Here is a 72,089-nt window from a genome sequence, read left to right on the forward strand (position 1 = left end):
ACTTGAGGATCCTAGAAACCCAAGGCTGAGCATTTTAAGGCAGGCGATAGTGCTGTGAGGTTATGACACCCCTGGGAAACTCTTCCTCTACTTACCCAATGCTTAGAGCCAACTAAAGAGCCTAGGGAAGTCAGAGACTCTGTGCTCAGCCTGTCCCATTCTCCTGGGTGTGGAGCACTGCTAACCACCCAACTATGCAGACGGGTTTCTTTCTAAAGGCCGCCTCACTGGCCCTCCCACACTCAGCACTTGTTCAGATTATTTTCTAAGCCTGCTTGACATTTCTGTCTACCCATTTTTTCCCCTTTATTAAAAGTGTAATTTTGCTTTCAGGAAACCATTCCTGAGAATAACAGCGAGCATACACTCAACTACTGTTGAACTACTATCCTGAAGAAGTGGCATAGGGTAGTGGTTAAGAAGGTGGGCTCTGGGTCAGATCACCTGTACTCAAATCCTGGGTCTCTCTATCACAAGCTGTGTGACCTTAGGCAGGTCCTGTAAACCCTCTGGGCCACAGGTGTGATATCTATGAAACAAGAAGAGTGATACTGTGCCCTGCTCCTTACCCCCTACCCCCAGGGTTGATGAGAGCACTAAATCATGAGAAGCATTCAGAAGGGCGTGTGCATGTATATGTGCCATGTAGTCATTAGCTATTATTGCCCTCCTGGGCCCTCAGGCCCATTTCCTCCTGTCCAGTTTGTACAGGGGAAAGTACAAAATCCAACTCTATGATCTCTTCTTAATTCACACTTTTAATCTCTTCATATTCCATTGAGGTGAAGTCTGAAGGTTTATGTGCCCTTAAAGCTCTCAAAATATTGACCTGCCTATGAAATGGCCTCTCCTCTACCTACTCCTGAGTTATTCTCCTCTTTCTTTATTTCCCACTTTTCTTTTCCTCTCCCTTCTTTTTTTCATGTATCCTCACACCAGAAGATATTACAACCTTCCCCACCTGTCTATGCTCCCAGGGTTCTGGAGGAAACAGAAGTTTAACTCTAGCATGTATGCTTTCCTTTAGTTGAAACTAGAGAAATTAATTTAGCTTCATATTTGTTAAATCTGCTGTACTTTTTTTGTCTGGTCTCTGGAAAAGGAGAGAAAAAAGTTGTTGCTTTGCAATTAGGGCAGCACACAGAGACATACACATCACACACATTCATGTACTTGTTTAATCCTCGTATAGAGTTGACCCATTCTGAGAGCCAAAGGCAACCATGGTAGCCCAAGAAGTTATGGCAAGAGAAGGAGACTGATGGCTCTTCCTGAGGGGGCTTTAGGGAATAGCGCTACCTCTGACATAACCTTCCAGAACCTCCGGAACCTTCTCTGCTTCCCTGTGCACTGCCTCTCTCTCCCCGGCCTCAGGGCTCATTCAGGCTCTGACCTGCCTCCTAGCACCTCCCAGGATTTCTCTGAGGTCTTACCACTCTATGTGTCCCACATGAATATCAGTATCAGTCCCGACAGAAGCCCTACTTGCTGGGACTACCTCAGTCACTGCCCACAGGCCTGACGCCTGGCAACCGTCCTAGAAATATACCCAGATGGCCAGATAATGCTTGGTGACAACAGCCTGCAGTGCTGTGCCAGGACCTCACCACATGGAGGCCATTGCTTCTAAACTCTGGTGCCCATTCCACATGGGGACCTCAATCAAGCAGAAGACCTGTCCTTTTGAGCCGGGGGCAGCTTAGACATGGTCCCAGAGAACGAGAGGCGGACACTCACCTCCCCAGCTCACTGCTAAGGAAGGAAAGAGCGACTAGGATGGTTCTCTGGGGATTCCCGGGCTGGGTCAGTGCAGAAGCATTCCAATGAGTCACCTTTCTGGCTGCAGACCAGAAGCGCTGCCTGGGAAACCAGCCCTTCAGTAGCAATATGCCAACTGCTGCTTCCTGTCAAGGGGTGGCTGTGTTGCCAGCACAGGTGGGACACAAAACTCATGCACATTTACACGGTCTTGTTTAAAACAGGGCATGCCGTGGTTTGTTGTTGATTTACAATAAATTGAACTCTGCCCTCATTTTTAAGGACCAAAGACATTAGATTCTCTATTTGTACCCCCAGAATGCAAGGTGGCACCTGAAATACTGAATACATAGGACATATCTCTTTGAAGCTTTCGTTCTAAATACGTAAGTAGTACAAGATACTAGCCTTGGACTAACCATCCAGGTGATGTGCTGACTCTATCTGTCTTTAGGAGATTATGGTGGAAACGTTTAAGAAGGGTTCCTTGTGATCTGGTGACTGTTGAGACCTTGACTGTCTCTATAGCCATTCTTAGAAAAGCGGTGATTTCTTGTGGACCCCATGCCCAGCAAGTTGGGAGACAGGGATTTGGAGAAAATGCTGATGAGATTCTACTCTGGTAAAATTTCGGATACATGATTATGTAATCATAGTTATATTCCCACCATGCTGGTGAGTGTTGCTTTAATGTAATAGAAGAAATACAGATGGCACAGAAATGGTGATGAGGTCAGCTTGCTTATAAGCTGAGAACCAGTATTGTTCAATATGGTTCTCTCCAGATTTTAATTTCCTACACTAAGCAGAGCATGTAAATTCACATATAAATTATATTCCACAAATGTGTGTTAATTTATGATTATATTGTGTCTGTGTGCAACCATACCATATTGAGAACTTTCTAATGTGTGGTAAAATTGATTCCTTTGATCTTTATCTCTTCGTCAAGAGTCCAAGCAGGAAGGTTTGCACTGGGTACCAGGGAGCTGGTAACACTGGGTGGTTCACATACCACTTGAATGTCTCTTCTGTTATTAAGCTCCAGATACTTCTTTTGGCCACGCAGATCAGCCAGTTACACATTGAGGTTCAGTGGTCAATTCTCGCCTGCAGAGCAAGAAAAGAGTGCCCCTGTCCATTGGCTCTCCATCGACTGGGAGGAGAGGCAGGCTCTTCATTGACAAGTTGGGCAAATGCTGACATGTTCTTATTTTTCACACAGGGGAACACTGCAGACAGGTTTATGTTGCTACAGACGACATGCACAGTGGCAGCTTCTTCCCCATTCTTATGCACTGGGCCAAACTACAGTCCTGGGAAAGTGGCTCTCAGATAGAGAAAGGACACATATCGAGCTTCCAATTTTTCAGTCATTTGCAAGTGCATGACTCTGAGCAAGAAACTTAATTTCTCAGAGTATCAATTTGTCTGATGGGGAGATATAATATCTACTTTACGAGATGATGCTTATCTTTAAATGCGATCATGTGTGTGTTATGAACTAAGCACAGGTCCTGGCACATAAGCAGGTGAACGAGAAGCTCTAAGACCTCCATTGTGGATAGCTGAAAAAGTGATAACATTGTTTTCTCTCCCCCAAAACAAGCATACAATAAAACTCCCCAAAACTCAGAAATCCGGCTAAAGCAGAAGGTTGAATTCCAGCGTGTTCTGAAGACAGGAGAGGGCATCATCTACACGGACACCATGTGACTGGTCACCCCTCTTGCGTTATACCAATCAGACACAAGGATAAGGCTGTAGCACAATCTCACTCTAAAGCTTTTACTCAAAAAGAATATGGCCATCCTCAAGTTGGTAAATAGGTTCAAGGGAACTTAACTTACCCTATGAAGTTTGGATAATACCAGTTTATATTTTAAAGAAGATATGCTGCTGCCTCTGTATCATCAATAATAAGGCCATTACCACTTGAGAGTGACTTTCTCCTGAGCTCTGGCAGAGCCATAGGCCAACAGCATGATTCATCTTCTGTTTAGTAACCTCGGCAACTCCCTCGGTTGTGCATTATTGCCTTGGTGGAAGGAAGAGGCAGAGAAGAAGGGGACGGAGGGGTGGGTAATGGGACACTGGGATCACTGCTCTATTTTGGAAAATTATTATCCTTCATTTCCGTGAGAATACCCCCATTTCTGCACAATAGTTTATACTCAATTAATTCCTGGAGACATCACCAGAGATTGATGTGTGCATACTGAATAAGCTTGGGATTCTTTTAATGTTGTTATTTGTTTAGATCATATTTTTGCAGACAACAGTACTATATTAAGTATTCATTAGGGGCATAGAATAGCTATCCTGAAACTATCATTCTTTATTTGATTTGGTTCCTTTGTTCTTATCACAAATGCCATTGACAACGGGGACCAAGAGCTGAGGATCCTACTTGAAGGTATTTTTCTGTGTAAGGTATTGAGATATTTGCTCATTTTTAAATTTCAACATTTTTAGATAAAAAACAAGGATGAGAAATGATCATCCGAGAGCCTGAGACCTTTGAGATCTCCTGATGTGGATACACCATGGCCATATAAGCCATGGCAATGAACATCCAAGTTCCCAGGCCCTGATTGGTTCAGCTGGCATCTGGCCATGTCAATCTTTAGTTGGTTTCACTGTCTAGTAATGTAGGAGTTTATATGTTTTATAAATGCTTATAGGATAGTTGGTGATTGCTGATATGGAATCCATACTGTATGTGCCAAAGAAGCAGACCAGGCCCCTAGTTGTGAGTTTCGTGTTCTCCCTGGAGAGTCAGAGGTACTGAGTGTGTCTGAATGAGTCAATTCATGCCACTTGGACACAGGTCCCTCCGCTTTGTGTTGGCTGTTGGAAGGACTGAAATGACAGACACCGGAAGTTTTCACAAAGACCAATAACCTCCTCTCTAGCCGTCCCTTGGTAACAGGTTTTTTCTCCTTCATTTCCTGGTCAGTTGGTAAAGTTAAGTTTTTGATAAAGTTCTTGAAGGACTCATCATTGCCTTAGAAGCTCCAGTCAGTGCCTTCTTCCATGTGACCCTATGCTTTGCGGGGATACTTTTCTTCCTTATCTGGAGGAGTTAAGAGCAAGCAGATTTTCCCTCTGAGATTCTCTCACTGTCATTCTGGGTTCTATTAAGGTCTTGGGTTAGATTTCAGAGGAATTGTTTCATGCTTTGAGCAATTAGTACCTTTTTAAAATTCAGACATCTTTCAGACCCTGTCCCGCAGATCCCTCTGAAATGCTTTTGTCAGGATGGTTTATCTGTCCTGGATCATGTTTTGCCAGCTGCTCCGGCCAGCAGCATAGAGGAAACACTTAGACATATGGTTCAGATGCTCGCATTTTTATCTGAGTAAAATCTATGTGCAAAGACCTCAGAATGTAAAAAGTCAATCAGAGCATATGATGTCAGAATGTTTACTGTTTCTCTCCTGGGGACATTTTCTTGGCAGCCCAGTCTGATCTAGGTGTGTCTAATTGTTCCAAAGGCACAGCTGTGTGAGTTTGATTTGCCTGCAGGGAAAAAAAAAAGTCATACCTTCCAATGTCATGGGACAATCTTTAACTTCCCTCTCAGTTCTCACCTTTGAATTTCTATGAAGACTCCAGACTTTAAACTTTTTCTGGCGGCTAAGTATAAAGCATCATTTCCCAGTCAGCCCCAGAGACTGACTTTCAGTGTCTTTGAACTTGCTCTGAAGAACGAGGACCATTCAGATTGGCCTCATCACTTGGACTTTTAAGCATGTTCATAGCCCAGAGCTAAAAGGGAGAAAAAAAGAAAGGGAAGAAAGGAAATTGCTGCTGATTTTTCTCTTTGTGGATGCTTGTGTGACCCTTTCCTGTAGGCTTTTGTGGGGGTGTTGCAGCAAAAGATAGCTTTGCCTCAGACAGCAATTCTGTTGAAACACAACAGGCTCATTTTCCTGGAGCTGAAATAAGCATTTCAACATTGATGTTTAAGGCTCCTCTGAGCCTGATCCCAGGGAAGCAGGAAGCTACTATTTTTAGTTGGGAAAAATACCAACAGGAGATGAAGAGAATTGGGTCATGACCAAGACTTTACTGCTTCTTCAGGTTACTCAAGGTTAATAATGTCAAAGATGCTCGCTAAGCAATGGGCATAGCCCTCTGGGCAATATTCTGACGTGATTAGGTACTCAAGTAATGTAACAGAGCTGGCAAAATCCGGCGAGGGTAGATATTTCTATGAAGAACATTCCTCTTGAGAACTATCTGCTTGGAGTAGCAGGCTGCAGCTGCACCCTGTTACCTCCTCATCTCCTGCAGAAAGTGTTCAAGGTGCATGAGCCTGGGAGGTTCTGCTCCAAGCCTTGGAACGCCTATGGTTGCCAACTTTTTCCACAGCTGCCCAGTCCAGTCATCCTGCTTCTAGAGAAGGCCTCCCTTCTTGCTTTGGAGATTGCCACCCAAACACTGCTCTGACAGTGACTCAGCCACCAAACTTCCCTCACTGGCCCATTTGAACTGCTGTTAAAGTACTTACAAAGTAAATAACCCATTCTCAATTATCAACATGCAGAAGAAAACAGAGCCATAACGCAGACACACCCAACTAATTGCCAAAAGTTTTGTTTTTGAACTGCTATATTTTCTACTGGCAGGGTGTGATCTTTCTTAACATCAGCATAAACCCCCCCCCCCCCAACCTTTTCTCATAGTTCTCATGAGCCATTATTATCATTTTTGCAGCTATCAGTAATCAAAGAAGGCCCTTATAAAGGTTCATCTCAGGGGCACTGTGTCAGTTACAAGTAATGAAACTTCAAAAAGGCTTCAGCAGAAAAAGGAATTTATCAATGAGATGTAGTCAGGGTTCAGGAATGGGAGGCTTTGGGGCTCAGTGGATGTAATCACGGCCACTATTGTCATCACATTTTGACTTGATCTTTCATTTTGTTAGCTTAAAACTCTCAATTCCATGTGACAGCATGGAGTTAGGATCACATTTGTCAAGCAAGAAGAATGACAAGACCTCTGTTAAACACCTCAGCCAAAATCTTAAGATGCCTCACTGACCCATTGGATCACGTGCCCTTCCTAAGCCAATAACTATTGAGAAATGCAATAGTCTGTTTGGATGGCCCAAATCATACATCACAATGAGCCTGGGGTAGAATCATCTCCCCCAGAAGTCCATGGACTGAAAGGAGGAGATGAATAGGTTTCCACTTGATCTTAACCAAAAGGCTGAGAAGCAAAGATGAATAGGATTCCAAATGGAAATAAGGACTGTGTCCACAAGAAGGGGAAGTGGAAACTGAGGGTGGTGAAGAACACACGCACGCCCACCACAGGCATAGGTACATCTAAGTAACTATGCTTAAATGGTGCTGACTTCGTGGTGGACACTGAAAGTCTGGGTGAGAGGAAAAGAAGGGGCAGATAGGTGCAAAGATGAATAAAGCAGAATCTTTGACAGTGAGGAACTCAGCATTTTAAATTTTGTTTGGGGCAGAGATAGCAAAGTCATGGTTCAGGTGTTCATGCATCTGCCTCTTGTGTCCATGGCAGACATCACTAAGGAGCCCTTCCTGTTGAGCTTGGATGTGGTTTTAGAATTCTTCACTCATTGCACTCCAGGCAGCCACTACAAATGAACGGACACTAGTGCTTGAGAAGATACTTATTTTGCAACCTTAGATTGATATTTAGTGAGTTGTACCAAATGAACATTTACTTTCAGTGTGGTTGGGTAAAGTAGTCTGGGTGTGAGTTGGAGGTAGAAGACAGCTGATCAGCAATTTGTCACCAGCCACTAGTTGTCTGGAAAACCCTGAAGCTGTGTGAGGAAAATAACAAGCTGATTGTATTTCAAGGTCTGCAGATATCTAGCTTCCTCCAAATAGGTCAATGAGTATATCACACTCATTTCTTTTCAGAGCATTTTAAATAATACTAGGTGAAAATAACAGTGGATAACTAAACTAATTTTATTTTTTTACAATTTTGTTGAGTGAGATCTTTGAGTGGTGGGTGGGTGGAGGGAGGTAATTCTTCCTTCACATAACTATAGCAGAATTAATCTAGCTCTCTACTCTCAATATTTAGAAATTAGTTGAATGGGAGAGTAAAAGGCCAAATCTGCCATATAGTGATGCGTGAAGCCAGGAAGAAGGATACACAATACAAAATCATGACTGGAGACACAAACATTTTCAAGGCACATGTTTTCTTAGGGCTCCGAGGACAACCATGAAAGCAAATAAATTGAGAGAATATGAAGTGATACTTTAGACGTGTCTAAATGTTAGAGGTAAGCAAGCACATTGTAATTCATCTAGACAACAAATTAAATCAACAAACATTTCTTGAGCTTTTGCCAGGTACAAGTTATTCTTAAATGGTTTGTGAGATATAAAGAGGGTAAGCTCATCCCTTTCCAAAGAAGAGGTAGACAAAATGGAAGACAAGATTTACAAAATGAAAACTTAAATCACAATAAAGCATTTAAGAGTAAGAAAACCAATAACTGAAGAGGTGTCAGTAGACAGTGGGTGGTTAATTACCAAGTGAATTATATGAATAATTACAGGAAATTTTTAGGAAGGAGTGATTAGTTCAAGCTAGAGAATGAAGAACGTCCTTAAGGAAGGGCGGAACAGACCTTAGTCTTGGGAGACAAAGTCAGGTTAGGAAGACAGTTTTGGTGCAGAAACCAACCTATGAAAAAGCAAGATGAATAGAAGGAACAAACTATATTTGGAAGAGAATGTGCATATACATGTCTCTGGGATTGATGTGTTGTGTAGATGAGTGGAATGGAAGAGAGGTTGTAAAAATATACTGGGACAAATTGTGGAGCCCAGACTGGTTTTAGGTGTAATCCAGTAGGGAATGAGGAGTCATGGAAGGTTCCTGAGTGACAGAGTGGTAGGGTCAAACTATTTGGGGGAAGAATAATTTGACACAGAGTTGGGGGATGAAATGGAGGTTAACAGATATTGGCTGAGGAAACTATTAGGTAACTTTTTCAGTAATACTAGGAAAGTAAAAGGGTCCAAGTTGGTTGTGTTGGTGGTAGAACTATAATCAATATTGTGAAATAAGAGCAAGATGTGGTCTGTAATTAGACACTTTCTGTAGAGGAGGGAGGACACATAAAATTGAAATTTCAGTCTCAAGAGATTGGAATAATGGGGGAATCTGAAAAGGAGACCATCCTGGGCTCAGATAAGAAAAACAGGCCTAGATATTGAGGCTTAGGTGAAGGCACAGTGTCCAAGTACAATGTCCAACATGTCACCGTGTTGATGGCTAGTAAGGTTTTGGTTGGAGGTTCAGGATTCATCTGCATGGAGGAGATGTGTGAAATAATACTTATCATCCAGTTTTAACAATTATCAATACCTGGTCAATCTTGTTTTATCTGCTCTCCACCACTTATCTTCTTGGATGGGGGAGTATTCTGGCTGCCTTTTCCTATGCCTCACTGAAGGTCAACCATTTTCTTTCTAGCATAGGGCATGTTGTTTCACATGAATTTGGGATGAAAGTGATAAAGCTGAGATTTGAGGAAGAAAAAGATCATTGTTTCTCTTTGGAATTTTTAGACTACTTTTTTATAACTACAACAAAAGAAATTGGTTGATATTTCCTATTCTTGGGCCTTCTCCAGCTTCAATTCAGCATATCCCCGAGCTTCAGACGCTGTATGCATATGGTAGGAGCTGCAACTTGGGAATTCCTGTGCTGAGCGCAGACAGCCGTTCTGTATCTCCATCCGCTCTGGCACAGACGTGTGACAGTCATCCTCATGCAGACGGTCACTCAAATCTGGACCAAAGTGTGGAAAATGGGTAGGAGAGAATACCTGTGGTCTCTGTGAGAAGCAGGGTTTAGAATTAACTGACGTCTGCTCGTCTTGCCTTTGGAGGTATCCAAAGCCATAAAGAGAGAGATCTACTCACAAGAGCTCACCTTCAGGCACCCATGACAGCGGTTGCTGTGAGGTTTTTGGCAGAACGGCAGGGGCCTGGTCCTGTGTCACAAGTAAGTTTTAATTTGCACTTCATGCCAGGCTTTATGCTCCAGAAATATTACAAAAGAATAGATTTATGAATTGGTCATCTTCATTTTCAATGTCTCTTTTCTTTTACCTTTTACTGCAGCATAACAAACATGCAGAAAAGTGTACATGAATTTCCAAACCGAACACACCTGTGTCACTAGCCCCCAGCTCAGGGGGGAGAGCGTTACCTGTGCCCGGGAGTGTCCCTGTGCTCCTGTCCAGTCACTACTGACTCAGGGGTAGCTACTGTCCTGCTCCTTGCAGTGTGCGTTACCGCCACTGCCATTTGCCTTTTACAACAAAATGGCAGTGGAAAGAATTCTTAAGTTGTCTCTTTTCCTGTCCTTCCCCTCCCTGCATCGTCCTCTAAAATATAAGCCAACAGCCCAAGAAGTGTGGGAAGTGGCCAGGTAGCAACCATTGGTGAAGGGCACCACTATGGTCTCTTCCTGAAGACACTGTGGAGTTTCACCCTAGCGGCTGCCTTTCCATCCTTGACTGCCTCCCAGGAAACTCTTTGGACAAGACTGCCTTAACCTGATGGTAAAAAATGGATTATTGATGCTTTGCAGCACTCCAATAGAACACGCTGGAATCGAATCCTCCATGCCTGATGGGAGAGCTGGAGACTTGCTGGGCTGAGCTGACGTGTGTTGACCACCTTCACTGAGGACTTGTGCTTCTGCGCTGCCCAAAGTCCTCCATCAGTGGATGTACAGCCAGCTTCTGTGTGGCCCAGTTTTCTACCCACACAGAAAGAGATACAGGCAGGGAAGACACCTGGGGTTTTAGTCATCTGTGTCTCACCAGTCTAGGGTTCAGAGAGAAGAGCAGGAAAGAGCAGAGGTGAAGAGCGAGGGTATTAGACTGTCACTGGCTTCAGTCTTATCTTCACATTGTGTATAATATTGAGATATAATAACATCCACCTCAGAAGGCTGTGATGGGACTCAAACATGGCAATGGATTTGAAGCAGTGGGGAGAGCCTCTGGCACATGGTGAGTGCTTGATAAACACGAGCCCTCACTATGCTGTAAGAACCATTTTTCCAATAAAAGCATAAGGGTATTTTAGGTTGTCAGAATGCAACACCTGACAGGTTTTTGAATAGATGAAATAACTGATCAGGATTTAATTAGAGTGTTTTGATCTATGCACACCTCTTGCTTATGTTTCCAAAGTCAAATTGCCATTTTATGGCATCGATAGCTCAGAGACCCCACCCTGCATGGAGCCGTGGGACAATGGTGGACGCGGTCCTGCTGCAGATCTGCATGTCAGCAGTGGGAGACATCGGAAGATGAAAAAAAGTTTGGGCAGAACTTCTGAAGAAGAAAACCTTCCTTTTAAAGTTTGCAGTAAGGTAAGGGGAAACTGGATTGATTTTCCCATAAGACCATTTTATATTAAAATGAAGCCTCTTGGGGCACCTGGGTGACTCAGTCACTTAAGCATCTGACTCTTGGTTTCAGCTCAGCTCAGCTCATGATCTCATGGTTTGTGAGATCCAGCCCTGCATCAGGCTCTGTGCTGACAGCATGGAGCCTGCTTGGGAATCTCTCTTTCTCTCTCTCTCTCTCATACGCCCCCTCTCCCCCCACCCTCAAAAATAAATAAATAAACTTCAAGAAAAATAAAATGCAGCCTCTTAACCACAGACTAGTGGAAGCCACAGTGTCTTCTCGACATGGATCTAGAACTTCTATGGTTCCCTAATAGTCATTGTGGCTGTCATATTGCTCTTCCCCCATCCTCCTCCTGACCACTGGCCTGGTGTGTCTGCTTCCTCTCTCCAGTCTTCTGCTGGTGGCAAGCTTCGTCAGGGCTCTATTTTTCCTGGCACTCAGTGTCTCTCCTGGACATCCATGTTCTAGGATGAAAGCTCTGTGCCCACCACTTACTAGCTGTACAAATTGGGGCAGATTCTCAGAATTGTCAAGCTTTACTTTTCTCTTTAATAAAGTGGGAGTGTGGACAGCCCTGCACTCACGGGGCTGTTGTGAATAAATGAGATAATGCACGTAAATGGCCTAACATAGAGCATGGCACTCATAGGCACTCAAGAAATCTATGCTGCTGCCGCTGTTAACAGTGGCAGCAGCAGCAGCAGCGGCGCCATTTCTCTTACCATCATTAATTCCTGAGCAACAGTCTTATCAAAAGTCTTTCTCAGGTTCCATGGTATAGCCATCCCCTGAATTTACATCTTTAGGTCATGCGGTTGCCTAATATATTTCGAGATGCCTGGGCCTCCAAAATGTCTACTCGCCCAGCTCAGAATTTTCATATCTATTTGCATCTGAGCATCTGGATGAGAAATGAAAAACTCAACCAAATGCTCAGATATTCAATATATCGTGTACTAACCACTTACGGTGTTCTCAATATCTGGAGGATTGACTAAAATTTTTAGTCTGAATTCTAGGCACAGATAAGTCACTTTCTTATAACCGATTTGTCACAGCTTATTGATACAAAAGACATTTTGATGAATTAAAACAATTTTCAAAATTGTTTATGACCAAGAATTGGGGAAACCACCATATATTCCTGCAAAATGAGGGATCAAATGAAGATTAGGGATGAGGTGAGGATATCTCTTGCAAGTATTGCAGTGTATGTTCCATGATTTTTAAAAAGCTTTTTAAGCCATGATTTAAATTCGGTTAAAGTCACCAATTTTAACGATAAAGTTTAATGAGTTTTGAAAGATAGACACCATCATATCGAGATATAGGAAATACTTCCATCATCTCAGAAAAGTCTCTCGGGGCCCTTTGTAGACAGTCCTATCTACTACTCCTAGACTTGTCAACCACTGGCCTCCTTCTATCACTGTAATTCTACCTCTTCTAGAATTTCATATGAATGAAATCACAGGATACATAGACTTTGTCTCTGGCTTTTTTCTTCCAGCATATTTTGAGATTCAGCTGTGTGGTTGCATGCATTGGTAGTTCATTCCTTTTTCTAATTGAGTAGTATTCCATGGTACCCAGTTTGTTTTTCCATTTGCCAGGTGACGGACCTTTGGGTGGTTTCCACTTTTGGGCCATTATGAATAATGCTGTTATGTACAATTTGTTACGAATAACAACATGGACACATTTTTATGACATGAATGAAAACCGAGGGGTGAGCAAGTTAGTTTGTATAGTAAGTGTATGTTTAACTTTTGATGAAACTGTCAATCTGTTATTCAAAGTGGCTGAACCATTTTACATTTCAACAGCAAGGTAGGAGAATATCAGCTCCCCATTCTCAACAACACTTTATACGGTTAATCTTCCTTATTTTAGCCATCCCAGTGGGTTTATAGTGGTATTACGTGATTTCAATTTTCATTTCCCAAATCGCTATGATGTTGAGTATCTTTGCACATTCCTGTGGGCCATTTATATATCTTCTTTGGTAAAGGGTCTCTTAAATCTTTTGCCCATTTATTTTTATCAGATTGTTTGTCTTATTATTATACAATAAGAGTTATTTACATATTATTAATGTCCTTTAATAGACACATGTCCTGCAACTATTTTTCCCATTCTGTGACTTGCCTTTTCATTGTCTTAACAGTATCTTTTGAAAAGCAGAAATTTTCATTTTGATGATGTTCAACTATCACTTAAAAAATAGACTGTTCTTTTCCTATTCTACCTAGGAATCTGCTTACTCCAAGGTCATATTTTCTCTCATGTTTTCTTGTGAATTTTATGTTGTTTTAACTCTTACATTTAGACCTAAGATTACTTTGAGTTAATTATCTTTTAGGGGAAGGCCAAGGTTGAGATTCCTTTATTTGCACATGGATATTAATTTTTTATCCAACACCATTTGCTGAAGACGATCCTTGAATTACTTTGACATACTTGATAATTTGAAGAGCTGCATCTTTTCTTTTTTTTTTTAGTTATGCTAAAGTGTCTCCTCCAAAAAAGGATGCAACAAATTTTTGTGTGCCATTTTTAAAAATTAGAATATTACCAAAAATATACCCCGGGTACAAGGATAATTGTACAATATTGTTTATAATAGCAAAAGCTGAAAACTAATATCTACCAGTAGAAAGAAGGTTAAATAAACTGTGGCTATTCATATAATATAATATTGCAGCCCATAAGAATCCTAATGTTAATCTACATATACGACCAGAGAAAGATATTCACAATATGCCTTAAGGGAACACATATGCATCACAAATAGAATGCCTTATATTCTGTTTTTCCAAAAAAAAAAAAAAAAAAAAAAAAAAAGAAAACCAATAAAATCATTTATGTAGGTAGAAAAATGAAGGATATGAAATAGTACACAGTGTTTACTTTCTGGATGCTAGGATTCCAAACAATCTATTATTTTTTATATTTCTCTTTCAGATGATATAGATTACCTTTAAGATCAGGAGAAAACATTCCTTTACAAAAAAGAATCATGGACTCCTGGTGTCAACTTTTAAGTATGCACCATGTATCTGTCTTGACATATCAATATGTGATATTCTCACCTGAAATGCTTTTTTAGGTAGAGAACCAGGTACCAGCTGAAATCTGGTTTGCTCAAGCTAGAGAGACCCACAAAAGGCTTACTGAAGAAAATGAGGCATTCATTTCCATTAAAATGCAAATTAGAATTAAGGTTACCCATATGGTGATGCATCTAATTTTCCCCCAATGCTCTTTCTAACCAAATAAGAGATCATTTCTATTTTTAAATTCCTTAATGATGTAATTGCTCATAGTTATAAGTATATGTAATACGCTCTATTTTTCTATCAATAGCACAGATAGATGCATCTGATCACTCACATGGCCATATGGTGTGATGAGACACAAATCTACTTTTAAAAGTTTTATTTTCCCAGAATATATTCTGCCTTCAGCTGCATGTACATCATCACTCAGCTTTTTGGAAGGTGTCTCTCAGAACTTTGACTAAAGTCAGAACAGAGCTAGGTTGGAATGTTCCATGAAGATAAGGATCTGTAGCACCTAGCATTATGTCTGACTCCCAAAAGACCCAGATAAACTGCCTGTTGAGAAGAGGAACTAGAGAAGAGCATGACTCTTGATTTAAGAACCAGGGTCATGTTTCTACTTCGATGATCAAAGAATGAATGTTTTAACTCCAGGGGCCCTTACTTACATCTTTTATGATGTGAAAATTACGATCCTTGGCATTATCTTTTTTACCACATGACAAACCTTTTTCCTCCTGATTTTTTAATGTGAGGAAAGTATCAGAATCTAGACTCTTCTCAGGTCTTCTCTTTAAAGTCCTGTGCACACATTTCCTTCCTCCCCCTCCTCCCTGCTGGTCCTCAGCCCCAGGTGCTCCTCATCTCCCACTCCAGCCTTCTCCAAGAAAATAGCCAAGAAGCCTCTAAATGTGAAACTGTATATACATACGGCACAACGGACCAAAATGTTTTATTCACATCTTATGAAAAATAATGTGTTAAAAAACATGTAGAATGACCAAAGAACCAAAGAAAGTGAATCTGGCCACTGCTAACTATAGGTAACTCAGAAAGAGCTTATAGTATTAGCCAATTAACTAATTCAGTGCACAATGATTACATTCCTACCATGTATCAGGCACATGGAAAATATAGCACATTCTTGCTTATACTTAGTGCATAGAAATTTGTTAGTGATGGGAGGCTAATTGGTATAAATACATATTGAGTTATTTGATAAGAAACTTTTATATGTAGATAGAAAATCTCAAAGTTATTACATAGGAAAATACTTCTAAAATAATATATTTATATGGTGCTTTTCAATTTTCAAATGTTGTATTCATCTGGTTGGATTCACATGGTATCTAGGATGTGAGGAACAGGTGTTAGCCCATTTTCCAGACTAGGAAACTGAGGCTCAGAAGGCCAAAGGCTGTCTCTAATTAGTAAATATGTGATCTTACATTTTCTGAATCTTAGGTCCCCCTGCAATTTATTTTAAGGCTTTGTTTGGACAAGCTCATTTTCTTGCTTTAAGGGGGGTAGAACTATATCTGTTTGTCAAACTAGACAACCAAATTAATAACTAGCTTGGCAGAACCTCCTTTTCTTAGAATGGATATAGCAAGCTATAACACATAGTGTTTGAGGGCCATGGCAAAGCAGCCATGTTGTGATTACCTCTGCTCAGTGCAGTTGTGGGAGAGACAGACACTAGCATAGCACATGGGATGCACTCTTTCTTGATTTAAAAACCATATAAAATAACACAAAAATTGTGTCCAGTCTGATCCTTGCAAATGCACACTCTGCTTATGAGTACAAAGTGACCTTAGATGCTTTGGCCCCATTTGAGAATGGCTTTTGGGAAAGTATCAGGAGTGCTGTCATGCTTTGAGCCAGAGCAGTGGTTTCTTGGAAGGACCAATCAGAGCATACTCCGTGGTGCACATCACTGAGCTAACTTCAAGGTGCTTGTGTTCCATAATAGATGTCACAATGAAGGGGAAAAAGCAGCGTGCTGGGATGGGGGTGGGGGGTGGATTATTTGGGAACTAGAAAGATCAGAGAAGATGGCCCCAGGTGGAAGTGTTGCTTGCAGAGTTGAACAGTTTGGGGCGGGTGTGAGGATAGCTCTCTGGGAGCCATTAATAAAGATAAATATTGTTCCTAGAGAAATGTTAATGTCAGGACATGGTGGCTATTAATGACATCATAACTAGCCCCCGTGCCTCCTACCAGCTTTTTCTCTTTTTAAATGCTTGGTTGCTTACCTCCTCTCTGATGCTTAAATTCCAGAACATAGATTCACTTTGGCGAGTTGAACAAACAACCCAGTTTACCAGAGGGAAGTCAGGAAGAGAACCTCTTGTCATAAAGACTTGCTTGTCTTTATGACCTCGCTTTATGACCAATATTCTCCATTTGCTCATCAGTCAACATCAGTGGAAGACATATGTGCCAGGCACTGTGCTGGGCACAGTAGGGGAACAAAGTGAAGGAGAGCCAGCTCTCTGGCTCTTGATGGGCTTAAAATTGAGCAGAACACACTCATGGCATAGGCCATCATGATGAGGGGTGTCAGCAGCTGAGCCCAGTGCCAAGACTCCTCCTGTAAAGAATAAGGTGGTGTGGAATTTGAGCTGGAACCTAAAGAATGGGGGAAAGTATGACAGTCTGAGGAATGAGAAGGGAGTTTTGTACTGGCAGTCGTCAAAAAGGATGGAGCCCTTTCGCAGGAGCAGTAAGTGCGCTGGTTTGACTAGAGTCAAGGTCTAAGGCAGGAAATGGCAAGACCTAAGAATGATAGTTAAGCTAGAGCCAAATTATGATGGTTTCAGGTATCAGGCTGAGGAACTTTTACCAAGCAGTAGGGGCTTAATGAAGGACTTTGGCTGAAGGCAGATGCAAACGAGACTGCTTCATGATTAATCTAACTGGTATCTTGGCTGGATTGAAATGGAGGAACGTGGTGAGAGAGACCAAGGACGTGGGAGACTATTGCAAGAGACCAGATGAAATACCATGTGAGCCTGAGCTAAGAAAGGTGACGCATAGCTCGTGAGCTATTCAGAAATTGAAATCAGTGGGCCTTGGGGGCTGATTACATGTGGAGGATGAGGGAGAAGGAAGAGTCATTAATCAGCCACAAGAAGGGAATCAGGAGGAGGAGCACATTTTAGGAAACACAGTGGTTTCAGCTTGGGACATTGTGTTCATTTGCTAGGGCTACCATAACAAGATACCACACACTGCGTGGCTTAAACAACAGAATTTTTCCCCCCTTACAATTCTGGAAGCTAGAAGTTGGAGATCAAGATGTTGGCAGGTTTGGTTTCTCCTGAGTCCTCCCTCCTTGGCTGGTGGATGGCTGCCTTCCAACTATATATATCCTCGCATGGTCTTTTCTCCGTACATGCACCCCTGGTATCTCTCTGTAGGTCCAAATTTTCTCACCTTCTAAGGACACCAGTCAGATTGGATTAGGGCTCGCCCTAATGGGCTCATTTTAACTCAGTCACCTCTTTAAAGGCCCTATCTCCAAATACAGTCACATTGTGAGGCAGGGCTCCAACATGAGAATTTTGGAAGGACAAAATCAGCCCATTTTAGAACATGTGAAGTTGAAGGTGCCTTTGGATATTCCAGAGAAGCTGTCTAGTAGATGGTTTGCACTATTAATTGAAGCTCAGGGGATAGGTCAGGGCTAGGAATGTAGAAGTGAGCAACGTGAATCAAATACAGGAGTTGAGGTCAGGGGAGAAGATTAGAAGAGCTTGTTCTGGGGGTTGTGATAACGAAGATAATCATGAAGTAGCGATAGCTGCCTTGTATTGCATTTTCCATATATCAGCAATGGGCTAGGCCTTCTGCAGGCTTGGGACAATTCAGTCAAAGCGTGATTGTGGTTGGTATAATTCCTCCTTATTTTATGGGACACAAAGCTGAAGCTGGAAAAGTGAAGTGGTTTTCTAAGAGCTAATAGCTCATAAGTAGCAAATCCAGAATATAAAATTTCAAGTAGGTCTGCATTTAAAGATGTGTGCCAGGGCAGCTGGGTGGCTTTGTCAGTTAAGTGTCTGACTCCTGATTTCAGCTCAGGTCATCATCTCAAGATTCATGGGATCGAGGCCTGCATTGGTCTCTGTGCTCACAGTACTGTGCTTGCTTGGGATTCTCTTTCTCCCTCTCTCTCTGCCCCTCCCCCATTTACGCTTTCTCTCAAAATAAATAAATAAATTAAAAAAAAGATGTGTGCCTGAATATCTCCAGGGAGAGCAAGTAAAAGGAAAAGAGAAGAAAGTCAGGGGCAGAATAAATATTTAGAAGGAGGAGAGCAAGGCAGAGGGACAGAGAAAGGTTGGTGGGAAGACAGAAAAGCTGGTAAGAAATGGTGAGCTGGGAGCCGAAGGTGGTTGGGGGGGGGCAGAGCCAACAATGCCGAATGTGTCAAGAGGAGAAGTAAAATATGCCAGAGGTGGGGACAGGGCGGTTGCTGTTTTTTGTTTTTTTTTTAAATTTATTTCTAGGGGAGAGAGAGAGAGAGAGACAGCGTGAGCAGGGGAGGGTCAGAGAGAGAGGGAGATACAGACCCTGAAATAGGCTCCAGGCTCCGAGCTGGCAGTCAGCACAGAACCCGACGCGGGGCTCGAACCCACGAACCGCGAGATCATGACCTAAGCGAAAGTCGGACGCCCAACCGACTAAGCCACCCAGGCGCCCCGGTTGCTGGTTTTCTTGAGTGTTGGAGGCAGATGACAGATGGCAGTGTGCTGAGGAGAGAATGGGAGGTGAGAAGAGGAGGTGGCAAGCCTTGTCATCATGGGAAGGAGCAGGGAGAAAGAACTCTGGTGGGAAGAGAAAGCAGAGTTATTTTTATAATGGGACAGAGAGATTGTAAAATCTTGTGGGAGGCAGGGGGAAGTATCCTGTGAAGACAGGGGAGAAGAAAGACTTTGAAGAGCAAAAGGCTTTGGAAGAAGTAGGGCTGGCAGGATGGGATCTAAGGCTGAAAATGGCTTTAGAAAGGAACAGGGGCTCTTCCTCTGGGACAAGAGGGATTAATTAAGGATGGGTGGTGACATGGAGGAGCCCCGGGGTTGGCTGGCTTGGGATAAAAGACGACTTCAAATACAATAAATAGAATGGAGGTTCCTGAAGCAAGTTACCAGCAAAAATGATGAGCTCCTAAACCACAGCTACACCAATGAAGAGAAGATTCTCTTTTCTCATTTTAAGACTTGGGCTACTTCTGAAATTAGGGCAAAGCTGGACCACAGAGTAGACCCAGATTGCCTCCGTTGAAGGAATTATTGGCCCAGGACCAATAAATATTTGAATGTAGACACCAAGAAACATTTCCCATCAGCTAATGTTGGTAGAATGACCTCTCTGTGCAAAGCAGAATAAATTCTTGGGAGAGTGATTTTACAAAGGTTTCCCAACCTGGCTTCATGTGTAAATTAGTCCCATTCTTAGCCTCTGATATATGCAGGAACAAATGTAGAACCCGGATTAGGAATAGTTTCTTGCTTGTCCCTGGTCTTGTCAACATTGTCTTTATAGCTGTTTATATTTGTTAGAGCTGGCCTGAGTAATATGCTAATCATACAATAAAGGGACTGAGCCTCTAGCCAATCTGGCTTGGCAACATGAGAGCCAACTAATTAGAAGGTAATTTAATGACACTGCTTTTAAATCATCCATATGATCTAACAGAGGATTCTGGGCTTTTTGAAGTGATAGGCATTGTTTGGGGGAAATGCAGGTATGAGTATTTAACAGAGTGGGAGTGAGAAGGATGTAGATCAGCTGTTCTACGATCCTTTCCCAGGCTCCCACGAGAGCAGTCACCAGTGGTTGGGGCGTTGTTTTGGTCATGTTTGGATGCTTGCTTTGTGGGCAATGAGAATGGCCAATTTCTTCTCAGGAAGTCCCCTGTTGGTGTGGGAAGAGCTTGGCTTATGTGTCCATATCTAGTATGAAGTGTTCAGATGGTGGAAAGCAGAGGAAGGTTTTACAGATGCCACAAGGTCGTGTGGACCACACAGAAAACCAAAAGGGAGTGTGGCGAGCGCTGTCACCATTTTCCCCAGGGGCTGGCAATAGCTCTCTGGTATCTGCCTCCTCGAAGGCATCTGAAAGTTGGCTTCTTAAGTACTTAGAAGCAAATTAGTGCTGTGGAACTTGGCTCAAGGATTCCTGGGTCTGGTGTTCCAGCCTGTAGCATAATTAACACAGGGAAACCTTCACAGTCAAAACCTGAGCTTCCAGAGAAAACTTCAGACATATTTCCCTCATCTTCAGTTGCCATCCACCTTCAGCATTAAGAAGGCACTTGTTTTATTTTTTTTTTAAGTTAAAAAATTTTTTTAAGTTTACTTTTGAGAGAGAGACAGAGACAGTGAGTGGAGGAGGGGCAGAGAGAGAGAGGGAAAGAGAATCCTAAGCAGGCTCCGTGCTGTCAGCATGGAGCCCGATGTGGGGCTTAAACCCACAAACCGTGAGATCATGACCTGAACCAAAACCAAGAGTTGGATGCTCAACCGACTGAGCCACCCGGGCTCCCCAAGAAAGCATTTGTTTTAAAATGACAAATAATACAAGACGAATTTGAAGAACATTCAGCATGGTTTTCTCTGGAAGGCAGAGTTGGGAATGCAGGTGCCCGGGAAAACATGCCCCAACATAGGATCCTTCACGGCCAGTTATGCAATATATACATAATAATACATAGTTTAAAAGCAAAGTTCTATTTTTTAAATGAAAGATAATAGAAGCATTGAACTAAAGGAGATAGTTGAGGCTATTATTCTCTCCTCAGTGAAAAGGAAGAAGAAACACATTGCACGCTCCTGTTGCCCCCTTGTTCCAGACTAGCCCAGGCTGGGATGGAGGAGGGCCTCTGTCAGGGTTTGCAGAATGAATAAGCAAATGAACTTCTTTCTTTCTCCCTTTCATACACACCGCTCGTGGAGTTGTCAGCAATAACTACTGAGCAAGTGTTTTTGAAATGGTCTACATTAAAACACAGGTTCAATATATCTGAAAGACATGGAAATGAAAATTAAAACCCTAAAGTCAATTCATGTGAGGGGTGGGGTGGGTAGGGGGTAGCCATCGGAGGCATAATTATACCAGAAACGTAGGCTAAGGAATGCTACCAAATACTAAATGTGAAACACACCTCTGAATTTCCTATCAGTCAAGGAAAAAAACCAAAAAGATGGATTCATGAGTTCTTATTTTTAAAAGGTACGCCATTTCACAAGGAGAGAAGTTTCCTGAGCACCAAGAGGAATTTGGTGTGAGGGTTAGTATATGACAACCAGCGATGCATATGGCTACTTTTTACACAGATTCTTAATAAAAATGCTCACCATGCTCTTAGGTTACAGAGGTGTGAAGGGGTGTGGAGGGAACTCAGCGGTATAGTATGGACTGACCTGGTAGAATGGCTGGCATTTAAGAGGTATTTCTTCCAGGCATTAACTTGGGGTGGCAAGGAGGACTCAAAGTCCCGTGATAAACCGAGAGCACAACCAAGGATGCTCACTCCATTCAACTATGGGGATGGGCAGATGGACCAGCAGTTTGAGAAGCGTCACTGATACCTTGAAATATTACTTGTTAAAACAAACATGGGTATATTATGATGTATGGTATATAACCCCAAAAAAAGTCACAATAATATTTTGATGATGAAATCTCTAAAGAAATTCCTTTACTTAGCAGGACATGCCAGGCTATTACCCTCAGACCTTCTGACAATTATGTGTGCTCTCTGTGGACACGAGGAAGGATTTCAAAGCCAAATCTGAAAGCTCTCTCAAATGTGAGACTTTTAATAGGACCTATAAGGCCGACAATTCAAGATTAGGATCCCTGATAAGTAATTGGGAAGCAGACATTGGAGATTGAGAAATGATGCCCATGCCTTTGGCCCAGGCAGACAGGCAGGAAAAATGAGATTTTGCTGTTAAATGGATGCATCCCTCATCATTGCTTTTGAGCAGAGAGGCTTTATTCCAGCCAACGCACAAATGCTGGCAAACCTAGACATGCCGAGATTGAGAAATAGATAAGCTGTGAGTTATAGTCACTATTCTAGTTTAAAATCTATGTGATTCTGTGAAGGCTTTTGCATTTGCCCATAATACTCTTTGCTGTCATTTTAATCTTCACATTAAAAATGGGTCTTTACATTTAATTACTTTGAGCCATTGCCAGGGTTGCAGAACAGAACTAGGGTTTCAAGCGAGGCAAAGGCTCCCTCTGTTTTGTATGGGGAAGAATTCCGTTTAAACCCAGGGATGTAAGGACAGCGGATTACTGGGGTAGTCCCACATTTTTACAACTATTTGGTTCAGAACGTAACCGGTGTCCCTGCCCCAGGCATGTTGTTGGTGGGCTCCTTGGAAAATGCCCCTTGGAAAATGCCCCTTCCATGTGCAAAACTCTCCAATGGTTTCCCCTCACACACTTGGAATAAAACCCACAGTCCCGTCCACGGTCCATGAGGCCCCACAGGGTCTGGCTCCTGGCTGCCTCTCTCCTCCCTCTGCCACCCACTCTTAGTTGGCTCCTCTCCAGCCACAGTGGCCAACTGCTCCTCAGATGTGCCAAGTTCCCTCCCTCTCCGGCTCTGCTCTCTCTCTACCCCAGGCACTCTTCCCAGCTATCCACACATCTCAGTCCCTCACCGGCAAGTACTGGCTTAACTTTCACCTCCTCACTGTACGTTTCCCCAACTGCCTTATTCCTTTAACCTTACCAAAGCTTTCCTTCTCCCCAAGGGATTGTTGCTAACATACAATGCGTCTGTTCGGTGACTTGGTTCGTTGCCTGTCTTTTCCCACTAGAATGTAACCTCCGTAAGGGAAGGGAACTCTTCTGTCGCGTTCATTGTCATGCTTCCATCATCTAGAACGGTACCTGGCCTCGAGTATGTGCTCATTTTTTTTTTTAAAAGAATGAGTCAATACCTCACACCCTTGTTTATCTATGGATGATGACAAGCAATAATTCATTGCTTTTTCTCAGTTATACTGAAGTCATAGGTACTAATGTCAATGACAATATCAGATCAAAATTAAAATAGTGAAGGCAATTATGTGACTCTAAAATAATTCCTTCTGAAAGCAAAGGCAGAGCTTGTGCTCTGCTCCAACCTTTAGATGCTCTCTACCGGTCTCTCCAAAACTGTGAGAATTGCTCCAGGGCCCTCATTACCATCTGAAATACTGTGACCTGCCCAAGGTCACAGCAAGTTACTGGCAATGGCATTGGACTGGAATACTGGTGTTGTGATTCCCAGGTTGGTGCTCTGGAGTAGCATATGAACAATTTCCCATGGGATCTACTCACATTCCAGGTCTTCTCATGTTATTTTCTTGGAGTAATAAGAGCTATTATTTGTTAAATGTGTGCTATGTCTGTGTTGAGTGGTTTTCCTAAATGTGATAGGATTCTAAAAGCAACCTCTATAAATGGCACTGTTACCCTCATCTAACTCCATAAAAAGGGGAAAGGAGAGGTTGAGCAATTTGCTCAAGAGCTCATAGCTCGTGAGCGCCAGAGTCAAGATGTTACCCCAGGTATTTTGGCTTCAAAGTCTATGTTCTTTGTTATACCTTGCTGCCATTTCACCCAGTGCCAGGTTCTGGTCCATGACTCCTCTATTAAGAGACTGTGACCTGGAGTGGTGGTTATTTAAAATTATTTCAGGGGTGCCTGTGTGGCTCAGTCAGTTAAGTGTCCGACTTTGGCCCAGGTTATGATCCCACACTTTGTGGATTTAAACTCCACATCAGGCTCTGTGCTGACAGCTCAGAGCCTGAGGCTTGCTTTGGATTCTCTGTCTCCCCCTCTCTCTGCCCCTCCCCTGCTTGCACTCTGTCTCTCTGTCTCCCCAAAATAAACAAACATTAAAAAAAGTTAAAATTATTTCAGTGATGGGACCCTTCTCCCAACTAGGCAGGTTAAAAAAGCACCACCCCTTTAACTCACTGCTCTCTGAACCCCAGGGAGGTCAGGAAACAATTGCAAGAAAACTGTCTGGGAAGGTGGGCATAGCTCCTTTAGCGCAGGATGAGCTCAAGTTATTTCCATAGTCACCCAAATCCCCTTAATTTTTCACAGCTTTTCTACCTCCTTCCTTAGCTCACCTTTATCATCCACACACACAATATATTGTTTATGTTACAGTGATCGGAAATTTTTTCTGAGCATCACGTTTTCTGGCTATTTTTCAGGACTACGCAGTCATCTCTCTCATACAAGTTGCCTCTCTGAGCATTGGCAGACAGAGAACATCTCAAGCAGTGGTCACAAATGTTTAGAATCCGTAAAGGTCATATCTGTTGCCTAACGAATATTTTGTTTCTGATAATGGACTTGTGACAAACACCTATCATTTAAATACTAATTAGTATGATTTATATTGAGTTCTCATTGGCTGCCTTGCCAGCTGATGTTGCAGAAAGTCCCTGCTGGGTAAAGACACAGAATCATGTCTGGCATTGAGCTGTTAAAAGGAAAACAGTACACTTTGTTCTTCTGGCGAGATCCCATTCAACTGACAAATCTGTTGAGCTGGAGAAGTTTTGTTTAAGCAAAGAATGAGGAATGATTTAGTTCATGTGACAGCCTAAATATGTTATTTCCAAGATGGGCTGGGAGGGAGATGGCTGACCTCTTTTCTCTAAAGAAGGAGAGAAGTGTAGCTTGGTGAGAAAAACATGAACTTTACAAGGAGAAAGAATTTTTAATTCCAGTGTCATTGTTCGTTATTATTATTGCTGTTATAAGGAATGATAATACATCACACCTATAAGCAATATTCTAGATACCCGCCTGAATTATCTGATTTAATCACCACAACAATTCTATGATGTATTATCATTAGTTAATGTTTGCTTTCGTTTCCCTTGTATCTGGAGACGTGCCTAGTAAGAAGTTGCTGCAGCCAAGGTCAAAGAGATTGTTGCCCGTTTTCTCCTCTAGGATTTTTGATGGTTTCCTGTCTGACATTAGGTTTGTCATACATTTTGAGTTTATTTTTGTGTATGTCATAGGAAAGTGAGCCAGGTCATTCTTTTGCATGTCATTGTTCAGTTTTCCCAACACCATTTGCTGACAAGACTGTCTTTTTTTCTATTGGCTATTCTTTCCTGCTTTGTCAAAGATTAGTTTTCCATACATGTTTGGGTCCATTTCTGGGTTTCCTATTCTGTTCCAGTGATCTATGTGTCTCTTTGGAGGCCAGTCTTGATTACAGCTTTGTAATCCAGCTTGAAGTACATCAATTCTGTGATGCTTCCAGCTTTGGTTTACTTTTTCAGGATTGCTTTGGCTATTTGGGGTCATTTATGGTTCCATAGCACCCAGGATTTCTCATCAGCTTGCCTAAACATGGGGCAGAAGGAGAAGAAGGAGGGGGTGGAGTCCTAAAAGCTTAGCTTCTTTGTTATAAAGTATCAAATGGAGATTAACCAACAGTGAGAGATTCAGCATTGTGCCCTAAATCATTTAGCTACTAACTGATAGAGCTGGATTTTCAACCCAAGTCAGCCTTTGGCTAAAACTCATGCTATTTACTACCACAGTAACTGACTTGGTTACCTGGAGCAAATTACTTCAACCCCTGAGTCTTGGTTTTCTCATCCATAAAATGGAAATCATATCTCTGTGTCTGGTCCATGGCAGGTGTTCCATTAATAACAATTATTATTGTTAACCCTTTTGTTTCTGTTGAGCTTGTGTTTGTTGACATTACTTCCTTCTCCTATCTTGCCTATCTCCAACAGGATTGTTCTAGTGTCTCTTTGTGAAAAGACTGGTGCACAGTCACTTCCCTCAGAAGTATATCCTTAGGTACCACACTATTATCTTTTTCTCAAGATAAGGCTGAGAATAATCCTCTTCCCTAGTGAATCAAGAGACCACTGTAACATCCATTTTTCTGGTAAGCTTCAGAAAGGAAGCAGCAAAGCTTTCAGTCATTCAGATACCACAGGAAGGTGACAGAGGAGCTAGGAAGTGAAAGGGACCTCACTCGATTCTTGGCTATCAACTTTGAAATACTGTCTTTCTAAGATCCTAGAAAGGTGTGAGATGTACAATTTTTCCCCAATGATCCTATAATGTCATATGGTTCTAGACTCTTCTATTTCTCTAATACTACTCAAGCTCACACATCCCATGAGCTTTAAGGTGTTTTGCACATAGTCTCTTCTTAATTCATCTTTGTTGAATTAAAACCAACACATTAAAGACTGATTTTGAAGCACACATCATCTAAGTCACCAAAGTCTTGTGTGTGTGTGTGTGTGTGTGTGTGTGTGTGTGTGTGTGTGTAACAATGAGGCTAATAAGATTAATTATAAAAAATAAGGGGCATTTCAGAAAGTATTTTGTTAGCAGCCATCTTTTTACATGCGGGAACTGAAACTATTTCTGAAAACTTCCAGGTCTCTAGACTGCATGCATATGAGCAATTAATTAATCAGGTGATGACATTAACCCACAGCCTGGAACTGGGTAGATATGGGGCCTGCAAATGCCCATTCTTGCAGCCAAGGGGCTGAGGATGTAAGGCCAAGATTACTCTCAAAAAGCTGTGAGAGTAACTTTACTGGGAATTTTAAAAATCATCATTGAAAAAACAATCTTGGCCTTTGTCTTTCAGCCAGCAGCCCTGTTGTGGATGGGAACAGATGCTACCCTGACTAAGTAAAGAGCACAACATGAGCCTTTTACTTTCTGCTTTTTAAACCAGTAAACACCATCCACTGTGGACCAAAATAAGACAGGTGGCATCCATTTGAATTGGAAATAAGGCACTGAGATAATAGATTGTGGGATGCACTGTGGCCAGCCTCAAGGGAGTGGCTCCAGTCAGAGAGCTCATTGTTTTTCTCTTTTAATGAGCAGACTCTATAAAATGTACAGCTTCTGATGCCACTTTGATTCCCTACATTTTATTAATTGTTCTTTTGTGTGCTCTTATTTGCACAATTTAGTTTTGATGAACCACGAGTGTTCGTCATGATTAGATAGGGCTGCCTTTCACAGAGACCCTCGGCTTTCTGTGAAGCAACAAGAAAGAAGTGACTCTATGTGGGATGATTCCCAAGGAGTCTGTGAAGTTCTGAACATGACTGTGTCATCTCCTTGGCACAGCCCCTCAGAATCTAGGTATCTTTATAGCTGGAGGAGTAGAGTTGGAGTTTACAAGTGAAGAAAGCCAGAGGATCCTCAGCCATATTCTGACCGGGGAAGGCAGAATTGTGTGCCACGGTGAGCAGGCAGTGGATGTTTCTATCCCTCAGTCAGTGTCTTGCCTTCCTGGGATAATGTCCACAGCAGCCCCTTGCTGCTCTGTCTTCTTGGTTCCTTGCTTCATGTGAAGTGGGGTGGGGAGAGTTGGGGAATAAGATCCATGGTTCAGATTTCTACCTTTTCACACTGTTCCTCATCTTTATATGCACAACCCCAACAATACACCCACACTTGCTGGCACTCTGGGCTCAGTGAGTGGCTCCCCTATTGCAGGAAAACTCTCAGGTAAAACAAGAATGCTTCCTAATGGTGTCTACTTTCCAGACCCAGTAATGGTAGCTTTAATATTTTCCCAGCATATTCTGGGCTTATAACCAAATCAGGGTGGGGTGGATTTTAGTTACCAAGAAAGAGCTGGTTTTGGGAACTACTGGAGAGAAAGGAGTATCTTTCTGTTTACCAGAGCCCCTCAAATTAAGCCACAAGGACTCAGCATTAGGCAGTGTGGAACCATAACAGAAAAATGGGAGCTGATATGTATCAAAAAGCCTGAAGTTATCATATCTTTTTATCTAATAGCTGCAACTCTAGGTATCTGTCCTAAAGAAGAAATATTCAGAAATGTAGATAGAGCCTTATGTATAAAAATGTATTTTGTAGTAGTGTTTTTTTTTTTTTTTAAGGTGGGAAAATAATTATTCTAAGGGCTGGCACATAATCCTTTTACAAGAGAAAACTGTCTTGGGTTAGGGTCACAACTTCTAGTAGTTATGGACATAAAGATGAGGCCCCTCTGGTGATGGACAAGAGCAGACAAAGAGGTAGCTGATCTTCTTTGCCTTATGATGTTTGTGGAAATCTGGGGGTCTGGAAAATAGAGGGAAGAAAGAAGAATTTCGAACAGAGAATCTGAAAGGGGGTGGCAGAGAAGCCACATAGAAATATCTGGCCTGGGGCACTTGGCTGGTTCATTTGGTGAAGCATATGCCTCTTGATCTTGGGGTTGTGAGTTTAAGCCTCATGGTGGGTGTAGAGATTACTAAAAAAGATAAATACAGTTAAAATAATCTGGGATTATGGGTAAATTGAGGGAGTGGGTAGACTTGAGCCATCAATCTGTAAGAGTCTATTTGAATGGGGGGAAAAGAAGGGATAAAGGGACAAATTGGATGGAGAAGACAGAGGATACCTGGATTCCTTCTTAGGCAGAGCTCTAAGGCCTAAGCAGTCATTATTTTCACAGAGGATTTCTAGAGTCTTGCTACTCAAAGCATGTGCTGAGGCCAGAAGCATCAGCCTCACCTGGGAGCATTTAGACCCACCTAAGACCACATGAATGAAGATCTGCATTTTAACAAGACCCCAGGTGATTTGGTGTGTACTTTGAAGTTTAGGAACATTGTTCTGGAAGACCCATGGTATCCAAGTACATCTCAGAGAGTGAGAAAGAACAGCATCCCTTTATATCTGCCTAGAGCATTGCTCTGGGTTGGGACACAGTACCGGAAGGAGCCAAGTGGGGGCTTGGATTCTCATGAAGGGTGAGAAACAGAGCACATTCCTCCTGTGATTTTTCAGATGCTGGAAGCCAATTAAAAGGACTAAGAGAAAAGTGTACAGAGATTACTTTAGAAGAAACATGAGGTATGCTAGGAAGTCTCCAAAATAATGCTGAAGTTTGGAGAAAGGAGGGGTCTTATGTTATACACAAGTCTTCTTTGGGTTTATACTGTCAACAAGACCATTAGAAGGGCCTTGGGAAGACTTGGTGACATGTGCGGCTGGTCTGATCTTCATTAGAAGATCAAAATATATAGACAAAGGAATATTATATTGCCTATAATAATGTTTTAAAAATATGCTTAGAAAAAAGGATGGAAAGGGAATGTACCTCTATCTCTGGGTGGTTTTGGATTTTGGTTACAGACATTTTTGTACCTTGCAAATTTTCTACAATGATCATAGGTAAATACAAGTAGAAGCAATGCAGCAAAATAAATGTAAGTCGTATCTGCTTCTGAATGGCAATAGTGTGGATTTTGCCCTTCTTCTTCATATTTTTTGTACTTTCCAAAATTTGTCTGTGAACTACTAATACATTTATAATCAGAAAAAGACACAAAAAGGAAACATAAAATGTGGAATCAAAAGACCCATATTGCAGGTGGACCCCTGACCTTAACAGTTGTTTGTTCTATAGTCACATGACCTTGCTCGAAGTCTCCTTGCTCATGTATAAATGGGGCACTGTCACTGATCTTAAGGGATATGAAGATGATGGGTATGGAGGACTCTGAACTGGCAAGTGCTATACAACCTGAGTCCCAAGGCGGGCGTAGTGAGATCACGTGGGGCCCTTCCCCAGCTCTCCTCCAGCACCAGTGGGAGGGCTATGGAGAGTGTTTGGTTTCAGCCTCCGCAAGGCTCATTTTTCTCAAAAATGAGTGGATATACAGGCCCAAAGTTCTTCCCCTTTGGCTAATTTTACAGAGAGAAAATTCTCCAATGTTCCTTAATTAAATGCCACCTACCATCTATCAGGCAAGAATGACATTTCTCATTAATGCTGTTAGGATTGGGCCATGATGTTTTCTGTTGTGTACCCATTGCTTGGTGTAGCAGTAGCATTCTTTAGACAGGTTTTTAGGTTCCTATATGAGCAAGTGTAACTCCAGTTTCAGGCAAGAGCAATAGCAGAAGAAACCAGAAAGGATGTATCTCTAAAATCTTGAGTAGCTCTCTGAAATCATACTAGTTATAGCTAATAAATAAATAGAATAGTCTATAAGGCCAATTCAATATATATGGAAAACCTCCTTCCTACACAGACTAAAAGTTTTGCTAGAGATCTGCATACATAAAGCCGTCTTGGTCCTACAAGCCCAACACATAAGTCACATAGAGTTGACGGAGCCAGAAGTATTTTTGACTTGCAGTCTGGTGTGCTGCAGTTCAGGACAATCATTGGGCAGAGTAGAGAGGCCTCATGTCCCTTGCTTTCTCCTAAAATGAGTATTGATGTGATGTGAAAACCTGAAGGGTACTGGCTTAGATGGGTGTTTGGAGGCAGGTCCCTTCCCTGACAATCCGGTGTCTGATGACAACACAAGATACCTCGCTAGACCAAAGTCCCTACTGACTCCACTTCTGAATTTTGCTAGACAGAGACATCTAGGGCAGGATTTGCTCTTCCTTACAGTTGTAAGGAGATTTCTTCCTTTGCAGATGTGGGATGACAGGCTGTTTGTTAAGATGAGACTATACCCCAGCTCTCTGACTTATTTCTTAATGACCATGATCCTCATCAAATACAAGCCGGGCCATTTGAGGACTAATTTGCCCTTGACTGTAGTCAATGTGGTGGTCAACAAATACTGACTGGGCAAGCTTTTCCTGGGGGCTTTCCAGGCAGGCTCTTTTCCCTATTCTGTTTCTGTAGCCATTTCCTGGGGCTTGGCTGGGCAGAGACTCAAAGAGGCAGCTGGGGAAGAAGGGTCTTCCAGCTGGTGGTAAAGAGACCAGATACCCTTGTTGGCATGTAGACAACCTATTAACTCCCTACCCGTCAAGGTGAGGAGGGCACAACAGCCTCTCTCTCTCTCCTTCCCACATCCTTGCTCCTCAGGCTGCACACTGTCCTGTCATTACTTGTTTTTATTTTCCAGGATGAATCTCATGTTAATTTTCACTAGTTTGCATATGGAATAAAAAAGCAAGTGGCTTCATGATAGAGGGGATGCTGTATTTTTTCATGGGTGAGTCTTGATAGCTATACTCTGGGCTTCTGCAACTTGCGGGGAAAGGTCTGGTGCACAAGGAAAGATCATACAGAAAGTAATACTAGCTATATTTTTAGTGACTCTCATTTTCCAGGCATTGAGATGGGTGCTTTATATGTACATTTTTGAGAACCTAATGTAGCAGGATATGCAAATATGAGTACATTATTTATTTCTGCTGCTCAGAAGAAGCAAGCTCTTCATTCCTGGGGGATGGGAGGCTCCTACTGCTTTTCCTAAAGGCTGAGTTTTCTTTCCCTTAGGAAAGATAAACCAGCTCTTTGTTGGTGATGGGCCATTGGCTTCATAAATCATCCAGCACTTCTCCCCTACAGCTACTAAATCTCCTTGTGAAACCAAAGGGTAGGAAGATGTGCTTCTTTCTTTCTGAAGGTTGAGAAAGAAGGCCTCAAGGGAGAGGAGAGTTTAGGTTTCCAGGATTCAGGACAAGGAATAGGGGTGGTTGGTACATTCCAAGAGTGTCAAAATATGAGCCCATTTGTTCCCAGCACTCTATAAACTGCTGGAGCTTGGAAGGAAAGGGCTCAAGGTTGGTAGAATTCAAAAGCAATTAGTCCCCAAGGCCAGCTAGGCACGAAGGGAGTACAGCACCCAGCAGGGCCATCTGCCTTTGACAAGGCTGTATGAGTCTGGCAAAAAGCCTCTTCAAAGGTGATTTCAGTAAACTGATTAACCTGAGGTCTCTTCCCTGGATTTCCTTGATTATTCCTGGATTACCAGGTCAAAGGGTTAGGAGTATGGCAAATACTGGACTGCTCATTATGCTTGGTGAAGGTAGAAGGAAGTCTGAATTTGACATGATTCAGAAAAAAGTAAAACAACAACAGTAACAAACAATGACATTCCAAAACAGGCAAAACTAAATGCTACCTTTTGGAAAAATACATTGGTGTTAAAACTATAAGGAAAAACAGGAATAATTATGAGGAAAGTCATATGGGAGGGAGGCGACGTGATAGGAAGTTGCCTTCTGGATAGGCTTGCAAGACAAAGTACAAGACACCAGTTACACATGATTTCCAGATAAATAATAGTATTTTAGTAAACGTATTTCCCAAACATTGCATGGGACGAACTTACATTTAAAAAAATCATCCATTGTTTATCTGAAATTCAGTTCCTGATTTTTTTTTAATTTAAAAAAAATTTTTATTTATTTAGTTTTGAAGGAGAGAGAGAGAGAGAGAGAGAGAGTTGGGGAGGGGCAGAAAAGCAGGCTCCACATGGTCAGCACAGAGCTTGATGTGGAGCTCAGACTCATAGTCTGAACCGTGAGATCATGACCTGAGCTGAAACTAAGAGTCGGATGCTTAACCAACTGAGCCAGCCAGGTGCCCCAGAATTTTATTTGGTAAAACTAGCTGCTAAACTTCTGAGATACTGGCAACCTACTATTTTGTGATGATGGCTATTCTATGTTTTGACTGTGGGTCTTCCCTTTTGTTTTTTATAAATGTTCATTTATGTTTTATATGCTCTTCTGTGTATATGTTATCTTTCATAATAATTTTTTTAAGTTTATTTATTTACTTTGAGAGAGAGAGAGAGGGAACATGCACACTAGCAGGGGAGGGGCAGAGAGAGAGGGAGAGAGAGAATCCTAAGCAGGCTCCACACTCAGCACAGAGCCTGCTGTGGGGCTCAAACTCACAAATAGTGAGATCACAACCCCAGCCAAAATCAAGAGTAAGACGATTAACTGACTGAGCCCTATTCATAATAAATTTTGTTTAAAAGTTCTTACTTCCCAAATATTGTGAAACAGTTTTCATTAATTAAAAAAACATCATCTATTTACCCTGTTCCTTCTTTTCCCAACTCTCCCCCACAGAGTTATAAGTAAGGAATGTATCCATATCCCATTATAGATGAGGCAATGGAGGCTCAAAAGTTAAATAACTTGTCCAAGGTCACAGAACTGGTAAGTGATTAAATTGAGTTTAAACCTGAGTCTGTCAGACCCTAGAGTCTATGCTCCTAACCACGGTGAAATGCTTATGTTGTATGCCAACACACACACACACACACACAAACACAACACTGACCAAAATCTGGAAACTTGAAAACATGTTTGTCCTTAGGCCAAGGGATGGTTGAATCATTCTGACAATGGAGTAATGAGTAAAAGAGAAGAGAAGATATAAACAGACACCAACACTGAGATGTCACATCTGTTGGAATTATCTGACAAGGATTTTAAAGCAGTCATTGTAAAAATGCTTTGACAAGCCATTATGAATGTGCTTGAAATAATGAAAAAAAGCATAGAAAAAATAAAAGAAATAAGCAAAATTTTTAGAAGCCAGAAATATAATGAAAAAATAAAATACGTATTGGTGCTCAACAGCAGAACGAAGAGGACAGAGAAGAAACCCATGAACTTGAAGATAGAATAAGAATTACCCAATCTGAGGAAAGGAGAAAATATAAACTAAAAAAGGTAAAATAAACAGAATCTTTCAGGGACCCATGGGACTATAACAAAGGATCTGACATTCACATCATCAGAGTCTCAGAGAAAAGAAAGAGGGAAGATTGAAAAAAAGTACTCAGAGAAATAATGGCTGAAAACTTCCCAAACCTGGGGGGAAAATGAGAAACATTCACCTTCAAGTAGTTGAGAGAATCCCAAACATGATAGATCCAAAGAAATTCATACCAAAACACTCAGTCAGTTAAGCATCAAACTCTTGGTTTCAGGTTAGGTCATGATCTCACAGCTTTGTGGGTTCAAGCTCCACATCAAGCTTTTTTTCTCTCTCTCCCTCTCTCTTTGCCTCTCCCCCACTTGCGCTGTCTCTCTCAAAATTAATAAACTGAAAACACACACACACACCAAACATCTTGAAAGCAACGAGAGAGCCATACCACTTTACCAACACAGGAAAACCAGTTTGAATGACATCGCATTCCTCATCAGAAACTGGGGCAGGGTGGGGGAGGGGGCAAAAAGAAGTAGCACAACATTTTTCAAGAGGTGAAAGAAAAGAGCTGTGAATTCTATATCCTATGAATTTATCCTTCAGGAAGAGAAAAGTCAAGACATTCTTGGTTGAAGGAAAACCAAAAGAATGTTACTAGCAGACCTGCTATGAACGCATGGCTAAAGGAAGTTCTTGACACAAAAAGGAATGGATCTTGGAGCATCTGGAAGGAAGAGAGAAACATAGAAAGAGTAAAAATATGAATAAATAAAATGGACTTTCCTTCTCTTAAGTTTTCTAAATGAGATTTGTCAGTCAAAGCAAAAAGCATACCATTGTCTGATGTGGATTTCAATGTATGCAGATGAAATATTTGAGACAATTATTTTGTAAATCATGGCAGTGGCAGGAGGAACAAGGGATCGTAAAAGGAGGTAAGATTTCTACATGTCACTCAAACTGGTAAGATACTGTTCCCAGGAGATCTTTGTGGCAATCTGTATCTTTTTTTTTTTTTAATATTTTTATTTATTTATTTCTAGGAGAAAGAGAGAGAGAGAGAGAGAGACAGCGTGATCAGGGGAGGGTCAGAGAGAGAGGGAGATACAGACCCTGAAATAGGTTCCAGGCTCTGAGCTGGCAGTCAGCACAGAGCCCGACACGGGGCTCGAACCCATGAACCGCAAGATCATGACCTAAGCGAAAGTCGGGCGCTAAACCGACTAAGCCACCCAGGCGCCCTTGTGGCAATCTGTATCTTGATTGCGCTGGTGCTTACATAAATGTATACATGTGATAAAATGGAATAGAACTATACAAATACAGTGTGTCAATGTCGACTTCCTGGTTTCAATATTGTATGAGAGTTATACAAGATGTAACCATTGAGGTAATTAGGTTAAGGGTATATGCGAACTCTCTGTCACATCTTTGCAATTTCCTGTAAGTCTGCGATTATTTCAAAAATAAAAAGTTGAGTGAGAGAGAGAATGAGTAGAAGACTACAGTTCTCATGTTTCTTCTGTTGTAACTATTTGACTTTAGGGTGTCTAGGAAAAGTCCAAGTGCTTTTAAGATATCCGAATTCAGTTCCCGCTGGGTACAGACTACACTAATTAAACTGAGGTGTCTGTGGGTCAGCCCGAGACAAGACGATTTTGTGCCTAAAACACATGTTGGTTTCCTGTGCCCTTTCAAGAGAATCAATACATTGATTTTCATGTACCCAGCCATATGTGGTCAGGACATGGTTTCTTTAGAGATGTCTCCTCTCCCTGTACATCAAAAGACAGGGAGGCCCACAGACACAGTTTTCCTAGAGAACAGGTTACAAGATAGAGAGCCTATTGGAATGTCCTCTTCTCCTTTCTCTTCCACTGTGCCCATCATCTAATCTGTGTGGATAATGTGTGCAGCATGTACACTTGGACGCTCTGTGATCCCTCTCGGGTCGACCTCCAGACTATCCACATTTCCCCACTCCTTTATCCATTACCATCTTCTGCATCCAAGTCACCTTCACTGCCCGCGTTTGAAGTACTTCAGTATTCTCTTACGGGTCTCTTTCTTCCATCTTGCACGCTTTCTCCATTCTCCGCACATCAGTCTGAGTGATAGTCTGTGTACATCAGGTCATGCCACACCGCTGCTCAGCACCTCAACTAGCTCCCCTCATACTCGGCATAAAGTTTGCACTTATTACCCCGGATTCCAGGGTCCCGTGTGACCTGGCTCCTGCCTATTTCTCTGACTTTATCTCAGCCATTCACTTGGTCTTAGGTACACTGGCTGCTTCTCAGTTCCTCCACCGTCCAAGCTGTTTCACACTGGAAGGCCTCACCCCTTCCCTGGAAGGCTTCCCATAGCTCTTTGTGCAGCTGACTCTTTCTTAGACCATGCACCACAGCTGGAATGCTCCACAGCTGGGTGGCCCTCTGTGACCCCCTGCCTAAAGCAGCTGCCATTTCATTGACTGTCTATTACACAAGCTTATTAATTTTCTCTAAACATTTATTAGGCTTTCTCATGATTCTAATTGGTTTCTTGTTTCTTGTCTGTCATTCTCCTAGAAAGTAAGCTACCTGAGGGCAGGGGCTTTGCGTTCCTAGTCACTGTAGCAGCTTCGATTCAATACATATTTGTCAAAAAAGCGAATGAGTACATGAATGAATCAAGAATTATAGACTATTAGACCTGGCAGGGGCCTTCTTTCCCCAAGACAAGAAGCCTCCTGGGGACCCTTGGAAGGTGCTGCAGAGAGAAGATAATGACAGTAATCTGACAGGTGTATGCAGCACCTTGGGATTTGGAGAGCATTTTGAATTATGGCGCCTTCATTCAATACAGAGCAGCAAGTTCCTTTGGGGATCACACGGATCGCAGCATTGAGGAGCCTGGATCCAGGAAGGACAGTTTAGCTTCTCAGTACGCAGGCACCTGCGAGAGGGCAGTGTTCCCACCATGGCCGGCAGCTGAACAGCCTTCAAGGTTCAGCCTTCCAGGTGGTCCGCATCAACCACATTGCCTGAATCTATAGCAAAGCTAAGAAGTGATTCCCCAGGGAGGGAACAGACTTCAAGAAGCCATGGAGACAGGCCGATGTGATGTGGAGAGTAGAGATACAGAAGCAGGAAGGTAGATGGTAAATAAATAAATGGAAGCCTTTTTTTAAGCCGAGCTAGTAGTGTCCTGGAGACCTCAGGTTATCAGACCCTCAGCATCTGCTCATGTCTTCCAGGGAATGGTCAGAGCAGGACCTTGTCTGTGTTCCCGTGAGAACCTCACGGTGCCTCCGTGGTCTTGGTGCTGAGAACACAGAGGCGGGCACCCGGCTCTGCTGCTGAATTGGGGTGTCCCATGGGGTCCTCTGTTGCTTCTGTCTTTTTGAAAAAATTGGGACAATGGTGAAAGAATTTCAAAAGTGACTCTTTGTTGTTGCTTTTGTCTTGCTTCAAAAGACTCATCGTATTCAAGAGACTAAGAGTCCCAGTCTCCAAAAAGCATCCATTTGAGTGAGAGTGTTACCATAGAAATTCCACTTGCATATACCTTTAATCATGTGGCAAATTACCTTATTAACCACCAGGGAGTCTAGTCTTATTACTTAATTAAACCATCTCTTTCCTTTTTTTTCTTATTAAAACCACATGGGTTTAAACTTCTGTGTGGTTTTAGATTCTTTGACCCTTCTTTGGATGTCTGTGTAATAATGGCTGCATAAAAGAATTTCTGTTATTTTTTGTTGATAACTAAAGGGTTAGCAACATGAAATAAAAGGGGGGGGGGGCTCTGGTAGAGATGGTCTGGATAGGCTCATGCTGGCCAGTGACGTAATAGCCACTTGGGTGGTATGAAAGTCTGAGATGTGTACCCGTCACTTACTGCTTCTCTCGCCAAAACATCTGGAATACAAAATCCTGTCATTAGACAGCCCACATGTTAGAAAAACAAAAGGGGAGGGGGGGAAGGGAAAAAGAAAACCCAGTCCCCCAAAATGGCTGGATAAAGCCTCATTATTACTGGTAGGAAATTAGACATTTAAGGTTATACTTCAAAGCAACTATTTTTATTACAAGAGGCTCAACATTTTGATTTATTGGGCAGCAGAACAAGATTGTGACAAATATTTCCACCTCAAAGAACAGACAAATCGGGCCTCTAAGAAGCCATATATTAAGTAGTTTAAAAATAAAGTTTGTTGCAACAATAGTCATAATGATGAAAATGGCATGCTTTTGCTCACAGCCTCCAAATAAATGACTGCTTCAGCATATTTGCCAAGAAGAAATAATTTAATCTTGTGGGAATTTTCTTCTAATCAAAGGAAAGTACTAAAATTTTGTAAAATGAAACAGCTGAAGTTGTCGTTAAGTCTGTGCTACCTTTCGCCAAAGGTCAGCACCAAGCAGGGCCTGTTTACAATCCTGTATCTCAGTCTAAACTGCACCAGTCAAGAGGGATGTTAAGAATGTAGGACGGGTTCTGAGGAATCTATGAAGACAATTAAAAAAATAAAACATAGGGTTTTGAGACAAAGCTGAAGGAATTTAGAATATTCAGCCTTGTTTAAAACACACACATACACCAACCTAGAGGGTTAGTTTTTAACCATTTTATGTAGAAGGGGCGTGTTGCACTAAATGGTGACCACCTTAACCCATCTCCATCAGGACACAACCTTTTTTCTTATGACATGGACGATTCTGATTAGATTAGGTCAGGGGAAGGCTTCAGTGAGAGTGGGCACAAGTCAAACTGGAAAACGAGTTTCTTGGACAGGGTGTAAAGTTGTCTTCTCTGTAGGTCTCTGAATGAAGAAGCACGTATCTGCCTTGGTGTGGGAACAGAACTTAGTGGAAAGAGCACAGGCTGTTGACGTGGGGCTCATAGTGTGGGTTCTAGTCTCAGCGCTGCTGTCGATGAACTCTGTGACTTCTGGCCAAATCCCTTAACTTCGATGGGTCTTGGTTTCTCGTCTATCAAATGAAGATTGGACTAGGTGATCTCAAAGACTTTGTATGTGATATTTTGGTTCTAGAAGGGAGACAGAATGATCACAGAAGAGCAATAAGGTCCTTCTTTATTTTATTTGTATGACTCTACTTGCTTAGAAGGGAAGTTTAAGTATAATGCATATATGTGTCTCTGTATGAGTGTGGTTATATTGGAGGGAGGGAACTGGAGAGTGTGTGCATCCTAAGTATGTTCATAAAACTATGGGCGTAATTTGAACTTACATAAATTACTTTCTCTTTTAAATGCCACGTAAAGGAATTCTAAAGATGAATGCTTTGTAAATTGAGTAATTACTGCCACACGTATTTGTTTTGTAAGCACACTTTATCATTTGTCAGGGGGCCTGCTGCAATTCTGAATGCCACGCTGAGTTCTATCAATGTGTGTATGAATTAACTTCTAGGTAATGCTGAGTGCTTCCGCAATCTGTCCTAAGAACTGGGATTCTGAGTTTCAACGAAGTGGGCCTAAAATGCTGCAGAATTCTATTACATGTTTTAAATCATCAAAAGATAAGTAAATCTTGCTCAGCACCCTCCCTGTTTCCTTTCTTCTCAAGGTACTTCCCTGATGACAACATTGCCCTGGGAGCACTTCCTAAAGGGAACAGAGAACCGTGCAGAGACAGAGACCTGGTGAGTGGCAGAGAGGAAGGAAGCTGGCATAGTGCTCTCTCTCATGCCCTACAATGGCTCCCCACAACTCATCAACTGACCATTATTGGGCTCCCAACTCTGAACTTCAAGACATTTGGAAAATGTTCATAAACATGTTCAGAATCCCCTGGTGTGAGTAAAACATTTGTATAAGATTGTAAAGTAAAGAAAACTGGCACACATTTTGTTTGAACAAGTGTGCTGGCGATTTCTTTTCGTAAGGTGAGGGACTCTTAAACAAGTCTTAGTAATTGCTCTTGGGGAATTCGGCCTCTTAATTTTGGAAAACACAATAAAATACACGCAAATCTCTAAACCTTGTAGATGACCAATCCTTAACATCAGACATATGGGGAGAGAATGTGAACAAAAGAGGACCCTGCTCAGCTTATAGTTTGAGAAACAGAATTAAAACAGAGACAATGGGATTCTTGCTTTGATCCTTGCTTATGTAGAAACATGAGAATTTGGGAGGATTTCTTCACCCAGAGAACTCCCACAGACTTCCCTAGGAGGTAAAGTAGGCCTGACCATTCATAAACTAGTTGTTTCCAGAAGAATGAGGCATAAACTGTCATTGTTGTGGCTAATTCATACTAACTGCCACTATTAAAAGTTAAAAGCTTAAAAGCAAAGAAAGGGTGGGAAACAGAACTACTCTTTTGTGACTAGTTACAATAGAAATTATACATAATTTCCCCCTTTTCCCTTTTTAGGAAATTTCCTTGAAGCCCCAGGAAACTCCACCTCTGTTGGGATTTGAACATGAACTGGGGAAACAGAAGGGAATGATTACTTGAGGAGGTTGTGGCTGGAGACCCTCCTTTTCCTCCTGGGTTTTTTTTGTTTTTTTTTTTAACTCGTTTCTAAGGCATTCCTCTTAGTGAGGGCATCAGCTGGAGTAAACAGTCTTGGAGCATTTCTGAGGGGGTTTGGGAGGTGGGTGTTTTTTCTTCCAGGGAAAGAGAACAATAGAAGGAGACGTATGTAAGCAGTGAGTAGTGGCTCTCTGTTAACAGGCAGCCCTGGTCTCCATGTTTCCACTTGATGACCAACCTTGGGGAGGAGAACAAGATCAAAGTTGCTTTAGGGCAAAATTGCTGACATTCCTGAAATAGCCCCAGATTCCTCACATCCTAATAAGCAAGAATCAAGTTCACTCACTTGTGAAGAGGACCTACTACAGCCTTCAGTTCTTTTGTTACCTTGACTTTCAGCTCATTGTCCTGTCTGACCTCTTCTTAAGCCAAAGAGTAATGATTGCTGATTTGACCAGTGTTCTCTGCATATAAAGATGTCAGGGGTCAAGATGGGTAGCTACAGAGAATCCAACATTCCAGAAAAAAAAAAAAAGACTCTATTGATGTGGTTAAATATTTAGACGTGTAAAGACAGCCTACACGTAAATGTAATCTGAAAGAAAAATCAAAGAAAGTGAGAATCATAATTGACCTATTAAGACTTGAGAGGTTTCAGAGATGACAACACACTCACATTATCTAAAAGCCTAGAACTTTCTCAGGGTACTGGTGGGAGGGTGTGTTACCTAGCAATACCATGTATCAATTTGGAGTCTGAAGTCTCTTTTCTAATTCATCAAGAATTATAATACTTTTTAATAGTCCACAATAACACTGATCGAAGAGTTCCATCTTATATATTCTAAGTTTCAAAGAAGATGTGAAAGGGAGAAAAAAAACCGTAAAGAATTCAGAGTTACTCAAAATATTAAAATTACTTACAGAAAAATTCTAGCATTTAAAAAACAGCAAAACACATATTAATAAGATACCCTTCTTACATTGGAAATTGTCACAAGCCTTTGTGCAGATATATGTTTTCATTTCCTTTGGGTAAACATCAAGGAAAAGGATTGCATTATATGTACATGTATCAGAAACGTAACATCAAGGAAAAGGATTGCATTATATGTACATGTATCAGAAACTGCCAAACTGTTTTTCAAGGTGAGTCTATCATTTTGCATTCCCAAGAGCCGTGTATGAGGATTCCAGTAGCTCCACTCCCTAGACAACACTTGGTATTAGTCGTTTAAAATATTGAAGACAATGTTGATTTATTATTTTCTGCAGCTCTTTAACTTGCTCTTCTGATCACACGCCTCGGGGAACCCAACCGTGGCCTAGGAATACGGTGAGGAACAGATAAGAGGCCCTCCTCTGTGGGACCACAGTCTCCCCATGCTCTCTCCGGATCGAGGGCATTGAAAAACTCAGAAAAATGTCCAACCCCTCTCCATGTTCTTCCTTCACTTTCAGCCCCTGAAACAAAATTTTCCATGCCTACCAACTCAAGGCAAATGAATGCTAAAAATAATAAGCATTATTCACATTATTGAGTGTTTCTTAAAAACAGTTACACCAGCCTACCAGTTCTCAATATTGATTGGCCATATTTGGGTGCAAGTGGAATTGTCTACTTATATTTTATAGTCAGGAAAACGTAGACAGGAACTGATTTTATCTGTGGTCGTGTAACAAGGAAGTGGTTGCTGGACCCAGATACCATGACCCTGAGGTCATCGCTTATAGAAGCTCCAATAAATTTCTGGTTCTGTATTCATCTATTCGGTCAAAGGAAAAATTACTCCAGAGAGGTGATCATCAGTCCATCCTGGTATCTGAATAAAGTAAATGATCATCTTGATCAACATGGCCATATCAGTGGACCCAAAGATTCTGTGTTGGAAGAGAAGTGTCGCAAGGTTTCTAGAAACTATTTCTTAATAGTAATTTTGTGGCTTTGGGGTAAGATTTTAGCAAGAGAGGCTGTCATGGAATGCTGAGACTTCCAAAAGGTATTTCTGGGAAGTGACTGGGAAGGTTAATGAAAATATGTGTATTTAGTTTTGTGAAAAGGATCCTGGCGTGCTCAGTAGGGGGTGTGCAATCCATCAAATCAAGGCATAATCAAAGGCATAACATGAAGAAATATAATTATAACTTATACCTACTCTTAGAGTCCAGACCTCACACCCTTGCAACCTCCTACTTCAAACTCAAATGAAAATGAAAGCAAATCTGCTGTACCTCGGACAAAGCAGCATCAGCTTTATGAGCAGGAATGTTGGTGGCGAGTGGGTCTGTGGGGAAGACTTAATTGTACCACTGAAGGATTCAACTGAGTAAACCAGTCCAAGTATTATAGAATCCAGACCGAGGCCCTGTTAGTGTAATGCTCCCACTGATTTCCAGAAACAGAATAATCTACCAGGGGAGAAAATGTTGTTTCACTCACTGAGGCTATGCTCCTTGTTGATTACAATACAATCTTCACATACCTGGAGATAAAGACAGATGACACATTTATTCTCTTTCTTTTAGTAAATACTATACTCTTTTTTTTTCTAAATTTTAAGTAACCTCTGCACCCAACATGGGGCTCAATCTCACAACTCAGAGATCAAGAATTGCGTGGCTTACTGACAGAGCCAGCCAGGTACCACAATAAATACTGTACTCCTAAGAAAATAAATGTCAGGGCACCTGGGTGGCTCAGTCAGGTGAGTGTTTGGCTCTTGATTTTGGCTCAGGTCATGATCTCAGGGTTATGGGATCAGGCCCGAGTCGGACTCCATCCATGCTGACTGTGAAGACTGCTTGGGATTCTCTCTTTTCCTCTCTCTGTCCCTATCCCACTTGCTTATGCTCTCTCTCTCTCTCTCTCAAATTAAAAAAGGAAAAAAAGGAAAGAAAAGAAATCTCTACTTTTGATCCAGATTATCTTTCTGTTCTAAAAGACAGGTCGAGGGCTATAAGACATGATTTTTCACATTCCCAAGAGCCAGGTACCAAAAATTAAGCTCTCAGAGACAAGTCTCGCTGTTGAGTGGGTGGCTCAGTCGGTTAAGTTCCGACTTCGACGCTGGTTATGATCTCACAGTTCATGGGTTCAAGCCCCCTGTCAAGCCCCCTGTCGGGCTCTGTGCTGACAGCCTGTTTCAGATTCTGTGTCTCCCTCTCTCTTTGACCCTCCCCTGCTCACGCTGTCTTTCTCTCTCTCTCTCTCTCTCTCTCTCAGAAATAAATAAAACATTAAAAAAAAAGAAACAAGTCTCAGGGGAAAGGGCGAAGGGTTGTGGGAAGTAAGAAGGAATGTGCCTCACTGAGATCACATTATAGGGTCAATTGGAGGACAGACTTGCTGTGGGGCTACCTAGAGTGGTCACAAAACCTGCTACCATTGTGCCTTCTGGACCCGCTTACTTCCCCTGCAGCTCTAGTAGGCCCTGGGCCTTCCACCTGAGAAAGGCAAAGATGATTTGACATTCAAAGACTTACATCCCATGTCCTTCAGAGGTAAAGGAGCCATCAGAGAATCTACCAAGCGTCTGGGGTGAACATGTCTCCAGTGGAGAATTGTCTCCTACGAAGCAGGAGAGCCAGGAACTACAGAATCGGGGTCTGAAAACATCCAAGAAGTGACCTGAGCCACAACAGCTGAAACTCCATTCTGCTCTGCTAGGTATTCAGGCACAACAACAGTAATTCCTCCAAGCAGTTTCACCGGTGTGCCCGTGGACAGTCAACAAAATCGCCATGGTGTGTCTGGGGCTGTGGTGGTCAGAGGCAGAGGCTGGCTAGTCCTGTTACCTCCACAAGTGCAGAGGGGGGAGCTAATGATTCTACAGTTACTTCCTGGTAGAGTCCAAATGAAGATCGACTGTGTCCCTATGGTGATTTTTACTTGGCTGGCCCAGTAGAGATTTCTACCATGACTTTTCCAGAAATGACCAAGAGGAGATTTGAGAGGCTGGGATTACTAAGAAAATCTTAAGAGAAGGTTTTCTAAGTCAACTCTGTGCCCAGGCACCGCCCCCCAAATCCCACTCCAACACATACATACACAAACGTGGAAAACCCATATGCCAGTCAGCAAGGACCAGGAAAACCTTCCTGTAGCCAATCCTATCTGGGAAGATTGTCACCTATATTCTTCCTACCCAAGCTCTTCTCCTTTGCCAACTGTTCCTTCGATGAATTTTAAATATGATTTCCAGGATATCATCTTGGAATTTTACAGGGATGAGATTGCTTAAATAGAGGCTAAAGAAGAAAGCAAAGAGAAGGATGGAATGGAGTAGTGAGGAAATAAATCCATGGCCCATGTAGCCAGAGTGGGCTAGGCTGCAATTTTCTCCTCAAAAATCTGCAACACTAATTGCCTCCACCCAAAGTAATTTTCCAAACAGCAAATTGAGAAGCTTAAAAAGAAATAAGCCTCACTCAGTGTGGATTAGTAGATGAGCAACTTTGTAGTGTAAGATCCTGATTGATGTGATAGGGAGTTAAATGTGAGAGCTGGGGGCGGAGCTGATACTTTCTCAGAAATGATGAGGGAGCTGCACCTCCCCCTCAAGTGAAAAGGAGCAATTTGGGGGGTTTATGCAAGCCTCACTAAGGAGGAGATTTATGTAAGGCAGAGGATTTTCCAGCCAGCCCAATCAGTGCCACTTGAAAAGCACCAGGGGCTGTCCTAAAGACATTGTCCTTCTCCAGATTTAGGTCAACAGCATTTAAATGGAGAGCCTGGGATTTTGCCCATTTATCTTAAAGGAGTTGATCAAGTTTTTCTCAGAGACTCATTCTTCTTCATCCTGATGCAGCATAGTACACAAAGAGATAAAGAGGTTTGGTAAGGACTATCTCAACGGGCGAATTCTTTTCTACTTTTTGGGCCTTCCTTTCCTGGTGCTTTTCTGTTCTCCAGTTCCCATAAATGTAGTCAGAATAATCAAGGCTAACATTTAGAGAATACTAATTTTGTGGCAGGGTTTGTGTGTGCCTCGCAATTACCTTTTTAATCTTTACAACCACACCATGTAACAGGTACTATGATTATACCCATTCTACAGATGGGAAAACTAAGGTACCAGAAGCTTAAGTCACCCACCCATAGGTTCATAGCTAGAGAAGAGTTTTATGCAGACCTTGAGGTTTTGACCATCATGCTGTTTATACACCTATATCCTTGACCTCCCAGCATTCTCACATGCCCCCACAGAATCAAGTTGCTCTCTTTGAACAACTCATCCACATCTTAGCCCTTTCCTTGGCCTGTCTCAGCTTGCACTCTCAGTGATGGGTCTGTCTGCTGCTGAAGGTGAAATAAGCTCACCCATCTAAGTCCAAATATCATCTTTTCCCTTAAATTTGCTTCCTATCTTTAAAATATTTTTTAATTATTTATTTATTTATTTGGGAGACATAGAGACAGCATGAGTGGAAGAGGGGCAGAGAGAGAGGGAGAGATAGAGAATCCCAAGCAAGCTCTGAGCTGCCAACACAGAGCCAAACTCAGGGCTCGAACTCAGGAAACCATGAGATCATGACCTGAGCCAAAACCAAGAGTCAGATGCTTGAACAACTGAGCCATCCAGGCACCTCTAAAACATTGTTTTTTAATTTGAGAGAGAGAGAGAGCGCGGGCAAGAGCATGCATGAGTGGGGGAGGGGCAGAGGGAAAAAGAGAGAGAGGGAATCCCTAGCAGGCTTCACGCCCAGCTAGGAGCACCCAACTGAGCACTTGATCCCACAACCCTGGGGGCATGACCTAATCGAAATTCAAGAGTCAGACATTTAACCAACTGAGTCACCCAGGTGCCTGTATCTTTAAAGCCTTTATTTTATTTTGTGTTTTTTTAAAAAGTTTATTTATTTATTTTCAGAGACAGTGAAAGAGAGAGACAGCAGGGAAGGGGCAGAGAGAGAGAGAGAGAGAGAGAGAAAGAGAGAGCATCCCAAGAAGGCTCTGCAGAGTCCAATGCAGGGTTTGGAACCTATGAACCTTGAGAGCATAACCTGACCAAAACCAAGAGTCCAACACTTACCGGACTGAGCCACCCAGGTGCCCCTTATTTTGTGATTTTTAAATGAGACTATATGATTAATAATAAAAGCCAGCACCTGTTGAGTACATGTTATGTGCTAGACACTGTTCTGAATACTTCATATGTACTAATTCATTTCATCCTCTTAACAAGTGCATGAAGAAGGTACTATTATGAATCCCATTTTACAGAAAAGAAAACAGACATTACAGCTAGTTAGTGGGTTGGGAAGCGAGGTTTGGGCTCAAGCATTTTGGGTCAGAGCCTATGCCCTAAATACCTAGCCCTACCGACTCCCAATTTATCATCAGCCTCATTCTTCCTCTCTCCCATGCTCAAAACCCTGGCGTCAGACACAGTTTCTCTCTCTCTCTCTCACCAGTCATCAAATTATTTTCTTACTTCCTCCTAATATCTTCTTGCAGATAGCCATCACGTTACAGACTCTCACTGGTCCTTATAAGACCCATCTTGGCCACTTCCCGATTGGCTGCCTCCCTCCAATCTCTTCCCTTCCAGTCCATCCTAAGTGCTGATCTCACCTCAGTTTTCCTACAACACTAATTTGTATGCATCATACCCTTCTCCCCAAATCCTAAATATGTTGCTTACCAAATGATTGGTTCAGGTTTTTTATTTGGGTCTCTACAATCTACAAAAGGTATCAATTATGGCCCCTTGGGTCATATTCACTCACTACCTGTTATTGTTTATCTCATGAGGTAAGAATGGGTTTTTTTTAAATGATTTTTAATGGAGGGACAAAATCAAAAGAAAATATTTTGGGACAACATGAAAATGACATAAAATTGAGAGTTCAGTGTTCTAAAATAAAGTTTTATTGGCATATATCTACTCTTATTTTTTACTCTTGGTCTGTGGATGCTTTTGAGCTACAATGGCAGCATGGAATAGTTGCAGTGGAGACTATCAGACTACAAAGATTAAAATTACTCTCTGACCCATTTCAGAAAAAGTTTGCCAATCTATGATAGAAACCGTATTTTTCTACTCAGGCTCCACTACCCAAACAGGTGTTCTTACTGGTCCTTGAAGACATATCAGGTACTTTTCTGTCTTAGGACTTTTTGTTTGTTTCCTGCTTTTCTCATTCTTTGGCTTAGATCAGAGATTCAGCAAAGTTTTTTTTTTGTTTTTGTGAAGGTCTAGATGGTGAATTCAAACGGAACCCTCCTGTTTTGCTAATTAGAGACTAAATTAGTACAAATAACTTTGTGCGCCCCTTAGCAATATCTACTAGAATCGAATGTAAATACACTTTAAAAAACAGAAATTACACCCCTAGGTATATACGCAAGAGAAATTCTTACATGTGTGCACCAAAAGTCATGTGCTGCAAATGTTCATTGCAGCTGTAAATTATTATTCATAAGAACCAAAAATCAGACAAGACCTAGACCTCAAATGTCATCAACAGTAAAAATGTAAATATACCATGGTACATTGAAAGAATACTGTACCACATTAAAAAAGAGCAAAGTACTGTTATATACAATGGCATGTATAAACATGTATAAACCCCATATACACAATGGCGAACAAAACAACTGGACACAAAAGAGTCCATGATGTCATTTTTTATGAAGTTCAAAATCGAATGGAACAATCTACGATGTTAGGTTAGCGGTATCATAGTTTGGATTGCCCAGGAAGCAGAGATGTGTGTGGAGAAGTTTCGTGGGGAGTGCTCTGGGGTCAGCACCTGGGAGGGAATGAAGGAAAGCAGATAGGGCAGAGGTGATTGGTGATAAAGTGCTCAGTTAACCTAAAGGGGACCTCTCAAACTGCTGTGCGCATCAGAGTTGTTTTGAATTGAGATGAGGGGTCAGGTCTCCACGTTCTCATAGCCCCCAGTCACTGGACCTAAGACGCCCTCAGCAGGGTGCATGAATGTGGGTAAGCCTCCCTTCATTCGGAGGAAGTCTTAGAGGGAGACTAAGCTGAGAGTATTTGGCCAAGACTCCCAGTAGCTGGGGGGAATGAATGCTTCATATCTGGAGGGGTTCTGGGTATCACCCCCACGGTATCCACTACTAGTGGTTACTTCTCAGCAGGGGTAGTGACTGGAAGGGGGCACCGAGGTGGACGTCTTCTGGGGGTACTGGTGATGTCTTGTTCATCCAAATGAGGTTATAAGGGTGCATCCTCTTTGGAAACATTTACAAACCTATAGGGCTTTTATACTTTTCTACTTTATATTCTATGCTAATAAAAGATTATTTAAGAAAGGAGGAAGTGAGTCAGGATGTCAAAAGCACCTGAGAAGTCAAAAAGGGCCAGTACTACAAAATGTTGCCCGGATTTCAGAGCAGGGTAACCCCGAATGGCAACTGTGTCAGGATGACAGTCAGGCTGGAAGGGGCTGATGAGTGAGAAGGAAAGAGGAGTGCAGGGGCAACACTTTTGAGATGTTTGCCCGCAAACAGTGGTGGTTTGAGGCGCAAAAGAGGTCAGTAAGGATTTTCTTCTAGATGGGAATTACTTGAGCCTTTTAAAGAACTGGGGGCAAATAGCCAGTGAGAGGAGCTGGTTGTATATACTAGAAAGATAAAGGGTGGTTGGTGGGGTATGGTTCCGGGGAATGCAGAAGAAAATGGGGTTCAAAGCACAGGGTGGTGCTTTATATCCAGAGATGTATGTACATGTATATAAAGGTTGCTTTATATACAAAGCCACTCATCTGGTCCCTGGGACAGGCTGCCTCATGTTGTTATGCCTCTATATACATGTAACATTTTTCCCTTTTTAAAAATCTTACTTATTTTGAAAGAGAGTGAACAAATATAAGTATGGGAGTGGGGGAGGGGCAGAGGGGGGGAGGGAGAGAGAGAGAGAAAGAGAGAGAGAGAGAAAGAATTCCAAGCAAGCTCCATGCTCAGCATGGAGCCCGACGCAGGGCTTGATCTCGCCCAATCGACTGAGCCACCCACGTGCTCCAAGATTTTTATCTTTCAATAAAATTCTCTTGAGAACCACGGGTACGGGCCCTTGCAACTCTGCCGACCACTTAGCACAATGCTTTGCACACTATAGGCGTTCAATAAGCATGCTCTCGTAGTAGATGATGGCAGTGATGATAGAAATAAGAACAAAAAGGGGGTTTAATCACTTTTTAGGTCCAATATGGAGCTAAAGGTGAGATATATGAAGAATTCCGTCCCAACATTTTTCAAATATACTCGTCTGAAGACGAGATGGAAGGGTCAGGGCAGTGAGCAAAGTGGGCATCCTAAGTTAGGCAACTAGGATCAGATATAATTCTCTTGTTTCAACTCTTTATTAAGACTATGACACTTCCCTTTCACACTCTTTAAATTAAAGGCCTTTCACAATTTGGAGAAAACGTGCTCAGAGAACCTCAGCAACTTGTTCAAGGCCACACAGCTGTGGATGAAAGCATGCCTAGCATTCGGGGCTCTTTCCCCAGCAGCTCTGTAGCCAGTCTGCCTCCACTGACCATGTGCTCCAGATGGCGTGCACATGCTGGGGTGTGAACATGCCAGGCCAGGAAATCTGAAATGTGTGTTTGATCAATGAAGGCGAGGGCTCGGTCCTTGGTGAAAACTCACTTTTCCCTTGGACTTGTCTCCCCAGACATATTTGTATTATGATGACAATTAGTAATTACACGGAGTCTTTCAACCTCAGAGGCCTCAAACCTCCTTTAGATTGTAAATACACTCGTGCCTTCTGTTTGGCTTCGTGAGTCATTCCGCAGGCCTGAGCGTCATGGAGGTGGCTAGCTGTTGGACATCCACCGCTGGAGTGTGGGTAGAAACTCCAGATCGGAGCAAGGAAAATCTGTAGGTGAGATCTTCATACCATGACTCTCTGGATTTATTGTCACAGACATTTCAGATCATAACATTTCAAGCAACAGTGTTCTACACAGTTCACTTGCAGATTGCAGTTAATTTTCTCCTTGCCTTTTCTTTATGTCAGCAATATTACAATTAAGTGAAAAACGAGTGCTCTCTATTTTCTCTGGTTAACCGAATCTAACTGCATCTCTCTCTGTTAACCCTTTCTTTCCTACTACCTTGGCATTTGGTTTTGTTGCATTTATTTTTTTTCAATTTGCAATCGAGCAAGGACCTATGAGGATGGCCCAACAGCCTCAGACAACATGCTACTTTCTGCAGCAGATGCTGTGAAGATTCCCCCCTCGAGTTCCCCAGCAGCTGAGACGCATAGCTCCGTCCTCAAGCACGTAGACCTTCCGCTCTGTTCGGCTTTTTTCTGACTGAGGGCTTTTCTAGGGCTCCAAGGGTGCATCTCAACCCTTATAGAACAAGGCAAAAGCCTTATGCATTGAATATTCCTTGGGGGGGTCTTCAATAAGAAGCCAGTGGAGTCCGAGGATAAGTAGCCCAGGGTTGTACAGAAGCCAAGTGGTGTTGTTGAGAGGTGAATACAGTATGTCCGGCTTCGGAGAGTGTTCTCTTCCTTAGGACACTGTGACCCGTCTCATACCCACGGGACTGGAAGATCAGGGAAAGCTCGGTGGAGGATGGAGCACTGGCGTTGGAGTAGGTGGGAATTGGATGTTTGGAAACAGGGGCAGGGCGTTTCAGCTAAGTGGTAGGCATATATTCCGGATGCCAACACGCTCTGAAACTGTCCTCTGCTTCTTTCGTGTACGGCTTAACTTTGCTAAGCGTAGGACTTAGTTTCCATTTGAGAAAGGATAAATTAATAAAATCTTTTGTTTTTTTCCCCTAGTTTTCTTCTTCTTTTTCTTTTCCGTGATGTTCTGTCGCAAGATGCAAGAGTTTGGGAAGATTGGACCAAAGGGCCCGAGAGACAATACATTCTGGGAATGCGGGACTTGCTTCCGGTGGAAATCCCCATACAGATCACATCTTCCATCTGCCTGCTGAAGCACAGAGATAAACACCATGACAGGAGGGCAAGGGAGATGTTTTTAAAACATCAAAATGCCTGAAAGCAGAGAATCTCGTAGGGCTTAAAAAGACTTTTATCTCTCAGATTCCTTTCTCCAGGGCGCATTCACTGCCCTTAGATTTAATATCACCCTTGAGTGACCGGGATGCAGCAAATGGTAAAACTATTTTCACCATCTCTGCGGAGCCCCTGAGCACCAAGAGGCCAATCCCTCAAAAGAGAACATGCAAATGGCAGTTCCAAGGTGCAAGAGGCTGCAAGGAGGCCATAAGCACATCCTCCTGAAAAGAACTGTGTGGGAATCACAGGTGTATTTGACAAGCTTTGAGTTGATCCTGCAGAAGGGCAAGGTCTGGATGCTTCTCAGGTATCAAAGCTGTGTTCCACGCTGCGGGGCCCAGAAAACACTGACGTTGCATTTATCTGCGACTCACTTGTGACTCCGCGTTCCCCAATTGCCTAATTACTTTTGTGTGCCTCTTTCTGTTCCCTCCTTTCCGTTTGATGCAGCCAGGAATTATAACCCTGATTATTCCAGGCTGTTTCTTGAACACTGATGTGTTTCCCTTAACTGGAAAGATGCAGTGCAGTCGCCTCCCTTCTGGGACTAGAAGATGAGATGTTTTGTAAGCTTGTCTCATCCTCCGAAGCACACGGTGGGGAGTGGGGTCGGGGAGCAGGGTGGGGGGGGAGACTCTTCCCTGTCCCTTCCACACACTCTCCTCCTCCTCCGAATGCATAATCACTTCCTTCCTCATCCCACTCTCACCCCCAGAGTGATCAAGAATGAAAACCTTGCCCCGGGATGAGTTTCCCCACTGTGAAGCATCTCTTGAATTTTAAATATAGGACAAATGTATTCAATTCTCAAGTTTCACAGAAACGACTGGCCCCTAACCCTGCATGTGTATGAACGCAAACACAGTGGAAATGTACATTCGAATTGACCAAGAGCACAATTCTGAGTGCCTATAAGGTAATTCTTTTAGCAAGGCATACATAGTGTGGGCTGCGGCCCAGTCATGGCCAGCTTTGCCATTCCAGTAGCCAGGTGGCCAGTGGCCAAACCTTCTGGTAGAGCACTGGGGAGGTGACCCCAGAGCAGGGGCTCCAGACCGGGAGATGGCCGAGAGCTGTTTCTGGAAACTCTTTACCCTGCACCCGCCTACAGCTGCTGGGGCACATTCATCTACCCAGGCACTGGGGCCTTGCTTCGCGCCTGCTGGACCTTTATCTTCCTGACAAGCTCACATCGGGTAGGTTCCATGGGGTAAACCCAGGCAGGGCCTCACCCTGGTAACTGCCAACCAGTGAGTGACTTCAGTGTCTCAACTGCAGAGCAGAAGCCTGTGAAAACCTCTGCTCCTTTCCAAGATGCAGTTCATTTTTCTTCTTTCTAATGGGGATGAGTAGCGGTGAAAATGAATTCTTCTTTGCACAAGTCACTTCGTGTGGCTGCACTCTGGGAAATTTTGGTGTAGGTTTGGCGTCGGCACCACACTGCTTTTCTCTTCTGCCCCTTCCCCCACTTTTCAAAATAAAATTCATCCCTTCTTTTCCTTTTTGTTTTATGTTCAAGTGTGCATGACACACACATTACAAAAATTTGACAAAAGTCTGAGCAAAAGGCAAGAAAGGCCATCCACAACCCCACCACCACTATCAACTGCCGCTGCGTCCGGGTTTTCGTCAGCCTACTCACCAGAGTCATGTGCATATGTAACTTCACTGGCATATTTATAGCAGAGATACATTAAAAAATGTTTTTAATTTTTTTTTTTTTTTTTTTTGAGAGAGGGAGAGAGACAGAGTACAGGTGGAGGAGGGCAGAGAGAGAAGGAGACACAGAATCTGGACCAGGCTCTAGGCTCTGAGCTGTCAGCACAGAGCCCTATGCAGGGCTCGAACCCGCAAACCGCGAGATCATGACTGGAGCCAAAGTTGGATGCTCAACCGACTAGTCACCCAGGCGTCCTGCAGAGATACATTTTTGCATCTACTTTCTTTTGTTTACTGAACATGATACGGTAAGCCTTTTGCCAGATCATCACATAGCATGTATATTTATCCTTTTGTTCACCATTCTATTGGACAAATAAAAGTAATGGATTTCACCATTTTCCTACACTTCATCAATATGAACAGCTTCCAGCTTCTTGCTGTTATATGAAAGCACTGTTCTTTTCCCTTTGGGATTATTTCCTCATGACGACTTCCTAAGAAGAGTTTCTTCTCTATTTTTGTTTTGGATCCAGAGCAAAGTGCTATTTTCCTGTTTATATCAATGTCTTCCTTGGTCTGACGGAGGGCTGGGAGGCTGGGTTGGGAACTTTCTCCGCTGATGTCTTGGGTCATGGGAGATGGACAGGGGTGGAGGAAGGGGGCACCGGCCTTTATAGGGAAGTGGAGAAAACTCACTGTGCAGCTAATTAGAAAGTGCCATGAAGCAAGTCCAAACTTTATGGCTGTCCTAGAATTGATGACGGTTTCTAACCAGGCCTGCCTGTTCTCTTGCAGGTGTGTGCAGCCTCCCAGACCATATGGTTTTCGGCTGCACTGGGCCTCATTCTTTGTTCAGCCCATGATCTTGTAACTGAATATCAGTTAATAACTTTTCATAATAATGTAGCTTAGATCAGCTTTGAGGTCCAAAAAAGGGGCCCTGTACAAAGCTCTGTCTTTTCCAGACTCCTGCCGCCCCTCTGGCACACCTGCTGGGAGACGTGGGCCCCACGGCTGTCCCCAGGGCAGAGTAACATCAGAAGTTCACAGAGGGCAGCTGCACATCCAACAAGTGGAGAGGCCAGGGCACGGAGCTCGTTCTTCAGCAGTAACTCGTATCCCCTGGGATCTGCTAGTAGGACTGGGGTCCTGTGACTTAAAAATGGGGGGGGGGTAGTGCAGAGCTTTTGACTTAAAGCTAGTCTAAAGCAGTTTGCAATACCCAGGCAGTCTCTGACTTATGTGAACTGATTTACAGGCTCTCCTGAGAGGCCTGAGGTCACCTGGGATCTTGGGATCAGCCTAGGTCAGCCCTGTAACCAAAGGAATTCTCTACCCTCCCTATTAGCTATGGGATTTTGCCCTCTTTTGTCCCCTCACACCCACCTCACCTTCCCCATGAGGGGTCCTGCCATCTTTCTTGCTGTCTCCTCTCCCTGGGTAGGAGGGAGCCCGTATGGCTGCAATCTGCCTCCCCCTTCCCCCACTGGGCCTTCACACTCCAGCCAGATGACCAGCAGTGCTCATGGGCTCTGGTAGCCAGCAGTGCCAGGGAGATGGGTGTCCCTTGGATCCTACTGGAACCACCAGGGACCGTTAGAGAAATACTCCTGCCTGGGCCTCACTGCAGACCCACTGAATTGAAATTTCTCAGGTGAGTGCCAGAGATGTCCTTGACTCATTCAGAGAAGGAGTCATGGGCAGGAACTATGTTCATGAGCTTGTGCTTTGGTGCTTCACATAAAGCAAGAGCACTGTCACTTGACACACATCAGTGTCTTTCCGTCTGAACCTTGGCAGGGGTGAAGGGCATGTGAAGGTTTTCACGACCCTGGAAGTGTGTCCTTCCAACTGCTACTAAGCAGAAAAACACTTTTGAAAACAGAGATGGGGCAAGGGCAGGCAGGAAACTCTGTTCAACTTGGCAATTGCCTGGGAAGGGAGAGATGGGCCTAGCAGAAGCCATAGACAGATGGGTAGATACATCCTGAAGCCCTGAGCAGGAAAGAAAGTGATGGGGCATACGTCTGGGGTGTGGGGGTGTCTAGCATCTTTCCCGGGCAGGATGTCTTCACCCCTTAAGTGTTTTCATCCACTAAGCTGGACCTATGCCAACCAGATATCCCAGCACCCAAGACCTGAGAGTTACAGAGCAAAGGTGGGTTTGGATCTTTCATCTTCACTCATGCCATGCCCCAGTATCCACCAGAGCCTGGCCATACTTAATCAAGACTTGTTGAATATTAAACTCTAGTATTTATTTTTCAGTGATCTACTGGAACTGTTCTAACCAGTTTGCTTGTACTATCTCATTTAATTTTTACAACAACTCTGGAGGGTAGATACTCTTATTATCCCCATTTCAGGGGTGAAGCTGAGGCAGACTGAGAACAGGCCATGCTCTCAGGTCTCACTGCTGGAAAGAGAAGAGTTGGGACTAGATCCCAGTCCATGGGGGTCCTGCTTTCTCTGTTCAGGGCCATGTGGCTGGCAGATTTTGTTCTAAGAGTCGGCCCCTAACCTGAAAAACGTCATGAATCACACAGGCTTTTGTTAGTATCTTTAGTGCCTGACCCTACAGTGGGACATTGTCCCTATGGAAAAATGTTCTCATCATTCCAAACACGAGGCTTAGGGAAATACTACTGGAGCCTTGCCAATGGATGAAGGACAAAGCACAATTCGGGGTCGTTGGTATTACTAAACGCTATCATCCTGGATGACATTCCCAAGAAACAGAACCAAAAGGAAGCTTTGATTAAATACTGTGCTGATTCTTAGAACATCTACTCTCCATTCCAAGTCCCTTCTCTCTCCTTGAGACAGTTCCAGGGATAGCTCAGAGGTCAGTCTGATTCTGGCTAAGACCTGGGTGTGGAGGGACAGAAGTCACAGAGAGATTGCACCCCTGGCAGCCCAACCATCTATGCTATTTCCTGAATGATTCCGCCAAATTTGGGGCTGAACTTCCTCCAACTGGCCTCTTAGGCCTTTCTAGTGGGAGTCCAAATCCTCACAGAGGAGCTGGATCCAGCCAGCCCAAATGCCTTGGGGACCTTCCAGTAGGGACTTGGGGGCACAGGCAGAACCCCTACCATTTCTTATAGACACAAGAAAAGCTCATGGGCTAATGCCAGGGTGAGAAGATTGTCCATTTTGCTCCCTTACCCTCCAGGTCATACACATCCATCTCTTCAGTCTCCTGTGGGCCAGTGGGGAAGAGACATGCTGGAGAAACCACTCACAAAGCATTGATATGAAGCAAGCTGGCTTGATAGACGCATTACAAAGGAGGGATGACTCAGCCTTCAGAAATAATTTAGAACGGGATGTGAGAGGGAATGAATCTTAAAGTATGCATGTGGTGTGGAGGGTAGAGATTCAGGCAGGCAGGGAAACATCGCAGAGATGAGGGGGCAGATTTTTGTTCCCAGAGCAACACCACCAGAGGCAACAGCGACTTCCTGGCAATGCAGTCTTCCTCTTATATTCATTTAAAACCCCTTCTTCTTTCTAGGTAGCAAATACGAGTGAATGTGAACTGGTCCCAGGGTTATGTACCTAAAAGTAGGAGACATCGGTTTATGTTGTAGACATATAGACTCTTCAAACCAGAAGTGTGTGTATGCGTCGTGTAGTGTGGTGGGAGGTATTGTGAGTACCCTGATGGGAAGACTTCTAGCTTCCACTTATGAGGTGAAACAGCACAGGGTAGGTAGGTAAATAGCAAATATCCCTCAATATGATTATCCTGGTACACGTTTTCCACCAAAGATGAAGTCAAGCAGACATCCTAAGTTGGAGAAAGAAAATACGAGATGACAAGGGTTCTTGGGGTTTATTTGTAAGAAAATGATACCTGTGTTCACCTTGAATTCCCTGGAAACATGATTGGTGTTTTGTGCAGACAGGAACGTGTAATGTTACACAAAGGATTTGGATGATAAGGACAACACTCTTAAGGACTGGCCAGCACACCGGGACCTGCTCTTCTCAGTTTCAGGATAGCGAGCCTACGACATGATTACAGTGCTGCCTCATTACCTCCAACTGTTGGCACTGGGCTGAGGCTGATGCCCTTCATCCCACTGGTACAACGGGTCAGCATTCACCTGCCCAAAGCAAGGTGAGGTTGCAAAAAGGGCAAACACTAGAAAGTGCTAACCAATCCTACCCCAGTGGTGGTTCCCAGCCCCTGCTGCCTAATCTTCTGTCAGTATCCAACAACTTCCTATCTTCCACGAGTTTCTCTTTGGTTTTGTGTTAGGCTCTGGGATCCTCAATTTCCCCTCTTACTTCCCAGCATTTTTCAGAATTGAGTTTACTTTGCTGTATCACTCAGAACAGGTAGAGATTTTTACTTTTGATTATTTATTTGTTAGCCAGCCAGCCACATTATCAAGCTACCTTATTTGTTCTAATTATCTTTCAAGATTTGGAGCCCATTATTTGACTCTCTTAGTGTTACAGGAAACTCTGATAATCTTATTTATTTTCATTTTGAATGTAGTTCATTTTATAGAGCACAGCAACACATCTGTGGGCTTCTATAGTCTTTTACATTCCAAGTTTAACTGGAATGCTCACAGCATCCCCAGAACATGGCATTGTGTGGAACTTTCTTTCTTAACTAATTTATATCTTTTTTTCTTTTTTAATGTTTTATTTATTTCTAGGAGAGAGAGAGAGAGAGACAGCGTGAGCAGGGGAGGGTCGGAGAGAGAGGGAGTCACAGACTGAAAAAGGCTCCAGGCTCAGAGCTGGAAGTCAGCACAGAGCCCGAAGCGGGGCTCGAACCCACGAACCGCGAGATCATGACCTAAGCGAAAGTCAGATGCTTAACCGACTAAGCCACCCAGGCGCCCCACTAATTTATATCTTTTTATTAGAAGTCTCAAGTCTTTCTGTGAGGACATTATTACTGTTCTTTCCTGGGGAAAACATGTCTTCCTGCATTTGCCCTTTGTATCTGTAATAGGTTGGTGCATTGTGTAATTTTCTTTATCTTTTCCTTGTGAGGAGCGGACAAATTTCTCATCTTATTATTCTCATTTATGGGTTTAGTACCTACCTTGCTCTGCCTTTCTTGCCTCCATTAAATCTTGAATTTGGTAACTTTTGAAATTCTGAAAGGAATCTGTAATAATCTCAGGTTATGTCTTCTCAGATCTCTACCGGTCCATGGGTCTCATATTTTTGGTAAGTGCTTTCCCTGTTTCTTAGGAGTGCAAGTCATATTTACTCTGAATCTTAAGAACAGTTGTTTGGAACAACTTTATCTTTTGACATATCTAGTGATTTGCCTTCCTTCTTCCCTCACTTCCCTCTCAACCACAGAAGGAAGTCTATGCATGTCTAATATTAGATACTGAGATAGATTTTATCAGAGTTTTTGTAGATACTTGTCCAAATATTTTAGTCCCAGACTAAAGAGGAATATTGGAAGTTTAAACTTTCTCTAGTCTAATTAAACTGAGATTCTCATTGTCTATGAAGCACAGGGAGGGAAAAGGATCAGAGGCAGCCATGGGCAGGTGAGTTACGACTCTAGAAGCATTTCCTGTGCATGTGTGCTGTGGAACACTGAAATTAACTGCTCTCATTTCTATCTGAGGGTGAAGCCCTCTTAAAGAGATGGCTGGAACAATGTCCCATTTTACCTGGTGCTTCAATTCATATCAGGTGACACTGTAGTGCAATCCCCAGGGTAAGCTTCGTCATGTGCGGGGTAGGGGTTTTCCCCAAACTGACCTTGAGCTCACCCTAACTCCTAACTTCTGTCCTATTGATCTTGAAGGGATATTTTGTTTTCAGTAGTGATCACAGGCCCTTCCTCCAGTTGTGTTTTTCTGTCATAAATTTGACAGATTGTATTTTCAAAATGGCCACAAGCCATCCTTGTTCAGAAGGATGCATCTCCTCATACCACAAAAAGATAAGTAGTTTCCTTCCCCTTGAACATGACCTGGTCCCTAGACGTAGAATGTGGTGGAAATGACACTGAATGACTTCACAGGCCAGAACAGAAGAGGTGATAGAGCTTCAGCCTGATGTTCTCTTTCCCTGTGTCTCTCTATGCACCTTGAGAGAAGTCTACTGCCCTGAAGCCTCAGGGCTGCAGATACGGTGTGGAGCAACCATACAGAGATAGAATGTCCCAGGACCCTCGGGCTTCCCAGCCTGCACCACCAGACCCGTGAGGGAGTGAGCCTTCAGATGATTCCATGCTCCAGCCCTTGAGCTACCCCAGCTGACACTCAGTGCAGCAGACATAAGCTGACTCTGCCAAGCCTTGCACAATGCAGATCCATTAGCGATGGATCCATTAGCAATGTTGTTTTAAGTCACTGGGTTCAGGGTGTTTAGTCACCCAGCACCAGATAAATGGAACACATGTTAACTTATAGACAGGGACTTGTTCCATCCCATTCCATTTTTATATATTGTGGACATACTTCAAAACGTCTGGCCTTTCATGTTACCCTTCCCTGTTTCATATTGGTAAAGGCATTGTTATTTATTTTATTTACATAAAAAGACAACATTTTAATGCTCATTGGTCATTACATTAGAATTACAGGTGAGAAGATAAAAATGTGGACTCAAATTGCCACTGTGAACAGAAACCTGTGTTTTAGTTTCCAAGTAAGATGCTTGCTGTGTGATATCCAGAAATACACATCCTTTACTCACGTGTCAGAGTGACGGAGTTTATCAGAGCCATTGTTGGCATTTAGCAATGCCCAGGTCTGTTGGACTCTTTGGCCCTGCTCATGTGTATTCATGACAGTAATGTATAATTTAGGGGGATTTCTGCACGTTCATCTGCTTGATAACAGAATAAATTACTTCTAAAAGTTAATCTATCAAGGCAGCTTGGCACAAAATATCCAGAGCAGAGTGTTAACCTAAGGATAAATAAAAGTAATAATGCCCTCCTAATTTCATGTGGAATCAACAGTGTTAACAGGATGTCAGAATCAAAAGATTAAAATCCCTAAGAAAATCACAGTTGTGTTAAATTGGTAATAAATCATTGATCTTCTTCCACTGTGGTTGGCAGATGATTTTTAATATTTTTTCTTGCTCATGCGGCATTACAGAGTGAATCTCACTGCCATCTTGTTCTTGCTGGTTTCTGGAAGTGGAGTCCTGGGAAACATTCTTTTCTTCTGATTGGTACTTCTTTCTCATGTTCCCCCTCTTTATGAGGACATCGGAACAAGATGCAGACCATTTAGGTCTTTGGAGGAAATGACCTCTCAATAGTTAAGAGGAGGAAGTGGTGTGGAAGAGAATCACCTGGCAGGATGGAAAGGGTACAGCCTCTAAGACTGGACTTGGGATTGGGTTGTGGACACTGATACAGTCCTGTGATCTGGGGCTTTATCTGAAGAACAGGCATAATCAGATGCATTATTCTGGGGCTGTCATGACACAGTACCCCAGACTGGGTGGATTAAACAACAAAAATTTATTTTCTCACAGATCTGGAGACTAGGAGTCCAAGATCAAGGTGTTGGCAAAGTTTTTTTTTGTTTGTTTTTTGTTTTTTTCTGAAAAGCCTCCCTCCTTGATTTGTAGACATTCATCTTCCCCCTGTGTCTTCACACTCTTCCCTCTGTGCATGTCTGTGCCCTAATCTCTTCTTACAAGGACACTTGTCATGTTGGTTTAGGCCTTACTATAATGACCTCATTTTAACTTAATTGTCTCTTTCAAGACCCTATCTTCAAACACAGTCACATTCTGAGGTTAGGGCTTCAACATGAGTTTTGGGGGGACTCAATTCAGCCCCATAACACACATCTGTCCTAAAGAGATAATATAAATAAAGTTCCTTCTCCTAATTCCAGAATCTTTGTTCTTGGTGGAAGAAGAGAGTGCACTTCCTTTATTCTCAATCTAATTTTCCATCTTTTTTTCTTTCTAAGAAATTATTTGTGAGAAATGATAGAATGATGATTTTTAATATTTTTCTTTTTCAAAGATATTTCTTCATTAGTCTCAAATGTAATTCTCACCATTTTCCCCCTCTCTTGGAATGAGGATATGAGCTGGAGCAGCTTCCCTGAGACCAGAAGATGAGCTTGGGCTTGGAAATCCCTTAGAAGAGTAAAAAACAGGGTATTATCGCTGGCCGAAGTTAGGGGCGCTGCTGTGTTACACATGCATGTAAATCGTGTTCGAGAAACGAGGAGAGGGAGGAGTGGACAGGATTGGGGTGAGCGTGGAGGCAAGTGTCATGTGATCAAGTCAGATGACCAGGCTGGAGGTGGGTCATGCACAGTTTAACAATCCACCGTAAGAATTTGGAAATGATTCTGACGGATCATGGAGGGCCATGATCTAATTTACATTTTCAAAACACTGGTGCTGCTCAAGGAAAGCACTGTAGGGGCAGGGGCAAGTGTAGAAGAAGAAAGCCCATTTACAAGACCAGTGATTTGCTAAAGGAGGTAGTGACTTGGACGAAGGTGGTGGCATTACAGAGGGAAGAAATGTATTCTGAAAGTAGTACCAACAAGATTTGTTGATTGTTTGGATATAGCGTCTGAAGGGTAGAAGAGGTCAAGGTTGGCATGCAATCATCTGGTTTTAATGATTGAACTGATGGGTGGCGCTAATTAAAGAGATGGGGATGGCAGAAGGAGAGCTGGATATTTTGGGGGAAGGGAGATGGGATAAAGTTTTAGTTATGTAAATTTTGAAATGCCTGCAATACTCAAATGTTGATATTGACTAAGTAGTTGTCTATGAGTCTAGACTTCCGGGGAGAGGTTGAAGCCAGAAACATAAATTTTGGAGTCATCACTATAATAAGATGGCATCAGAAACCACAAGAATGGATGAGAACATCTAAGGAAACACATCTGGATGGAGATGTCGAAAACGAACCCTGAGGAGCTATGTTCTTTAAAAGATGGATAGAAAAGGAAGATTTAGGAAAACAGTTTAGTAAGAGTGGCTACTGGGGAAAAAGGAAAAATAAGAATGTGGTGTCCTAGAAGCAAAGGAAAGATATACAAGGGAGTGACTAAACAGGGGCAATACTGTTGAGGGTATTAGGACAGGCAGTGAAGTGCTCACTGGCCTTGGCAAGATGGACATCATCTCTGATGCTGAGAGAAGAGAGCAAGTCAGTGAATGAATGAATGGGAAGTGAGGAAGTGAAGGGAGTGTGCAGAGATAATTACTTTTGAGTTTCCTTATAAAAGGAAGCAGTGAAAAGGAGTTGTAGCCAGATGGAGATGTGGGATCAAAGAAGAATTTCAAAGTTTGAGAGATACTGAGTATATTCAGATGCTGATGGGATGTATCTAGTAGAGAGAGAAATTGGTGATAAATGAGACAGAGGGGGAATAATGGAGAGAATGAATTCCTCAGAGAACTAGGTCAGAGAGTAAGTTCTAGATAGATTCTGATGGGAGAAGAAACAGTGTTTTATTTTGCTTTCTTAAGACTACAGCAGATACCTTTCTTAGGGAAAAATTGCCAGGGTCAAGACCATGGACATTTTTTAAAGGCTCTTGACATATCTGTTAATTTGCATCCAGAAAAGCTATTTCAATTAACATCTCACTTTTATTACATTCCTTTGAGTATTTAAATATATTTTTTAGTCATTATGATTTTCTTTTGTACAGTATCTATTGCATCTTCTAAAAACTGGAAAATGATTATTAAAGTATGAGCATATAAGTTTTTATAGATTAATAACTGTCCCTTTGCCATATTTACTATAAATGTATTTCCCAGTTTGCTCTTTGCCTCTTAAATTTTTTGAATGATGCTTTTCTGTGAGTTTTTCCTTTGAGATTCCTTCTGTTGATTTTCTCCTTATACAGCATGTGTTTTCTCCTAAGGAACAATACTTTAAAGAATGATTTTAAAAGTACAATATTGTGATTTAGATTGCCTATACCTCTGTACTAGGGACATATGGCTCAGAAATGGAGCAGTTCACCCCACTCCATTGCATTTCCAGCACCAAGAAATGAAATATTCCCCCCCCCCCCCGAAATATATTATATTTCATGTCTGGTAAACAGCAAACAAAACTCAAATAATCTACACCAAAACAATTGGCCATAGAAACCTTCACCAGTGAAATTTTTGCAACATCAGAAGCGAAGCCAAGCAATAACCAACCCACATCACAAAGCTCAAAATGCTGAATCAAGTTACCAGTGTTTTGGTGTAAACTTGCTTTTTAGTTGTTTATCTGATGAACTACTACTTTGTTTCACTCAGAGAAACTTCTGGTCTGTCATCATAACTAACTAACCTACTTCCTACCTTCCCTCCCTCATTCCTTCCTTCCTTCCTTCCTTCCTTCCTTCCTTCCTTCCTTCCTTCCTTCCTTCCTTCCTTCCTTCCTTCCTTCTTTTCCTCCTTCTTCATTGTCAATGTGCAGCACGGGAAGTTATGATGGATCTACAGTTATTACCACAGGAAAATTAAGTGTCACTGGTCTCTAAGTAGTGATGTAGGGGGAGGAATAAAACACGAGTCAGGCATGGACACTCACTTTTCTCCACAGTGTGAGTGGTTTTACCAATCTAGAGGAAGAATCATGGCTTGACACCCAGAAGACTATCAGGTCCCTCAGAGTACAGTAAAACCAAAACCCACTTTTTGAAGGATTTCTTTTGTTTTCATAACCTATTTCCTCCTCTCTCTTACTTCCTTGACCTTTCTCCTCTTCTCTATCTGGTACCATTTTTAGACCCAAGCAAGACGGTTCCTGTCCTGGATGCATGTCTCAGGGGACGTGCTCTTGTTTTCCTCCTTCCCTCCCTGTGGTATGAAGAATCCACAGGCTAAGAGGTCATGCCCTAGCTTCTGCCTCTCTTCAAACCATGCTCTAAGTAATCAGGTAGAATTCCCTGCCCCAAAGACCCTGTGTCTAGTTCCATAGACTTTATGGGCCTTTTCCCTGGGCCTAGCCTCTGGCGCTAGGGTGTGCCTCTTAGATCTGAGTGATAGCCGCAGGAGGCTGTTTGGTGAGGGGTATGGACAGAGCTTGGACTCACAGGGGGCCTATGAATGAAACCCCTGGAGGTGTGGAGACTAACCCAGGGTGGGAAGAGGAAGGGAGCAGATTGTGGATAAGAGACCAGGGCAGGTGACTGTTCTCTTCGCACCACTGCATTCCAAAACTCTGAGGAGTTCAAGAATGAAAATTTACAAACCCTGGACTTCTCATTTGCTATGAAGATGTATTTGTCAAGGTAAGAGAATATTACATATTTTACTTGTTGAGTGTTTTTCACTTCTATTCTATTAAGTAAATCTGTTTACTTGATGTCCAATTGATATATAACTTTTAAATATTTAGACACATAGTAAATAGTTCATTTGCCCTCTTGCCCTGGCCCTGAAAATGTTGGGGTGGCTTTGTCCATATCCTCTCCTCCATCTATTTCTCATTTTCTGCTTCACTCCCCCTTTCAGCCAATCTTCTCCTCTGACGACACTGTTGGGACTTGCTGAGCTCTGGAATTGACCTTCAGGATTGGTGGGGGTGGTGTTTCTCTTTCTCATTCCTTGCCTGTCTTGGATTATTTCTCCACCTTGCCAGTTTGAGAATCCTGTATATAATGATGGCTATTTCTGAAGGATAAGCAGAAGCCTTTATATGGCACCGAAAACATTAATTAATAAATGAGTAAATGGAAACAGATGCTAAGTACCACCAACATAGGCTCAGGCGTGTCCCTTTGTTCTATTTGGTCTGGCCAAACCATTGCCTACTTCCACGGGCCTCTCCTCTCTTGTGTCACGCTGGGGGTGTGGCAGGTGGGAAATGGGACAGGCATACCTGTTTAGCCACACATGGGTTTTCATAAGACTCTAGGATGCTTTCCTTTATTCCCACTGCCAGAGTTTCTAGAAGCCAGTGGTTCTCAAACTTCAGCATGCATCAGAATCCCCTGGAGGCCTTTCGAAAACACTGAGCCCAATGAGTTTCTGAATCAGTAAGCAGGAATGGGGTGGGGCCCAATAATTTGCATTTCTAACCATTTCCCAGGTCCTGTTAGAGCTACTAATGCAGGTCGTACTCTGGGAACCGCTGCTATAGGTCATCAAGTTTTATTGGATTTTCCCTGCTTGAATCTCTACTGCTGACGTGAGATCACTTGTAACTTGTGGTCCATGAACAGCCTCTGACTGAGCTCAGAACACTGCACAGAGACCAGAAAAGTGACTTGGGACTCTAGCTCCTAAGTTCATATGCCCCTGCCCCACGGACACTGTGGCTGCATAGTTAGTGATGGCAGGGGGGTTCTTCTCACAGAGGCAACATGAGTCTCCACTTGGCAAAATATAAAACAGCCTTGGCCATACCCTTTCCTGCAAGCTTCTCTTTAATTGCAGAAACCTGGGTGGCCTTCACACAAGTTGTTTGCACAGCGAAGGAAAAAAGGTAAGTTTGGTAACCTTGGAAGACCCAATCTCTTTTTTTCCCAGCCTCCTGAGAAGCGGTGCCCAGAGGAACAAACACTGTGTGTGGGAAACCAGAGAGGGGCTCTGGAGGGTGGACTGGTGAGGCCAAAAAGGGGGTGGCTTTTCTTACAAGTAAATGTCTCCTGATCTGCCTAAAACCATGGCCTGCTGTGTAGGAGTTCACTAGCTGGAATTCCATAAATGACAATAGGCCAAACAGGACATGATTCTTCTTACCAGGATGTAATCACACAGAAAAACAATCTTGGCTTCTACTGCTGGGTTACAGCAGCCAGTCCAAAATACGGCTCTTCACGTGACTCTCTTAGGGATTTGCATCTTATAGGGATAAGGAATTCTCAGCTCTGTCAACAACTAACCACATGGGCTTCAGAGCACTGACTCACGCAGGATAAACTCAGCCGCCGGCCAGGGTGCCTAGGATCTAGGCATTACTTGCGCACTTTCTCTTGTGCAAAGCTATAGGTCAATTGCTGGCTTCGTTTTCCAACCCCACCTCTTCCCAGTGACTTGTGTTATGGGTTGCTGAGTCTACCCCAGATCTGTCACGCTCTGAGAGCCTCCTTGCAATGAGACAGCTTCTTTCATCACAACCAAAATAGCAACCATAGGTGCTGTTCATTGAGCACGAACTCTGCCTCAGGACCCAGGCAAGCATTCTTATCCACGATCCAATGTAATCCCTACAGTAATCCTAGGAAATGGGGTTAATCACCCCGAAACTACAGGTGGGAAAACTGAGACTTAGGAGTTAAATGGCTCTCTCAAGATGACACAGCCAACAAGAGGCGGCCTTGATGGAAACCGAAACCTGTGGCAATGTCCTTGCCTTTATATTTTGTACTTGATAAATGTTCATTAATTTAGGTCAATCAGCATATCCACATGTGTAGATATCTACATTCAGGAGAATTCCAGAGGCAGGCTTTAACCTCCTACATTATTTAGAATCGGGAAACTCATTTAACCAAACACTCCATTTCCCAGCCAAGCCACTTAAATACATTGTTATAGTATCATCAATACTCAATTACTACTCAATTACTTGCGTCATAGGAGGTAGCATTAGTGGAGATGAAAACTGTGGGTAATCAATACAGCTGTGTTTGTGATGCGACTCAGCGGCCTAGGACGTGAAAATTGGGGGTAAAGCATATGGCTGCCTACCGGAGAGTTGTAGCAAGTAGGAGCAAACCCATTTTCCTAGCAGAATTTGTGATTGTCATTTTTTTCAGCAACCCGTTCCCACAGGCATACCAGACTCTATGATAAGCTTCACTTCTTCCCAAAGTACAGCCCATGCTCTCAACATCTTTTTGATGGCTTTAGACACGAGTGGGGGGGGGGGCGTGGGTACGCGGGCAGATGAATGTCTGTGTGATGAGACAAAATTATCTGTACATGAGAAATAGCACCTGCAAGCAGTCATTCCTTCCTGTCACAGCCAAAAAGGGTGTAGGAATACCAGGCTGTATTAGACCCCCATTTGCACAGGGAAACACTGTGAGAGGCAAGCTGCTTTCAAGTCAAGTTCTGACGGTCAGGATCAGGTTCTAGAAAATCCTAATATCCTACTGCAGAGTTTCATTTCATGCAGTTTTCTACAACCATCTCAGGTGTATGGTTTTAACCTGTAATAGCTTCGGGGGTAATACTTCCATGAGTTTACTTCTATCCTTCCTTTGTTACAATTCACTTTGACTAAGTCTTTCAACCTTATTGACATGCTCTGGAAGAAATATGTTAAAATGAAAAACTAAGCCTGTTTTTAGATTGAGAATACCTAGATTTTAAACCTAGCTCTGTCGCTTACTAGCTGAGGAGGACTTTCAACCAAGATGGCGTAACTTACATGGGAATCCCCTGACCCTAGTCGTCACGCATAACAATGCTTTAAAAATTAAAGTATCTGAACTACCTGGTTGAATTCAAAAGCAAGAAAGGGCAATGTCAAGGACTGAGGGATCCCTAGTGGGGAAAGGCAGCTGAGGCCTGTGCTGACACAGAGCAGATGTGTGCCTGAGAGGAAAATGTGTTATAACTGAGACACAACTGACAGAGGGAGTCAGGACTGGCTTCTTTGGACAAAGCTGTGAACCAGAAAAGGTCTCGTGAATGGGGACAAGGAAGTCTCTACTCTCCATCCCAAGAATGACAGAGACTTGGGCTCCTTGTCCTGGACCATAAGTAGAAATGGAGCTGAGAGTCAGACCCCAAGTCTGCGGCACACGATGGGGCCATGGGTCCTGAACGCTTGTACTACATGTGGTGTGGGATTCTTAGAGTGTGGGAACCCAGACACCAACCTAAAAATCTGTCCTGGTCTGGCCAACTGTGTGGGTTCCAGACAGAGACAAGCACCAGGACGCTTCTAAATATTCTCCTAATGTGCTCCCTGGCCCGTGGGAGAGCACCTCCCTGGAGCCTTGCTCCCCTCAGCCTCAGAGACTCACAGGCGCTTTGGGGGAGTCTCGGGGTCTGCAGCGATGTGCAGCAACTGCTTAGGGTAATTCATAGCTCTGAGGTCTCAGATCACCACCGACCTCCTTTACTGCCCCTTTCTCCACACCTCCTCCCAGGAAAGGCCCCAGTTCACAAGTTATCTCCCCTTTTCCTGAAAGAAACCTGTTTCCTATTCTCTTTCCTAGATGCCTTAGCAACTGTAGATATTCAATCCTTTGTTCCCAGAGTAGGTACAGCCACAGAGATGTGTATCAGGGAAGGACAAAGTCCAGCTTCCTCTGGGGTCACTGGAAGCACTGTGCTCCACATACTCCCGTCAAGGCCCCGCAATCCAAACAATGTCTACACAATCCCACTTGCTTGCCCCCAAATTATTCCTTTGGTTCTATCTTTTATCATGATGTCCTCCTGGTGTATTGCCCGTAGGGAAGGAATATTTCCCTTCTCCCAAAGTCCCACACCTCTTTATCTGTCCTTCTCTTAGGGGATTTGTTATTCTCTTGCTGCATAGTTCTCTTTATGCACTTGCCTCTTCTCTATTCCCCATAATAAGCTTCTCAATTCCAAGTCCAAGGAAAAGGAAAGCCACTGATCCACACTCTATCTTTAAGTTTTCATATTCTATAGAGGTATAAAAACAACTTTTTCCCCTTTCCACTTTGAAGTCACTCTCTTCCTTCATTTTGGTTGCTTAAGTCCCTTTTGGGACAGTGTTTATTTACGAATGATTCTTGTTGCCTTTGCAGAAGAGATTTATTTTATTAATTACATACAACGGTTAATTTAAAAGCCAGAGAGATTTGTTCGTTATCTATTAAAGCAGAATAAAATTGTGTGCGTGCGTGTGCGCGCGCGCATGCGCACGTGCACGCTGAGGTCGATTTAGGTCAATTTTCCTGTTGGGGTAAAGTAATTGGGCTGGGTCACAGGGATGCCTTGAGTTATTGCTCCAAATATTATTGAAACCATCAAAGACCTATCTAAGCAGATAAGAAAAGACAGCCTGTGTTTCAAAGCCAGTGGCAGTGCCCCACCTTCTTGTTTAGGGCAGGAAAGAACTTTGATCTCTTTGTGTTACTCACTGTTTACTTCTCAGAAGTTTCTGTGTCTACCTCTTTCCTATTTCTTGTCAACAGCCAAAACAGCTTCTCCCAGGTAGGCACTCCCAAAGGTTGAAAGTGGCTGATACCACCGGAAGCCTAGGGCAAGGAGATGGTTAGTTCAAAGGAAACTAACTGATGGAGTGGCTAGAGAGAAGCCTTTAACCAGGGAGTTTTTGGTTTCTGGGAATTGAAATCCTTTCATGGAAACTCAAATGAATAGGCGGTTTATTATATGATGCAAAGGAATACTATAGAACTGCACTTACAGAAAGGACAGTGGGGCTTCCCAGGAGTTGGAAAATTGTATCGCTTTCCCTCGTTTCATCTTTCTTTATCTGCAACCCTCTTCCTGATTTATTCATCTACCTGCACACCGCTGTTCCATTCCCTGAGTCCGTACCCATTTCTCCTCCCCAGAGCTACCTGATCTCTGGGTCCCCGCCCCAAGTCCCTGGAAGAGAAAATCTGATTGAATTTGCTTGGATCAAGTGTCTATCCCCGTCTTAATACCATGGCCAGGGATGGGACCTGGCAAGATGAGAGAGGGGAGGAGAAATTTCTAAGCTATGTATAGGTTAGCTAATCTCTTTAAAGAGATATGGATGGAAGGAAATTTTGACAGTAAGATGCAAGGCCAGGATGCACACTGGACCAGCTTGAATATGAAGCTAGCCTTTTAATGACCCTGACTAGCCCCAGATTCTACTTTTCAGCTACATTTCTGTATTGAGTGACAAACCACTGAGAATAAAGGGAGAATAAAGGGAGAATAAAGGTTGGAATAATCTTATCAGGAGCCTACTGTCAGGTGGTCACCACATCAAGGGGCTTTGCCTTCAAAAGAAGCAATGTATTTCTGTGCATGATTTACAGATCCTCCATTTGGAAAAGTTGTGAATTACAGCTTCTTATTCAACTTAGGTTTAAGAAACAGTTTGTGTTTCTGAGAACACTCGCTTCCCAAAGCATATTTCTTGAGGTTTAACAACTATTCAGGGACTGGTAAAGAAGAATGGACTTGAAAAGTTTTGACCACCCCAAATGCAAGAAATGAAGAGTTGCAGTGTTTGTGGTTTCCTGAGCGAGTGGTTTTCTGCACTATGGACTCTTTCAGAGCGGCACTTCTGTCTTGCTCTCTGATGTCCTCCCAAGAACCTGAATCAGTGCATGCACCCATTGATTGATCAATGAGTGAACTGATCAATTCAAATCACTATATATGCCACCAGCTACCTCAAAACAGTGATAATAATAGCAGGAGAAACAGTGGGGTGGGTGGCTCAGTTGATTGAGCCTCCCGTTCTTGATTTCAGCTCAGGTCATGATCCCAGGGTCAAAGGACCGAGCCTGGCATTGGGGTCTGCATTGAGCGTGGAGCCTGCTTAAGATTCTCTCTCTCTCTCCCCCTCTCGCTGCCCCTTTCCTGCTTTGTGTGTGTGTACACATACTCTCTCTTTACAAGAAAAAAAATAGTAGCAGTAATAGTAACAACAGTAACCACAACCATTTCAGTAGCAACCTATCAGAAGGCCCTCACATTTTATATCCATTATATTATTTAATACTCACTATAGAACCATGAATATGGCATTACCTAAGAGAAAAACTTACATGATTTAATTAACTGTGTTCTCTCATCCTGACGAGGCAGTGGACTTAGGATGTGTCTATACAATGCCCACAAGCTGGTCCGATCAAGGCAATTTGGGAGTCCTACATATGCAAGCCAGTTAGATGAACTAGCTCTTATATGTGGCAGAGAGTCTTTGCTTAAGTAATCCAGTGGTTAGTTCTCCCCATCAGTATTTACAAACTAACATATTCTCACGTTTGCACAAACTAAAACAGACTTCAATTCCAGGCTTGTTTTGTGCCATATACATTATCAGCTAATTCAAAACAATATATAATGTTTAGTTCATTAAACCACAGGCATGACCAATGTCCCATAAAAGCAAAACAGGTCTTTGGGACTAATTGTATGTAAAAAGCAGGGTATGAGTTTCAATAAGTTGCATAAAAAGCTTTTATGCATTTGTTTCTTAAGGTCATTTATTTCCCCACACAATGTAACAGAGACAGATCTTTCAGATGAGCTTTGTAAGTGTTCAAGTCATTCCTTATGGATTTAAGTAACAACGGACAATAAATTTCTTACTACTTGTACAAATATTATTTATGATTGTCCACTCATGAAAGCTGCATTATTGATCACTGCGTTTTAGTAAATATTTTACATTTCATTAATATTTACAATGGCATTAACAACGTTCTCCATGTGAAACTTAAGTTCAGAACATTTCAAGGAGTATCACATTCATTTTATTTTTAAATTTGCATAGTCTACTGTCCGCAGCATACCTCTCCAAAGTGATCTACTGAATAAATCAAGGCAATCTACCGAACAAATCAAGTAAGTTGAAAATGTCAGAGTCTTTTGAGTTTTTACTAACGTCACCTGAAATTTCTAGAGGAACTTTAATCTTCTGGCTTTTGGTGGAACTTTGAAATGTTATAAAACTTATTTTCAAAATACTGAATTTGATCTTTTCTTTCCCTGTTCATACAAATATTATGGTAATCTCAATGTGTAGGAGGCATCATTTTTTTTTTTTACTTCATCAGAGTACAAAGGCCATGACGTACCACACAGGGCACAAGAATTATGGGTCAGGTAGAGCTGGCTTTAAATCCAGGCTCATGTCATACTAGTTTGTAACCTTGGTAAACACTTAACCTCTTTGAGCTTCAATTTCCTCATCTATAAAATAGAGATAATAATGATGTCCCAGAGAAGGACTGACAATTAAACAAAACAGGCTAAGCAAAAATGCCTGGTGTAATAGGCTGTCAGGAAATAGTTTCCTCCTCTACCATGTTATGGAAAATGTTACCATCAACAGTTTGGAGATGGCTTGGAGAAAAAAGTCCTCCTGTTTCATGGAGATGTTTTAAGAACACATGAAAGATTACTACTATCTTAATTCATGCATATGAATAGCGTGATTCTCCTTTTTTCCTTTATTCCTTCTGTTCACTCTTTTATCAACTTATTTACCAGATGTATACTGATTGCCCAGTAAGTTTTGGGAATATTTGAGAAAAACTGATGCAGGGAGACACGT

General features: G+C 42.7%; 1 long non-coding RNA gene across 1 annotated transcript; it reads left to right on the plus strand.

Moving 5' to 3' along the window:
- The first annotated feature begins 18,952 nt into the window (after positions 1–18,952).
- On the plus strand, positions 18,953–39,611 carry LOC120238391. Its single transcript, XR_005530205.1, has 2 exons — positions 18,953–19,043; positions 39,333–39,611. It is a non-coding gene; the product is annotated as an uncharacterized LOC120238391 (long non-coding RNA).
- Positions 39,612–72,089: the final 32,478 nt, after the last annotated feature.

The sequence above is a fragment of the Hyaena hyaena genome, unplaced genomic scaffold (assembly GCF_003009895.1).
Source record: "Hyaena hyaena isolate Hyena2069 unplaced genomic scaffold, ASM300989v1 scaffold_205, whole genome shotgun sequence".
Classification (NCBI taxonomy): Eukaryota; Metazoa; Chordata; class Mammalia; order Carnivora; family Hyaenidae; genus Hyaena; species Hyaena hyaena.